Below are 72,089 nucleotides of genomic sequence, written 5' to 3'. Positions count from 1 at the left end.
AACCACACACAAACCTTGACCTAGTCTGTCTTACAGACCCTGATACAAATATAAATCAAATACAACCCATGTAAGTCTATAATATTTGGCAAGTCTAGATTACTTCAGTATGAGGAAATGAAGAGAGTCACTGGGCTCCCTTTTATTATATTTTTATTAAGATAACTGAACAACTGTTTTTTTCTGTACGATATGTTCATTTCAGAGACTAGATGTTAGTCTAACCTTGACCCACAGACAGAAAACTAAGATAATCGCTATGTGACTAGTGAGGGGTATGAGTTAAAATGAACGGATCGTCAATATTCCACGACTAGTTGGCTATGTTAATGTGTAACACATTCTTTTGTTTTATTGCTGCGGTCGCTTGGTGCACGTTGGTCTTAGCTGATGTTGTGTCGGATCCACTTGTATATTCCTGAAGTATATATTCTACTCGAAAGAAGTTAAATACGCCCGATTCATTTATATTGCTATAGTCATGACATGACAAAATTACAAATTAATTAAAATAATGTGGAAGGGTGTGTCTTTTAACTTCTTTTGAGTAGTATACTTGCAATGTTTCTGGCTGCAGAGTAAACTTAATGACTGTGCAATGGCTTCCAGAAGTACAGTTATAAATGTTTCAGATGGGAAGATATGCCAAACAACTGATGCGAGAAGCACTTTGTTTTGCTTGTTATTTTCTTTCCGAATTTGATCCGTTCTACATTTGAACTTTTTTGTATTCCCTTTTTATAACAAAACACAGTCTCATAAATCCTCATTTTTTTATTCAAAACGCATGAAGGATCTCATCTGCTTGGTGTGGTTAGGTTTCAGCACTGAAGATTAAATTCTCGTTTTTTTAGCGAAGGCGTTCGTTTAAACATAGATAGCAGAAACCGCTGTAAATATGATGATGCTGTGTGGGTAAATAGCAAGATCATGTTGTAGCTCCATCTTGAATTTCCATCCATCTATCATGGATGTCGTAGTAAATGAGTGGATTGTGTGAGTGAGTGAGGTCAAACAGAAATTGTTATTAATTAGTTGAAGGGACATTGACACATATCATGTTTCTATGATACTGAGGACACCAAGAGATGTCAGTGTCATGATATTGAGGACACCAAGGGATGTCACTGGCATGATATTAAGTACACCAAGAGATGTCACTGGCATGATATTGAGGACACCAAGATATGTCACTGGCATGATATTGGGGAAACCAAGAGATGTCAGTGTCATGATATTGAGGACACCAAGAGATGTCAGTGTCATGATATTGAGGACACCAAGAGATGTCACTGGCATGATAATTGAGGACACCAAGAGATGTCAGTGTCATGATATTGAGGACACCAAGAGATGTCACTGGCATGATAATTGAGGACACCAAGAGATGTCAGTGTCATGATATTGAGGACACCAAGAGATGTCAGTGTCATGATATTGAGGACACCAAGAGATGTCAGTGGCATGATATTGAGGACACCAAGAGATGTCAGTGTCATGATATTGAGGACACCAAGAGATGTCAGTGTCATGATACTGAGGACACCAAGAGATGTCATTGCCATGATACATGATACTAAAGACGCTCTCTCTCTCTCTCTGTCTGTCTGTCTGTCTGTCTGTCTCTGTCTGTCTGTCTGTCTGTCTGTCTCTCTCTCTCTCTCGCTCTCTCTCGCCTTCCCGGTGTTTAAACATATAAATGACAGTACTTAACTCTTCTTTGAACACCCATGTGCGGGGAAAACATTATCACGCGGTCGCGTGCTGAGAGCATTACAGCTGACGTGACAGGCAATAAAAACATATTCTTAAACTTCAGTCAGCGCGGCTGGGAATCCATTCAGTGTACCTTCAAACAAAGGACGACTGTTAAAAAACTTGTGTTTATTTCCTTGCCAGCTTACATCGCTCTACCTGTTAATACGATTATGTTTTCGTTATAATCGAATCCTCTCTCCAATCGTGTTATAGCAGCCCCATGTCTCTGTTACGGTGTTGAAGGGTATGACTTGTTGTGACGTATGTGGTTCAGGATGGGAGGATACACTTGTCAAATATCTATCCAGTGTCACCCTGACATTGCATAAGGTTTTAGTTCATGAATTTAAAACTCCGCTGTCTGCTAAAACCAGCATACATGCTGTCAGTGAGATTATGGTTTGTTTGTTTGTTTGTTTGTTTATTGTTTAACCTCGCATTCAGCAATGATCCAGCTATATCACAGCGGCCTGTAAATAATAGAGTCTGGACCAGACAATGCACAATGGATACAGGGTTATTTCTCATTGTAAACATTACACGATATATTGGTGACTTAGTAGATTGCGTGGATCGTTGCTCATAACACACACACACACACACACACAGACAGCCACGCACACACACACACACAGAGACAGCCACGCACACACACACACACAGACAGCCTCGCACGCACACACACACAGACAGCCACGCACACACACACACACACGCACAGAGACAGCCACGCACACACACACACACACACACACACACACACACACACACACACACACACACACACACAAACAGACAGACAGACAGACGCACACACTGACACATACACTGGCACAAACACACACACGAACGCACGCACACACACACACACACACAAACACTGACACACAGGCAGACACACAAGCAGACACACACGCACGCACGCACACACACAAACACTGACACACAGACAGACACACGCACACACAGACGCACACACAGGCAGACAGACGCACGCATAGACACACACAGGCATACACACACACACACTCACACACACAAACACTGACACACACAGACGCACACACAGGAAGACAGACGCTAATATGGTGTTAAATTCAATTCCGTACAAACCTATTTTAAAAGCCGAATGGCTGTATAAAGACAATAAGCAGTGTGTATCTTATTAATGTACGCGCCAGACATTAGCAGTATCGTGTATTTCAGGCAGTAACACAAAGCCATCCAACCTGCAGACTCAGATTAGCAGACTGCTTAATGACAGCCCATACAATACATCCATCCTAAGGATCCGGTAACGATGATTAAATGAAATAATGCTACAGACGTATTTCGTCACAGGTGTTTCTGTTGCCTTGATACCTTTGACATGGTAACTAGTGTCAATTATTCTCTCCGGAATTTCATCAAAAGGTTTCTGCGAGTCGATATCAGACACTGAAAATGAATACCTGTCAAACGGCAGTTTGCAAAGTCATTTATCAAACGGAACAATTCCGTTAAAAAAAAGGCAAATTAATTGGTAATTTATGACTCAGACATTGACTTGAATAAGGGATTTTTCTCCGAATATTTCTATGCATAAAAATATCTCTTTTGCAATACACGTTTTGGTTTGGGAGATATGGCAAAATGAGAGGTATTCTTTAGCGATATTTCGAAATTAATTTTTATCAAATAGTTTGAGGTTATGAGCGTAACTGTGAGTCAGTTTTCGTTTGTTCTGCGCAGCAATTAAAGCTCAAATGGCTAGGTCAAAATCAATATGCGCTGCTTGAACACGACAGTCGACTGCCTAAAAACTGACGAAAGGAGTTTGATCATTTAAAACGAAATTTAACAATAATATTTGATTCTTGTAATTTGAGAACACTCGACCACATGCTATTGATTTGTCGTTAACGTTGTGAATAATGTCGTAATAGAATATTTTTAACGGTTACCCAATCAACCTAATATTTCAATTATTTTTAATGCAGATGACATTATATTTAATTTCTTTTAAACTAAAAAAGAAAAAGGAAGTTTAGATGATTAAATTAAGTGAGGTCACGACTGTGTCATCCGACAGAGCAACGCTGAATACATTGAGTGAAAAACAGCACATGAAAATATAACCAAGAAAATATTGATGAAGCTACAATACATTCATTGTTGGCTCTTCACATTTCCTCCCCTTTTTGGGAAGCCATCGGGTGCCACCGGTGGGACAGGATACGTTCACCGTTTCGCGACAAGTGGTGTAATCACTATTTGATAGTGATTCATAAACGCATGCTTATGACTATGTAGGATTTTGGTAGAGTGTTTTTTAGATTGTGGAAATGATTTCGTCGCTTCAAATACATTGAACTGCTTGTCCAGTGGTCTAAAGCTCCGATATTCGCTGTGTAGATCTCCGTCCCTTTCCGTACCAGGTTCCGGTGACCATTGGATCCATGCTCGACCTGCGTCACTTCAGGATTGGACCAGGATCTGGGGTAGGATTGGTCTTCAGCAACCCATGCTTGTCGTAAGAGGCGACTAACGGGATCGGGTGGTCAGGCTCGCTGACTAAGTTGGTGCATGTCATCGTATCCAAATTGCGTAGATCGATGCTCAAGGTGTAAATTACTGGATTGACTGGTCGAGACTCGATTAGTTACCTATCGCCTTCGTATAGCTGGAATATTGCTAAGTGCGGCGTTAAACAACACACAAACAAACAAACACTTCAAGCTTGCTTTCCTCAATAAATTGACAGGCTGTGACATAACTGAAATATTGTTCAAAACGCCGTTGAACCAAACTCCCTCCCTCAAAGACCATGAACAGGAGGTTATAATATCGGTACGCAATTACCTACATGACTGAAAATACTAAAAAAATGGACATATGGACCAGACAAATTATCTGCTAGCAAGACCAAGAAAAAATAATTTATAATCAATAATAACTAATGACTAGTATACCATCAGTTTATTAAATCTGACAAGAGAAATATAGAAAACGTCTACCCTTCAAAAACAATCAATACAATAATATGTTAACCTTAGACATTTTTAATTCGAAAAGCATCCGAAGATTATATCATCCATCGGTTGTAGTCATATTTCATTATTTTGAAAAACAAAAACATATTTAAATAATGATGTAGTCAAATTTCGATCTCCAATCTCTTTGTTTTGACATCACTTCATTCAATGATATATCAGGAGGTAATTCTTGGATAAAATATGTTTATATCAAGAAGAATCAAGATTTTTTATTGTACAGAACACCCTCGTAGGGCAGAGTACAAACTATCTACATATAGGAATAAATATAACTATCAACATGACAGGTAGATATACATAATGTACATTATATATATAAATATTACATATTATTTTCATTCATAGTGTATAAACATTTATAAATATATATATCATGAGGTGGCTGGCAGCGTGTACTTGAATGATGCTGATACTGTATAGATAAGACATAATAATCATAAGGTCATATCTAGATGTTGTCTATAAGAGAGGTTCTTTTGATAAACATGTCGGAGATAATTTGTGAAACATATATTGCTTTTTCAGGACAGGGGTTCAGGATATTTGCTAAGATTTTATAAACATTTTGGCAGTTTTGTAAGTCTAATGTTCGAAGAAGTATCTGCCTTTCATTCTGATAGTTTGGACGGTTTAAAAGGAAGTGTTTTTCCTTTATATGAAAGGACGAAAGGCGAATGAGTGACCCCCTTTAAACACTATTTCAAAAATATCACGGCGGTGAAACATAAAGAATGGACTGCACGCATTACACATATTTATGGAATCCAACAAGGTTATTCGTGTGACGAACAATCCTTTCATCACCAGGCTACCCCATCACCAAAAAAGCGAGAATGAGAGAAAAAATGCTCCCTCTCATCTCAGCCTCTTGATGTCAGGGATGACAATGAATATTCGTTATGTCTGCGCTGTGTGTGATCACAAGATGGCCTCCTTTATTCGATATAACCCATAAACTAAACCAGTCCGGCCGTTTGGTCGCCATCACATGTACCAGAAAGTGGCGAATTCAAAGATCAAATAAAAACGAATCAATGACTCATTGAGCTGGGTCAGAAGTGTTATGGGCACCGACTAATTCTTCTAAAAGTTAATGTGACGAATTCCGCCAATTGTAGCGCTGAAGCTAGGGCCTGAATCATTAACATCAATTTGGGTAATGATCGTGTTCTTCCAATTCATTTAGAAGTAAAAAGGGGAGATAAATCATGTCTGGGACAAGGGACGTGTCTCTTTTTATCCTGATCTTCTTTGAAAACAAAGATGCAAAAGTTTAATGGACACCATCAGTTTCAAGTTGACAAGCAGCTCTATAATTTGTGAGACACATCCGAATTCTCTCGTATTTTTAAATAAAGAAACGAGGCACGCGGCCTGTGCATAGCGCAGAGGTCACGTTAATTTGTGTTCGTCTTGGAGTGAGTGAGTGAGTGAGTGAGTTTGATTTTACGCCGCTTTTAGCAATATTCCAGCAATATCACGGCGGGGGACGCCAGAAATGGGCTTCACACATTGTACCCATGTCGGGAATCGAACCCGGGTCTTCGGCGTGACGAGCGAACGCTTCAACCACTAGGCTACCCGACCGCCCCCTTCGGCGTAACAAGCAAACGCATTAACCACTAGGCTACCCGACCGCCCCGTTCGTCTTGGAAGGTAGACTAGTGGAAGGTGACTGTACTTGGCGAGCTTGACTCTAGAGTTCTGCCTCACTCTGGGTGAGTGAGTGAGTGAGTGAGGGGGTATAGTTTTACGCCCCTTTAGTAATATTCCAGCAATATCACGGCGGGGGACGCCATAAATGGGCTTCACACATTGTACCCATGTGGGGAATAGTACCTGGGTCTTCGGCATGACAAGCGGGTTTGTTTGTTGATTAACACCACACTGGAAATATTCCAGTTAAATTACGTACACGTTTAAATAATGGAGTGAGTGAGTTGAGTAAATATTTAACGTAAAATCAGCAGTAGTTAGCCATATCGTGAAGAAAAGTTTTTCATTCATAATACATATCTTTTTTTAATACAAACCTGTCATCGATGGACAGTACAATAACTAGAATATCACAGTTTCGATTAAAAACTAGCTGAGAACATTTAAATCCAAACATTATCAGTAAACAACACAATATTAAAACGGGCTATACATCGCCAGCGGTAGGTAACCTTACCAGGGACCACAGGGGCTTACAGTTAGGGGTGTCACGATAAATCGAAATATCGATATATTGCTTTTGATAAGCACTTAAAGTCAATAAATCTATTGTTACATCAACAGTATCGATTTCAGTTAGGAATATCGATAGTTTTGATTGTACATGCAATGCTGTTCAAACTTGTTTTTCTTTTGATCATGTGTGGTAGTAATTTATATATGGTAACGTGGGAATTTCTTTTTCTTAAATTATTAGGGTAAAGAAAAAACAAATCAGTCATATCTCAAACTTAACTTTTTGTTCGTTGTTATGGTTATCACATTCAAAGTAAACTTCAGTTCCAAGGTTTAATTCAACTCTAAAATTCATCTAAAATGATACACTGAAAACTATCGATATCTATCGCAATAGTTGCTTGCAATATCAATAGTTATCGCAATAGTGATTTCCAGACCAATAGTCACCCTTACTTACAGTGCCTTTGCTACCTGCATGACCGCAGCAGGATTAACATCATCCTTGGCGTTGGCGATTATTGACATATTTAGCCTCAATATAAAAGAACACACATTCTACGATTAATATTGTGACAGAAATGAGACATGGTCTTATATACCCTCTCCGGGAGACAACCATTTCAACACTACTTCAACCCCTAACGAGCGTACAGCCACTAACAACCTCAGTTATCAAATTTCTTTCTACTGAGTCTAAAAAACTATTTATTAATTACAAGACATATGGTTCAAATACTGTAACAATTCTATTAAAAAAACAAAAATTAAATGAGAGCTGATATTGTTAAAAAATTGTTTAGGATGGAACTTTGAAATAGTTATCCCTTGTGGTGGAAAAATCAAAACAGTCAAACAGGACAAGAACTGAATCTATTAAATAATTGCGAATGGACGAAACAAACCAGTGATTGATAAGATGAGCAACGTCTCACGCCGTCAGGATACGATGACAAGCCATCAACCAAATCTTACGACAATCATAGCTGGGTGGGGTCCATTCTACCGGGAATCCGTCTGCTTGGTGAAGTGACCATGAAATGTGCATTAGGAAAACCAGATGCTCCGAAGGAGGGGTTCATTTCGACAAAAGCGATAGTGTTCATGTACATGTTCACTTCAATTTGAATCAGGAAGGAGCGAAATAAATGTACATGTTTTAGTGTGTTCCCAGTCATAGGTACTGAAACTAGAGAGCAACCGCTTTAACTCGAAATCCTAGAGTCCATAAAAATCGGCCGTCATATAGCTGGAATATTGCTGAGTGCAGCATTAAACAACAAACCAACCAACCAACCATAAAAATCGACTCATCCATAGTTCGAGACAAATGGCCTGCTGATATAAGATCATGTTACAAAGACATAATACATCGCCTTAAACAAATGTTCGAGTTAACAGAGTCGAATTAACGAGGTTTAAGTGTAAACAGTGTGAAGACGAGTTTGTAACTGCTGTCTACTACACCTCCAAGCGCATCAAATCAGCATCTTTGCTGTACTCCGACAACTGATCCATTACAAGGATTGACACGACATCACAACACACTGGGATATACCGACACATTAGTTAATGGCCATATCCCCTGTATGAGTAATAACCACTCACAAACCACCATGTACACACGCATATCAACAACCCCTGGCTACACAGATCGGGAATGTAACAGGAATCGTTTCAGTGATGTCGGAAATAATTCACTTAAGGCCACTTACTCACAATTACTTTTACAATTACAATTCGGCTTGTTTCGTGTTTCGTGTTTCGTGGTCCTGAATTAGCCACTATAAATTTCACTGATGACAGTCGGCTTCACATCTCCTCGGAAATTCTCCTTTTATTTTAAATGTGCCATCTTTATATTCACATCAGGTAGTCTAGGACAGATTCACTGTCTTGTGGGAAATGTTAATCAAACGCATATCCACTGTCTTAGATTTGCTTTTTAACGCCGCACTCAGCAATATTCCAGCTACATGACTTATCGAGCCTGGACCAGACAATCCAGTGATTGACATCACAAACGCCGATCCATGCAATTGGGATACGATGACACGCATCAACCAAGTCAGCTAGCCTGACCACCCGATCCATTAGTCGCGTCTTACACAAACATAGTCGCCTTTTACGGCAACCATGGGTTGCTGAAGACCTATTCTTACCCGATCTTCATGGGTCCCGCTATCTTAAAATTAAATCTAAATTCACGTTTCCCAGATGTCATTATAGGTTTTGATTTTCTTTCAGAAAAAAGGCAATCCTTAAATAGACTCTATTTCGAATCAAACATAGGTTCACTTACGTAAATGGTGTGTGTGTGTGTGTGTGTGTGTGCTTGTGTGTGTGTGTGTGTGTGTGTGTGTGTGTGTGTGTGCTTGTGTGTTTGTGTGCTTGCGAAATAAAACAAAAAGAAATATTTGACGGATATCCATCAAGACAGAATCTTTTTCTGTGTAAGGAAGGTAAATCTAACGTGAACTCCGGTGACTGCTTATTTTGTCTTCACGATATTTTGTATTTTTTTTCACTGCCCTTTTTTCTGTGATATCCTCCATGTCCAGCGAATATTTCTTTTGGCTATATATTTTTTCAGTTTTTCCCCAAACAAATCCCTCCTCCACCAGAATATCAAATGTCCGGCAGTTTAACCATACAGGTTAACAGGCAGACAATTTGGGTTTAAAACACTTGATCATCCTCTCTATCTCTCTTCCTCCTGTCTCTTTCCACCCTCAGCGATCCATCACTTTGATGTAGGAATGTCCCTTTAAGGAATACAAGAACAGAGGCCTTAGCCGATTTGTATCTGTAAACGCATGAGTTTGTGTGACCTAACTAATGCCACTTATCATGATTTGTGCACGTTTCCCAATTGTTTACTGAGTTAGAAATACCTCAGCGCTCACAGGGGCACAATTTGTATAGCCAGGCTGAAGGAAGGTGGCAAAGTTAACATATCTTCTATTGGAAACGTGTTCGGCAAACTAACATACAAAGGGTTTCGACATACCTCATCACGTCTGCAGATTGTGTACTGGTGAGACGGCTGTACCAGTTTGGTTTACCTGACATACAAGTATCTACATGTAGTCACAGCTGAATGTCCAGTATCATACCTGAGTTTACCTGACATACAAGTATCTACGTGTAGTCACAGCTTAATGTCCAGTATCATACCTGAGTTTACCTGACATGCAAGTATCTACGTGTAGTCACAGCTTAATGTCCAGTGTCACAACTGAGTTTACCTGACATACAAATATCTACATGTAGTCATATCTTAATGTCCATGGTCACACGAGTTTACCTGACATACAAGTATCAACATGTAGTCACAGCTTAATGTCCATGGTCACACCTGAGTTTACCTGTATTTACCTGACATACAAGTGTCTACAAGTAATCATATCTTAATGTCCAGTGTCACATCTGAGTTTACCCGAGTTTACCTGACATACACGTATCAACATGTAGTCACAGCTTAATGTCCAGTGTCAAAACTTACTTTACCTGACATACAAGTATCTTCATGTAGTCACAGCTTAATGTCCAGTGTCAAAACTGAGCTACCTGGCATACAAGTATCTATATGTAGTCACAGCTTAATGTCCAGTGTTAAAACTTACTTTACCTGGCATACGAGTATCTACAATTAGACACAGCTTAATGTCCAGTGTCAAAACTTACTTTACCTACATACAAGTATCTACATGTAGTCACAGCTTAATGTCCAGTGTCAAAACTTACTTTACCTGGCATACGAGTATCTACAATTAGACACAGCTTAATGTCCAGTGTCAAAACTTACTTTACCTACATACAAGTATCTACATGTAGTCACAGCTTAATGTCCAGTGTCACATCTGAGCTTACACGAGTTTACCTGACATACAAGTATCTATCTACATATAGTCACAGCTTAATGTCCAGTGTCAAAACTGAGTTTGCCTGACATACAAGTATCTACATGTACTTATAGCGTAATGTCCAGTGTCACATCTGAGCTTACACGAGTTTACCTGACATACAAGTATCTATCTACATATAGTCACAGCTTAATGTCCAGTGTCACATCTGAGCTTACACGAGTTTACCTGACATACAAGTATCTATCTACATATAGTCACAGCTAAATGTCCAGTGTCACATCTGAGCTTACACGAGTTTACCTGACATACAAGTATCTATCTACATATAGTCATAGCGTAATGTCCAGTGTCACATCTGAGCTTACACGAGTTTACCTGACATACAAGTATCTACATGTACTCATAGCGTAATGTCCAGTGTCACATCTGAGCTTACACGAGTTTACCTGACATACAAGTATCTACATATAGTCACAGCTTAATGTCCAGTGTCACATCTGAGCTTACACGAGTTTACCTGACATACAAGTATCTATCTACATATAGTCACAGCTTAATGTCCAGTGTCACATCTGAGCTTACACGAGTTTACCTGACATACAAGTATCTACATATAGTCACAGCTTAATGTCCAGTGTCACATCTGAGCTTACACGAGTTTACCTGACATACAAGTATCTATCTACATATAGTCACAGCTTAATGTCCAGTGTCACATCTGAGCTTACACGAGTTTACCTGACATACAAGTATCTATCTAAATGTAGTCACAGCTTAATGTCCAGTGTCACATCTGAGCTTACACGAGTTTACCTGACATACAAGTATCTACATATAGTCACAGCTTAATGTCCAGTGTCACATCTGAGCTTACACGAGTTTACCTGACATACAAGTATCTATCTACATGTAGTCACAGCGTAATGTCCAGTGTCACATCTGAGCTTACACGAGTTTACCTGACATACAAGTATCCATCTACATATAGTCACAGCTTAATGTCCAGTGTCACATCTGAGCTTACACGAGTTTACCTGACATACAAGTATCTATCTACATATAGTCACAGCTTAATGTCCAGTGTCACATCTGAGCTTACACGAGTTTACCTGACATACAAGTATCTATCTACATATAGTCACAGCGTAATGTCCAGTGTCACATCTGAGCTTACACGAGTTTACCTGACATACAAGTATCTATCTACATGTAGTCACAGCTTAATGTCCAGTGTCACATCTGAGCTTACACGAGTTTACCTGACATACAAGTATCCATCTACATATAGTCACAGCTTAATGTCCAGTGTCACATCTGAGCTTACACGAGTTTACCTGACATACAAGTATCTATCTACATATAGTCACAGCTTAATGTCCAGTGTCACATCTGAGCTTACACGAGTTTACCTGACATACAAGTATCCATCTACATATAGTCACAGCTTAATGTCCAGTGTCACATCTGAGCTTACACGAGTTTACCTGACATACAAGTATCTATCTACATGTAGTCACAGCGTAATGTCCAGTGTCACATCTGAGCTTACACGAGTTTACCTGACATACAAGTATCCATCTACATATAGTCACAGCTTAATGTCCAGTGTCACATCTGAGCTTACACGAGTTTACCTGACATACAAGTATCTATCTACATATAGTCACAGCGTAATGTCCAGTGTCACATCTGAGCTTACACGAGTTTACCTGACATACAAGTATCTATCTACATATAGTCACAGCTTAATGTCCAGTGTCACATCTGAGCTTACACGAGTTTACCTGACATACAAGTATCTATCTACATGTAGTCACAGCGTAATGTCCAGTGTAACACCCGGGTTTATCTGAGTTTACCTGACATGCGCACAGCTTAATTGATCGTGTGATTCATAAACACGTGATTATGACATAATAGGAATCACACAATGGACTCTGTTAGCAGAGATTTCTAATGAAAATGGAAAGGGTTTTGTCGCTTTTATTAATATCATTAATAATTAAACAGTTTTGTCTGGAATGATAGTGGGGTAAAATGGTGAATATTTGCCTTGGTACATGTCTTGGTTAGGGTCTCTGTTTTGCGTCACTCAACACTGATGAGTGAGTGAGTGAGTGTGGTTTTACGCCGTCTTTAGCAATATTCCAGCTATATCACGGCGGGGGACACCAGAAATGGACTTCACACATTGTACCCATGTCGGGAATCGAACCCGGGTCTTCGGCGTGACGAGCGAACGTCGACACTGATGAAGCAGCACAAAGAGCAGCATGTGTTCCTAAGTATGCGATTAACCAGCTTTAACGTTTGTGAATATAGCTCTATGTACATTTTTGGGATCCTGCAAACTTTATTATATATTTTATCGCTATTTCACGCATGGGGCCGGTCTCATAATTTATCCTCCGTATACATCTTCAGAAATGATCCCCCCCACCAATAGCCTATCTGCATGCATGAAACACGAGTGATGGAAACAACGTAGAATAAACCTGCACAGGTATAATCAGAAAAAAATATACTTAAAACTACTGTTGTAGAAGTGATACATTATCATATAGTCATACTACGTACTGCTGACAGTTATATTGCAGGGAAGTATTGCCGTTAATACTTAACAAGCCTATTGTTACAGCTCAGTTTATTACTCTTGGCCCTCTTTATCCTGCAATGTCTGTGTTATAAATCAATGCCATGGTGGACAGAGTTATTGTTTTATGGTGCGAAGAGGGTTTTTGGGTAGAGGAAACCTCTTTGAGGTTACTTCGCAGAGACTAACTTACACAGGCAGTTTTCGGAAATATTTGTCTTGGGTGATTTCATACGTAGACTAACATCTAGTCTGTATAATGAAAATATTTTACAGAAAAAAAACACTTACATTGTTTTAATACAAAGTAATAAAAAGAAGCCTGGACGCTCATTTTCAACCTGAAACTGCTGTAATCTAGACTTGCCAACCCTTCTTGAGTTGCATTGACTGCATTAACTCATACGTCATGCACTCAAAGATCTGTTAACAAAGTGGTGCAAATTACCTTTAAATCATGAAGCAATATGCCTGAAAATTAAATTTGAATGACGGACGAAGTATTGGGGCTGATGATGAAAAGAATATCATTTACACTCGAATCAATATTTAATAATGCCACAGGCCTGTGGGGATGCGAAATGCATACAGTGAAAGCGTATCCCCTCATAACCAATTATAAATATATACATGCAACATTCCACAAATCAATAAACGCTACAATGATGTTTTATGTAGAGCAACATTGAAAATGCATTTAACGAAAGATGAGTATTTATGTGTTTCACAAATCGATAGCCATATCAACTCGACATGTCTGACAAGCAGGGGAATACCGACCACCATCATACATAGTTATAAAACGTCAAAGCCAGAGAATAATCAGTTCATAATAAGGTATAGTGGAGAGCCGCCCTGTGTACAGAGGGGTCCTTCTTGTCCGGAAACCCTGTTTTTCGGACCATCATAACAGTAACGTCTAAATATATACAAAGGACACCTCGCTAATACGAACATATTTTGAATACGAACGATTTGTTTGCGAAGGTCATATCCGTATTATCGGGGTTCCATTGTATGAACATCCATGTCTTGTTAGGAACATTCAGGCTCTTTTGTTTTGAAAACATTGGAACGTTATCATTTCTGTCTATTCTAATCTTGAATTGTTCAGTTAGAATCATTATAAATCGGTATATAATAAATTGTATGCACGTAGCACGTTAGGCAGTTGGCCTCGTTCACAGTATTTCAGAATATTTGTCTGAATTAATATTTCTAAACGCTTTTGACGTAATGACACTTGGGAACTTTTTCAGTTATGTTTTCAACTGTATAATTCAGTAACCTGATATCGTCCGGCCCTGTGTATATACAACTGACAGCTGAAGTATCCTTAAGCGTTCTAATACATTTCAACACAGCCAGTAGTGTCGGTTGCATGCCATATATGGCAATAGCTGTCCCGGTACAGGTTACTCTAACCCGGAGGACAAGGTAGCTTGTGTTGGTATTGCAAAACACTTTTTTTGTTACGGCAATATTCATTTCCGTCAGTGCATGACAGTTCACGGAATTCATTAAATACTTTGTATATAAAGAAACGTTATTTATAGCACGAGTGCATCTGAATTAATCCTGACTATATGTACGCAGAAGTAACTGTAGTTTGATATATTTATTGATAACTGGATGTTTCCAAAGATTAAAATGATATCTGTTATATAGATTTACATATTGAAACATCTTCTAGCTGTGTATCCAACAAACTTCTTATCAAGACAGACAAATCAATTGAGTGAGTAAGTAAGTGAGTATGGTTTTACGCTGCTTTTAGCAATAATCAAGCATTATCACGGCGGGGAACACCAGAAAAGGGATTCACACATTGTACCCATGTGGGGAAACGAACACAGGTCTTCGGCGTGACGAGCGAGTGAGTGAGTGAGTGAGTTTGTTTTTACACCGCTTTTAGCAATATTCCAGCAATATCACGGCGGGGGACACCAGAAATGGGCTTCACACATTTTACCCATGTCGGGATTCGAACCCACGTCTTCAGTGTGACGAGCGAACGCTTTAACCACTAGGCTACCCGACCGACTCGCGTGACGAGCGAACGTTTTAACCACAAGACAACCCCTGTCGTCTTAAATCACAAAAGGAACAATTAAACATTAACTTTGCTTTCCATTTAAACTGGTATACATTTCCAAAAGGGGATTATTAGGAGAGACACGTGACCATAATTTGAGTAATGAACATTAAGTTTCACTTCAAAATTTTAAATTTGTATAAATAAAATTTTACCCAAAATTTTCAATTTCTAAAAACCCTATAGGCCATGTTCGGCTTATATAAATACAGAAACTTTTAATCTTCAAACAAAACAAAAGGAGTTTCTACAAAAGAACATGAACGCAAGTACGTTTGCTTTTGAACCTATATTCAAAACATCTGACATTTGTAAGCTGTTGTTTCCCAGGGGAGCCTTCACGAATGTTGTGTTGGAGTCTTCCCCGTGACAGGGAATATATAGCAAGGGCACTCCTTACAGTCCTGTGCTAATGTGACCCATCACATGACGTAAAACCCTATTTCTACTTTTACAATATGTTCTTCTTGAACAATTGACTTGCACTTGCATGTGTTTGTGACGGGTGCCACCGATGGGTCGGGATGCGTCCATCTTTTCGCGAACACCTGGTATCACCCTTATTTGATAGTGATTCATAAACACATGTTTATTACGTAGTCTGAGTCTTACAATGGATTAGGCTTTTAGCAGAAATGTTCAGAGATTATGGAAGGGGTTTTGTCGCTATTACTGAATATCGTTCAAATTGGTGTTAATCCAAACTCATTCTCCCAATTTCATTTGTTTCTGTGCTGACAAACCTAGAAACATAATCGGGGCGAACCGGGATTCGAACTCACAATCATAGGTTTCTGGCGTGCCCAAGGGACGCAACTCTGCACAGCGAATCGCGGCGCCTTTGACGACTGGGCCATCCGTGCCCCCGACATCCAAATAAAATATGACTGATACAAACACTTACAAACCATGAACATTATAAAGAGTTACCGTATACTACAACAATACGTTCAGATATCTATACAAACATTCAATGGACATTTGAGATTTTTCAAACTCCATAAATACATTTTAGGACTCCATAGAAAGACAGCTGCGTCTTTCCAGTGACATTTCTAAGTTAACATAATGGCGTACAGACCTCTGAACTATGTCATCAACAGACCATTGTGATCTAAGGGGTCAGCTGGTCTGACATGCACGGTGTCACCCAGTGCGTCAATACACCACACAGCCAGGTTCGTGTCGACACGGAACAAGTTGTGTTTACCATGACTGTCTGGTTATAAAGATATATCTGGCACGACGGAACTCCCAGGTTTTTTGTGGGCAATAGATCAAATGTATGTCATCCTGCGTTCCCATGTCTATGTATATGCAGTGTGCATGGTATGTGTAAAAACCCGGAGACGCTGCTTTTTGTGCATAACTCACCATTGTACAAATACTACTGAGGTGACGCAAACATTCTGAAGGTGTATGAAATATCCACGGCTTGTTTTGTCCCCAAGGCGGTGGTTTCTTTCACGATGTATTGGAATAGGTATTATTGTTACAGAGCAGTATAGTCGTGTTTGTTGCAGCCTGTTCTTGTGGTAACATATATGAAAATGTATCACGCTACTTCTTTTCATGTCCCTTTTATAATGATGTAAGGCATGATTCATTCTTCTACCCTGAGGGAGTTGATCTTAATACTATATTGAAAGTGGGGGCACGGGTGGCCCAGTCGTGTAAGGCGCCGCGATTCGCTGTGCAGAGATGCGTCACTTGAGCACACCAGAAACCTATGATTGTGGGTTCTAATCTCGGTTCGCCCCGATTATGTTTGTAGGTTTGTCCCCACCATACCCGTGTTCGCGGGTTTCAGCGAAGTATTAAACATCTAAGACCTGCATCATTTGGGGCTTTCCTCCAACATTAAGCTGACACGCCGCGATATAAATGGAATACTGTTTAAAGCGGCGTTAAATCGAGCTCACTCACTATGAAAGCTAATGCTAGTTTCACAAAAACTACTTATCTAGATATCTTAAAACCAGTACATTCATACATTTTTAATTCAAAAGGGTTTAAGCTGACTTGAGACTATAAATCCCGCGTATATATTAATGTTTCTTCTCATAACACCAAACTGATGTCCATCATCACTTGCTCTTGTTAACGTATTTAGTTCATCATCATGTATTGTTTTGTTTAATGTCTTCATGAATATAACTTGTACTGGAGAGGTATTAACATACACCTTTTGGTACAGATTCATTGAATACAAATATGTTTAAATTATATAGTCGTGTTTGTTGCTGCTGATTTGGGAGCTTGCTGCAAGTTGACCTCCACCCACGTCAGGGTTTGACAATGAAAACTGGTTTTGACATTTATTATGGAATGACAAATGATTAAACCATTCAGTGGATTTTGCTTATTGAAAGGTCCTTATGAAAGTCAAGTACCCCCTAGTTCATTGATTATAGGTGATAGTCCTGACAATGGCCGTTACATACATAGTGTACTACATGGCACCGGTTCTACCCCATATGTAAGGGGAGGTGGTGTAGTCTAGTGGTTAAAGCGTTCGCTCGCCACGCCGAAGACCCGGGTTCAATTCCCGACATGGGTACAATATGTGAAGCCCCCGCCGTGATATTACTGGAATATTACTAAAAGCGGCGTAAAACCATACTCACTCACTCTACCCCATTTGTCAGACCAACAAGGAAGAGATGTGATGATAAGCTTGGTCTACCTATTGTAACAATGGACCAGCCCAGTTTGACTTGGGCATAGCAATTAATACATCGTCCTATTCTTATCTTAAATGAGTTTAATAGTTTTCCCATTTCATATCGTGGGCCTATGAGACATAAGTTCTCATAAAAATACTACAGTAAAATATGATAAAATAGCATTTAAGATCGCATAAGACAAATCTTAAACTAAGTATAACCACACACATATTCCATTCACACCACATGGCGCCTGCTCCAGGCACTACTTATATAATATTGACATACTCAGTATTATCAACTTCACCACACAGTATATATAGATTGCACTCACTGTATATATTAGGTATATAAGGACATACACAAAACACATTAACACACCAGACACGACATAAACAACACACACAACATACACCAGAAGCCGGGAAGACCCTATTAGAATTGGTCTTCACCAATCCATGCTTGTCGTAAGTGACGACTGACTTGTTGATGCACGTAATCGTATCCTAATACGATCGATGCTTATGATGTAAATCACTGGATTGTCTTGTTCAGACTCGATTATTTACAGGCCGCCGTCATACAACTGTAATATCACAGAGAGTGGCGTTTAATAACAAACAAGTGAGTGAGTTTGTTGTTTAACGCCGCACCCAGCAATGTTCCAGCTATATGACGGCGGTCTGTAATTAATCGAGTCTGGACCAGACAATCCAGTGATTAATAGCATGAGCATCGATCCACGCAATTGGGATCGATGACATGCATCAACAAAGTTAGCGAGCCTGACCACCCGATCCCGTTAGTCGCCTCTTACGACAAGCATAGTCAGTCACCTTTTACGGCAAGTATGGGTTGCTGAAGACCTATTCTACCCCGGATCTTCACGGGTTAATAACAAACAAACCAACAAAACATACACCAGAGAAGTTTTGTATGTAAAATCTGAGGCAAAATTATATTTTCCCTGTATTCCGGAAGAAATATTTCATTTGAACAAATCAAGGTAATTTCCCTTGCTAGCTGTTTCTGCCTTGCCAGAGTCAAGATGACCTCAATCATTATGTTTTCGCTCAACACTTATATAATTATACGTTTATTGTACATATACGGAAGCCTTTTACATCTTGAAATTTCAATAATAAAAAATGGCCCTAAAAGGCTTCCGTATACATATATTACACAACTAATTACACTGACTTCAGGTACACGCAGGTAGCAACAGGTGACCCAGGTGTCGTGGCCCAGGTAGACAAGGCGCGCCAGGTAGTGAAATGTAATGCCTGAGTGATTATGCACAGGTAACACAGTAGCTGCCCCGGGCGACCGACTGATCTGCGTGGATGGCGAATGTTTCATTGCGGTAGCTATAATTGTCTGGCACAGGAAACTAATTCAAAGTAGGCTGAAGTTGGTCAATTCTCAAAGTGTAGTGGCATGCAAGAATAACATTGTATAGAGAGGAAGTGAATGGTTTTGTGATCTCTATTATAAATGTCAGGGCACGAACATCAATCTCAGATCTTTAAATGCTGCGTGTAAGCGAGGGAAGGCTGCTGTAGCTAGATGTAGGTCACTAAAGAAGGAAACATAATCAGGGAATTGATAAAAAAAAAATTTGATGCTTATTGTCATTTTATTGCTTTCTTTCCTTAAAAATGCCTTTATTTATTTCAGTTTTTTTGTTATCCTATTTCGAGAGTACCTTATGTTATATTTTACTGAATACAATCGTAAATGTGCGACTGAAGTTTTTTACTATATTAAGCCTATTTACAAAATAATGTTCCGTTAGATATATTTTGTTGATAATGAAAGAAGTTGTATATGTCATGAGCGTTGAACAACAAGCAAACAAAGACAAACTTTTCAATATAGGTATAATGTTTTCAGTCAGTCTGTAACGTAAGTTTATATTCTACTCTAAATAATCTATAATCCATAGTCTTGTTTATCTTATTTCCATTTTTTACATATCCTGTTCCAACAAATCTGGCAGCATATCAATAACACTTCATTATCAAGTTCTGACCGGTTCCCTGCCAACTGAAAAGTCACTATGGGTATTCACATATAGAGACTATTTACATCTCCACGTAATCGCCATTGTAGTTCACGTCACCTTCACCACGATCTGCCTGATAGCGCCGCTCCTCAAAGTACTCCGGGTCAGTCGGACACAACACGTCCATATACCTGTCACGTGGCTGCGGGCAGCTTTGTTCACACGGTGTGTGCCGTTAGCATGAGTCATAGGTCCACTCCTTAATATACACACATTCCGTCCTCTACCCCCCTTACAAAGCTGGTTCCCACTTGTCAAGGTCGGGTAGAGGGGACACTTAACAAACCCAAGTAACGTATCGTCTAGTTCAAATCTCAAGACATATAAAGGGTTACAACTTGCCTATACAGTGAAACTTCGCTATTCCGGATCACTTCATCGTGGAAACTTAAACTTAATACGAAGCTCTTTAATGCGGTAACGTTGTCAATCCGGACTTTTTTATTTTGGTCTCGTTAATCCGGATTTCTTTATTGAGCTCCTAAATCCGTGCTTTTATTGCAGAAACATTGTTAATCCGAACATATTTAGCATTATTTCCGCGTTATTCCGGGGTTCTCTGTTGTGGAAACCTAATTAATACGAACATATTTATGCGTTAACCTCATTACTCAGGATTTCCATCTTGTGCACACGCTTAGCCGGGTTCTTTTATTGTCAAGATCTAGCTACGCTTTAGCAAGGTAACCAGTCCGCTGGATCTAAGAGTATTTTTGTTTATATTAAAACGTTGTTTCTCAGTTCCATGAGATATAGCTCAGGTACTGGTTTCCTATTTTGCTTTGGTTCATATTTAATTACCTACACAGGTACGTCACCACGGTGCCCTCTGAATTGGGTAGCTGCTTTGTGTCACTAAGTAATCTGTCGTTTCCATTGTTTAGACAAACCAGGGGCCCGTTGTAGAGAACAACCATACCGCTACGACTGTTGTAATTCTATGTTAAGGTATGGGAGTTACGATCACCTTAGCGCTAAGATCGCTTTGTACAACGTTCAGCAGGACTGTAACCCGTTAATAAGTACTTTCGTTTTAGGAAATATTATTTCAAGTTTAGTTGGTATATTTAGCAAGGTGGCCGCCATGTTTGTTTGTATTGACGGTATGGCTGAGGACGTAGTGTAGACGCGATCCACTGCAGTGTTTCTGGACAACTCAGTTGCCCTTTATATGACTGAAAATAGTCGCCAAACATGTTGAACACAGGTTGAGCATGATGGCAGGGTCATTGTTATGTTGGTTTTGTGCCCCACGTTTGCATGCCCTAGTGCTCTACAGTACAGAGTTACTGTACTGGGCAGTACCACATCAGTGAGTTCCACCAAAGTTGCATACATCTACAACCTCCGTCACACTGGCCTTTCCGTCCACAGTCTGAAAGGCAGACAGGCCCCGGATTAGAATAGTTCCCCAGCAACTATTTCTGGTTGTGAGAGACCATTAAGTAACTTGAAAGACTGCGACTTGGTGGATTGCGCGTCATCGGATCCAGGCGGCAGGGGACGCTACTCATACTTTCAGTCACTGGTTTGCCTGGCTCATCACCACCGCCATTACCCACATCCTCCCGTCAACATTAACGGTGCATAGCTGGATCCAGAAGGGGGTTCAGGGAGAGAGTCATCTACAATCAGATGTCTGAGGTTCTATAATATAATCATGGACTGAAGTTTAACTGCCGAAAATACCCGATTAAGGTTACTGAATAAAAACCATAATCGACCTGAGCATTTGTCTATTGTTAAACATATGAATGCAAGGGGAACGCACAACCGGAAGATGAAACGGAAAATACCGAAATATCCCGAGTTCTAAAATGAGTAAACCGAATTGGTCACATTGTACACCTACGTAACTGAAAAACTTGAGTTAGATACAAGGAGACGTGTGGTTCCAGCAATAATCCCATTCACGTCTATACCTGACCACACTAATCTCCCAAGCAGCAGACAGTTACGATCAGGAACAGCCTATGAGATCATGTTGCCGGCACAAGCTTTACAATCCTTCGATTCATGTTTGGCAGTCGCAAATACTGCTAGCCATTCCAAATATTTGGTTCTCTTTTCTAAGACGGAAGTAATCAGCTAGATTTGCTTGTAAGTGCCCGAATTGGATGAAGCAGGTTCCCTCGTGACCTCAGACCAAAGGTCAAGGAACTCACATAGCGGAGGCATGTTTAAAGAAGAAATGTTGACAGACACTTTTAAAGAACAAAGGGGGGTAATCGAGCCATGGAATGAATACGACCGTAGTGAATCAATCGAGGAAAATCTTAGATGACAATTACATTTATAGAGATCGATGGAATTCGATGTCGTCTGCTCCGTGGATTAAAGAATGAAAGCCGTCAGGTGGAACGTTCGTTGGCAACAACCGTGTGTAAAATACACGATATTCCTCATATGTCGGACATTGAACCGGTGTCTAACATAGGTGACATCAGCAAGCGTCGCAGTGACGGGTAACTGATGTCATCGTGGTCAGTTGCCTGAACGTAAATTAATCTATCGCTGCTGAGATTAATCCCTGTCTATTTAGTCAAATATATCTGCCACATCATGTTAAAAACCACCATCCTCATCAACACATTCCCCCATCAACAACATGTCATCGCCTTCATCTTCCTTTGTTTGTTTGTTGTTTAACGCCGCACCCAGCAATATTCCAGCTTAATTACGGCAGCTTGTAAATAATCGAGTCTGGACCAGACAATCCATTGATTGACATCATCAGCATCGATCCACTCAGTTGGGATACGATGACATGCATCAACCAAGTCAGCGAGCCCGACCGCCCGATCCCGTTTGCTTCCTCATACGACAACATAGTTGCCTTTCACGGCAAGCATGGATTGCTGAAGACCTATTGTGACCCGGATCTTCACGGGTCATTCATCTTCTTGGTCACCATCATCGTCGTTACTTAGCCTGATATTTCAAATCCCCTTTGGGGATTCCGGGTAGAACTGGTTCCCAGTGTTCTATGCTTTAGCTAAGATTCAATTCAATTGAACGGGTAGTGAAATTCTGTGACTAGGCTGATTGCATTGCACCTCGACTGGGGACGCTGGTTTGTCCGACCTGGACTCCGATTATTTACAGGCCCCCGTGACACAGCTGGAATATTGCTGACTGGGGTATAAACTGCATTCGCTATTCCAGCGGAAAGGGGCAAGCAATCAGAATTGGTGTTGGAACGGAGCTCTCCATAACCCAATTACCCCCTTGTTGAAGCAGCATCATGGTCTGGCCTCCAGCATCAGACAGATTCTTGCCAAAAGCTACGTCTAATTCTAGGTCATTCTGACCTTTAAACGTGAACTCCTCCAATTCGTTGAAAATTAGGTTTGGCAAATAGCTGAAAGCCGATATTTTGACAGTTATCGGGTTATTTTGATTCATACAAAACGATTTATTTACGTTGAGGTGGAAATATATACTAACACCTAGTCTCTGAAATGAAAATATTTTACAGGAAAAACCAGAGACTATCGACTTGCCAACTATTATAGACTTGCATGGGATGTATGACAGACTAGTGGAAACAATATGCTTTGAGCTCTAACCGCAATTGTCAACTATTTTCTGCATAGTGCAGATGGATGGTTAACAAAAAACTGACAAAAGGAATGATATCGTTACACAACAGATCGGTTTACTTCTTGACATTTACCTTTATACTACTCGTTTGTTCGTTTGTTGTTAAAGCCATACTTTGCAATATTCCAGCAATATGACGGCGCTCTGATATTAAACGTGACTGGTTCAGACAATCCAGTTTCTTGACATTATGAGCATCTATCCACGCAATACTACTAGTAATACTACTAGTATTTTGAAACGGACTTTTACCACGATTAATTGTATAACGAACAATAACGAGTCCAGTATTTTATCAATATCTCTCGTAAGATCAATGCATACTCAGCTAAAAAAGAAAAAAAGAAACGCAAGAGTGATTTTAGAAGTATAATATATTAAACGTTATACTAGTATATCATATAGATAATCAGCAGATGGTAATCGATTGTTCAAACTTGGCATACATCATTGTCATTGACCCAGGTTCCATATGGTACAATGGAACAGTCGATTTTCTAGGTTAAAGGCTATCTGTTCTCAATATTTTGTATGCCCACATCTAGACTGACTGGCACCGTCGTCCAATGGACGCAATCAGATCCCGAATTGTGGCCAGGAGAATGTTCACCCGCTCTTCCTGCGCGAACAGTCGGCGGTTCTGTGTTTTTTGCTGATGTGTTCGCAGTCGTGGATCCAGTGCATACATTAAATACTAGTATTCGATTTGGTTTAAATCTGGAGACCTGGAGGGTCATGGGTGTTGTCAGTCTTGCCGTGTGAGGTCGGGAGTTGTCTTGTTGAAACATGACGTTAGCTTGGTGCATAATGTGAAGGACGTTAGGCCGAAAAATCTAACCCGTGTAACGTTGTGCCGTTAAACTCTCCAGAACTTGCAACACGTCTACCATTCGCACGGCGAAGCATAAAACCTGACTTGTCTCCATCGCAGTTGTGGCTATACTCTGTGACCTTGACACCATTGACGTCGCAGCCGACGATGCCAGTACTTCAAAATGTCACCTCGAAATGGTTGTCTAGCACGAATACCTTAAGCGCGTATTATATACGTTTCCTCACTGTCTGGGCTGATACTTAACGCAATCCTGGCATTGTCGTAGTTGTAGAGGTGGTCGTGATGGTTCTTTCACGTAAGTGATGTAGCCGTTTGAATATGTCCTGTGCTCTAGTAGTGATACGTGGTCGACCGGATCTGGGAAGGTCATGTGTTGTCCAGCGTGTCTGATCACGGTTCTACAGTCTTATAATGGTGCTTGGTGATACGTGGAAAACCTGGGTACGGACAAAGATCATTCTGCTATTTGCAGTCTGCCGATGGCTTTGTTGCGTTGGGTTTCCGTCAGTCGTGGCATGTTTTCGCAGTTCACTTGCTGTAAGATTGTGATGGCAAGCAACGTTTTAAAAGCCCAACAATTTATGTTGCACGTGCATGTCATGTTTGTGTGTTTCGGCGCCAGGCTCTCGCGTGGTTGTGTTTTTTCACCAAATGTCTGCAGTACCTCACTTGTTCCACACAAATCAATCCCAATCCTTGCAGAAATGACCATTCATTTTGGCATTAATTTTGTTTGGATTTCCGGAACGCTCTTTAACTAATTTTTTACTACTCTTGCGTTTCTTTTTTGCAGAGTATAGTTTGTTTGGCTACGAGTGAGTGAGTGAGTGAGTTTGGTTTAACGCCGTTTTTAACAGTATTACAGTTATATCGCGGCGTGTCAGCTTAATGTGGGAGGAAAGCCCCAAGTGATGCAGGTCTCAGACGTTTCCACTTCGGTGAAACCCACGATCACGGGTATGGTGCTGACAAACTTAAAACATAAACATACAAACATAATCAGGGCGAACCGTGATTCGAACCCTCTATCATAGGTTTCTGGCGTGCCCAAGGGACGCCACTCTGCACAGCGAATCACGGCACCTCAGACGACTGTATATGGCTGTTCAACGAGCATGAGTTGACAAAACACAATCAAATAATGATCATACCAGGTGTTCGCGAAAAGGGGATCGCCGGTCCCCACCCGTCACAGACACATGCACGCAGTCAATTGTTAACGTTAACAGACCGGGAAAATGTGGTGCAAGTCAATATTGATAATTGCATCGGACATAATTTGTGTCACTCATGCATCAAATTGTCACGAACTTGAAGATCCTTGTCATCGAAATCAACAACAGAGGGCATATAATTGTATTTCTTGGAAAGAAACGGTGTAAGGGAGCTAACTCTATTTTCAGCTCTAAATAATGCACAAGTGGAGTACTGCTTCAATGTTATTCTCTCTTCTAGCACATTCGGGTTCGAACACAATCGTTACTTTTTTCGTTGGATTCTTACCACGAAGCATTAATGTGGTTTTCAAATGAAATAATTAATCAAATATAATCATATCAGTTATTTTATATTACTTTACCTAATCACACACAGATGTTGCGTTACAAGCGACGGAAACCATCTTAATCAACAGGTTAGCTGGTTGGTTGGTTGATTTGTTGTTTAACACCGCACTCAGCAATATGCCAGCTGTATTACGGCGGTCTGTAAATAATCGAGTCTGGCCCATACAATCCAGTGATTAATATCATGAGTATCGATCCACGCAATTGGGATCGATGAAATGCATCAACCAAGTCAGCGAGCCTGGCCTCCCGTTTCCGTTAGTCACCTCTTACGACAAGCACAGTCGCCTTTGACGGCAAGCATGGGTTGCTGAAGACCTATTCTAGCCCGGATCTTCACGGGTCAATCAACAGATTGTTAAGGAATAGTGTAAGGGAGCTAACTCTAAACTCGGCTTTAATATTAGATTGCACTATTGGTTCAATGGTGTCCTCTCGTAACGCAAACGGGTTTGAAACAACAATCGTTGCGTTTTTCGTTGGACTGTTACCAGGCATTAATGTTGTTCTAAAATGAAATAATTGATTAAATATAATCTTCAGTTATTTTCTATTGCTGCACCTATTCACATTTAGCTTTCACGTGACAAGCGACAGAATAGCCATTATGACAATGACAATCTTTAATTGTTCTTTAGGCCAACAGACCAATATAACACATACATTTACTTATTTAATATAATGTACATAGTTATAACTTACTGTTATATATTTCCATGAATCTTGAACATATTATATACAGAGTTAGCAAGCATACATATTGTTTTCTTATTATTATATATACTGATCTTATGACATGACAATAATTAATATTTGAGGAAAAACATGAAAAACGTACATCATTATATTGGGGACAGTGCAAAAATCCATGTTCTTCATCTTCTATATTAGAGCATTCAATACAAAGTATATCCGTATGGTGTACAATACTTAAACCTTTATATGTTTCAGAGCGCATTATGCCGACTTTGAAATTGAAGTATTGCATTGTTATAATAACTACTTCTAGGTGGCATATATAGTCTTCTCTTTTAAAAGTAGAATAGAATGTTAAAGATGGACAATTTATGAGCTTGTAATGCTAGTATTGTTTATAGAAATCGATCAATCTTTGATCGAAGAGATCAAAAAGTAGCGACATCTTCAGCAATCCATACCTCACCAAAACCGTGCAGATGTCTAATGTGTGGCAGCCCAATTTGGGTATGGTCTATTGCAGGTTTGTTTGAGCATATCATAGTCTTGAAATGAATACCTGTCATTATGGTGTCCAGTGAAACCCGGGGCGGTCGGGTAGCCTAGTGGTTAAAGCGTTCGCTCGTCACGCCGAAGACCCGGGTTCGATTCCCGACATGGGTACAATGTGTGAAGCCCATTTCTGGTGTCCCCCGCCGTGATATTGCTGGAATATTGCTAAAAGTGGCGTAAAACCATACTTACTCACTCCAGTGAAAACCTATCAATCCGTGATATCAATCACTGCATTTTCTGGTCCAGAATAGATTATTTACAGACCGCCGTCATATAGATGGAATATTGCCGAATGCGGCGTTAAACAACAACCCAAACCTGGATTGATGAACCACGGATCGGGAGTAGTGTCCCTTTGTATTTACACAGATGTTCCCACCAAAAGTCACCTTGCAGGCGGTTATTCTTGTTTGACGGGATTGGGACTAAGTCACTAACACGGTTATCGTGTTTGTATATACCATGGTGTTAACACATGTGACACATTCAAGTACGTTCGACTCAACAGAATATAATTCAGATTACTGATAACGACAGTTGATGAGAAATATGAAAAAGACGCATTAATCAGGGTTCCTTGTCTAAAATATTGCGATCATTATGTTCATTATTATTCCGCCTCAAGACCAAAAAATTCAAGGCTCTGGTTTACATGCTGATAATTAAAAGCTAATTCACTGAAAGCAACGTTTACCAGCAATTACATCAGAAAACCAAGTCTGGTGGCTTCCAAATTACGTACGATGCAGCGAAATCAGATGCCCATCAATTCTGCCTCGACGCCCCATGACGCTTCAAGGCAGAGTGACGGATTTGGCCATGTATTTTACCATTTGTCTCAGTACATAGCTGCCAAATGCTCCTCCGCTTAAAAGCTTCCAAACGTCAATACTTTGTGTCCATGTACCCAACTACAAACTTATCAGAAAACACGCACCTATTGCTGATGTCTTCGATCACCTCCACATAGAGTCCGTTTTCTGGGCCAAAGTTATCTTTGTTGCATGACTTCCTTATGATTTATATTGCATGTAAATACTTATCAGGTAAAGTACTTGCAGAAGCTTAACCCTGGAACGTGTAGATGAATATTTGTTGTGTCCATGTTGGTCGATATATCCACGGCACCTTGATTGCATATTGTTGATTAAATTGCATATGGTTGCCCTTGGTATTGCCAACCATTTCCCCTGAAGAGCAACCCAAAGCTGGGCTAGTTTGGCGATTGATGGGTCTCTGGCGTGCACTCTCGGCCCGAGAACATCCCACAGATGTTCTATTTGGGACATGACAGGGGACTTAGTAGACCAGTCCAATGTCCATATGCTTTCTCGTCGGGGACTTGAGCACTATGTGCAAAACCTCAATTCGTCTGTGTACATGGCGTGACAAACTCAATCTCAATCAAGAACTCGGATATGCTTTTACTAAAGAGTGGAAACATTTTCCTTGCATCACATGCGCAGCACTGAGTTGTTTTTGGATAATGAATTTACCTTTCAGTTTTGTTCAGATACTCTCATTTTGACGGGTGATCCGATTGATTATTGGCCACATGTTGTTTGTTGTCATTGTGTCGCACATGACAAGAGACCTTTGTTCATTAAATGTCTTCACGCAATATTGTCTTTGGCTTCTTCAACAGATGCACAAAATATGACGTATTACCTTTCAAAATGGTGATCCCTAGCAGACTTTGTGGTATATGATTATCATATGTCTAGACCAAACTGTGATCAGACATTGTTTCAAAATGTCATTTGGAGACCAACAAATTGAATTTTACTTATCTATGTCACAGACAAGGTTTCTGTTTGACCGGGCCCTTTGTAAATGTAGTGAAGGCAGTGTGAGTGAGTGAGTTGGGTTTAACGCCGCTTTAACAGTATTCCAGTTATATCACGGCGTGTCAGCCAGAGGAAAGCCCGAAGTGATGCAGGTTTCAGACGTTTACCAGTTCGGTGAAACCCAGGAGCACGGGTATGGTGCTGACAAACCTAGAAACACAATCGGGGCGAACCGGATTCGAACCCACAATCATAGGTTTCTGGCATGCCCAAGGGACGCAACTCTGCACAGCGAATCGCGGCGCGTTAGACGACTGGGCCTCCCGTGCCCCCAGTGAAGGCAGTGAACGGTGTTAATAATTATAAATTGTCAATGCAAAAGAATAACCTGTGAAGATTGTCTGCCGAAACAAATCATCTGTGAAAATTATATGAATGGACCACTGAAATTCAGTGATGACATAGGTATTCCAAAAAGGTAAGCATGTCCTGCCCAACCAGTAGCACTCGTCATTCACATAAAAAAGTAAGTATTTATTTCTTGACGCCACACAGCAGTACAACAAACTAGACGATCAAGTGATCCACGAACAAGAAATCCAACTAAAACATTTAATGACTTCTTTCGCCATGAAAGAGAAGTATTGACAAATATTGTCCAAATAACGTAAACTTCCTTTACAACAACCATAATGCATTCTCGTTGAAGGTCTTATGTAAAGTAGTCAATTTCTGTTTTCCATAACTACAAATGGCATAGCAGAAACTGGAAGAACCAGTGACAGTTATAAACTGTGTTAGTGAGTATGGTTTTACGCCATTTTAGCAATATTCCAGCAATATTACGGCGGGAGACAGCAGAAATGGCCTTCACACTTTATACCCATGTTATAAATTGAGATAGAACCATGGACTTTGAGAAGTAAGGATCTTAATGCAGGAATAATGGGTCTAAAACCAGAAGTTACACAATCTAAACTGGAATTTGAGTAACCTTGTTGCAATAGTAGGTACGTATGCAGCAAGAAAGTGTTTTGAGAAATACAAAACGTGAAAGAACAAATGGCATTGTTATAAACTGAACTAGAACCATTGAATTTTTTGGGTACAGGTTCCAATAAAGTAAACATATCTATTTAAACCAGAGGTACTTATGTCATTAACAAACTAAGTATAGCATTTACTTTTTCCGGGTTCAAACGTCACTGGCAGAAGATTTCTGTTCATTTGCCTTCAGATGACCAAACAACTTGTACCTTTAGGCCTGTAAGAGACCAGGATGATTTCTGTCCTCATGTTAAACACGAAGTTGGAGGGTTGGTTGTTTTAAGCCGCACTCAGCAATATTCCAGCTTTATAAACTCAACAACAAAAGTTCCTGTGACACCAATATTTTAGTGTATTTTTCAAACAAGTAAAGTTTGGTTTTTAATATTGTAGTACATGTAGGGAATCAAGTCACAAAAACGCAACTGCTATAAAAAAAAGTATGCATTCCATGCAAAAGTTGACTTTTATGCAAGCCCCATGCATTTCACTACCCAAGAATGGTTATAAAAAGATGTGCGTTAACAGGATTCCATACGCATTGTTTAGCATTTTGCTGACAAGCACTCAGAAAAACAACAAAATTACGCAATTATTCAACATTACGAAATGTCACGCCTGTCCGAAAATGAGCGTCTGCGAGCCATTGGTATGCTTGAAGCAGGATCGAGTCAACATGATGTTGTAAGACAATGTAACACCATTTGGTGTTTATGGCAACGTTGGCAACAGATGTATGCAGTCAGAGACCATCCTTGCAGTGGCAGGCCACCGTAACCAATAATCGACAAGACAACTGGGTTCGAACAACACACCTACGAAATCGATTCCAGCCAGCAACAGTGACTGCAAGAAGCATCCCATACCTTCGACGAATATCTTCACAAACGTACGTCGTCGCACAAGATGTGTAGGGATTGTCGCCAGAAGACCCGCCAGGCGTCCCATTTTGACCGTCAAACACGTCTACAGTGGTGCAGACAGCAGCTACGTTGGACGGCCATGCAGTGGGGACAAGTTCTTGTCACTGACGAGTCTCGTTTTCACCTCAGCCACAGCGATGGACGGATTCGAGTGTACCGACGTCGAGGTGAACGTTACGTCAATCCAGAGACCATATACCGATATGGTATATGGTCTCTGGTCAATTATTGTGTCATGGAAAAAGATCGGTTTGGGAGTTGCAGCGTTATGGTATGGGGTGGAATTACAGCAAGACAGGGGACCCGTTTGATAGTGGTAGAGGGTAATCTCATTGGACAGCCTACCGCGATGAGATCATCGGCCCTGTTGTTCTACCGTTTTTGCATCGTCATGGCCCAGGCATTACCTTTCAACATGTCAACGCCCAGCCTAATATTGCTCGACTTGTTCAGGATTATAAAACATAAAAACATAACTTTGCATTAAATCTTATGTCACAGGAATTTTTGTTGTTCAGTATAGATACTGGAATATATTTCTCCCATTGGTCGCAGTGCAAAGTTGGGGCCGACTTCTACTGTTACAATCAGTTGCATACCTGGTACTGTGACAGCCAGTGGATTGTGTGTCAACTGCCAAGACTCCATTGGGCACTTCTCAGACTGAGCCTGCCATGATCAGGCTGCTTGTTCCAGGTGTAGAAGGAATTTAGACAGTCGTTCCTGTCTGTGACAACTGTATTTGTACCATCCACCACCATTATAGGTTAAGTGAGCTAAGACAATGAAGAACATTGGTTCCTTGTTTTTCTTTTCCGATTAACCAAAGGCTAGACCATGCGAATGGCCACCCATGTGGGTTGACCTAGACAATGCAGTAAGGAGAAGTGTTCTTGAGCCTGACATCACTGCTCGCATCTATATTTGAAAACATTTGGGTCACAAAGGTTCACCACACAACACATCAATATAGACACCTTAATTTATAAAATGAAGTAATGTTTTAGAATTGTCCATTATACTCATTTTATTTTGTACATCAGGCTGTTTAACATGTTTAAAGTAACATTCTGTCCTTTTGGACAAAATGTTTTGGTCCAAGCACAGCCAATCAATTATCATATAAAAACATGTCTAATGTTTTGTGGTCCCATGAGCAAATCCATTGTAATCTGACATCAACACATGAAAATAGTGAGTGTGTGAGTTGGGTTTACCGCCGCTTTTAACAGTATTCAAGATATATCACAGTGTGTCAGCTTAATGTGGGAGAGAAGCCCTAAGTGATGCAGGCGTCAGATGTTTACCACTTCGGTGAAACCCAAGTGCACAGCTATGGTGCTGACAAACCTAGAAGCATAATCAGGGTGAACCAGGATTCGAACTGACAATCATAGGTTTCTGGTGTGCCCAAGGGATGCAAATCACAGCGCCTTAGACGACTGGGCCACCCATGCCCCCTCAACACATGAAAAACCTTCAATACACTTAATTGTAGTTGTATGGTTTCTGTATTCTGAAGTTCATATGTGTTTTGTATACAACCTTCACTTCTCTATACACTCAATCAACACTTGATCAACACTTGATCAGGAATTGAAGGTGCATTTAGCCATGAAATTCTTCAAATCCGACATCTGTTGAATCTGATATTTTCCAACGGTCTTAGCAGTGACAGATTACAAGGTCTGCTGTCTTTAGTTCTTGTTATACCTATACATAGCTATATTACCTTGATTGATCTACACAATACCACTAGGAAAGGCATTACTGCCAAATCCATTGTCAACATAAATACACCTTTACAACTTCTTGAAACTGCAGAGAAACATACATCCGACTGCGCCCATCTACATCAACTCCTAACGGTTTCTCAATACCATCCTCCTTTGTCAGTATGTTTCTTACAAATTCTCCTGACTCATTGAGATGGATGACACAGTTTAGAGAGAAGTCTGTAACCAGGATGTCACCTGTGCAGGTACTTGTGATACCCTGAGGACACTTCAGTGCGTTGTCTCCAGCAGGCCTGTAAGTGAACACCACCTTTCCCCTGGGGGTCAGACAAACAACACATTTGGTTGCCCCATCAGACACCAGGATGTTTCCTTTCCTGGTGGTACAAAGGTAGTTGGGACACTGTAATGTCCGTTTACAACTGAGGAGTGGATTGAATGAAAACAGCACATTTCCACACATATCCACAATATCCACACAGGGAGGAGACTTGGAACCTACTGCTACTGTATACGGGGTCAGATATGTTATACCCCAGTACTGTTTGTTGGTTTTGATGGTTGACTCAAGCTCCAGGTCAGGGGTAACTTTCACTGTTATAATCTGTTTCATACCTGGCACAGTGACAGCCAATAGTGGTTTGTTTGTCAACCTAGTCAGACTCCACGGGGCACTACTAAGACAGAGCCTGCTGCGACAACGTTTGTTGTTCCTGGTGTAGAAGGAACTCAGCTTGTCGTTGATCCTGTCCGTGACTATAACTGTATTTATACCATCCACAATCATCACAGTCACATCAGCAACCCATCCTTTATTTCTGGCTCCAGCTACTTGGACATCTATGGTGTCTAGTAACACAGGACTGTCCTCCAGATTCACAACACCCTCATACAGGACCTCTAGTTCACCCATCTTTAGATCCTTTACTTCCTGTTTCAGTCTCTTAATGTCATGGTGGAATGTGATCTTGGCGATTCTTCCTCTTTCCGTCACTTGCATCGCTCCAGGAGCTTCCACCTCCTCTGCTCCACTCCGCAGATACACCTCATACACTTCCGAGTCACACTCAGATTGTAGAGCCTGGTCTATCACCTTAGCATGTATTTGGCACATGTGTGCTTTCAACTCTTTTGACTTTATTTGTTCTCTCAGTTGTCCCATGTGTTTGTTGGACATCTCTTTAAGTTCATCAAGAAGTTTTCTTTCGTTTGATTGGATCTGTTCTATGGCTTTCTGTGTTACTAACATTATGTCTTCTTCCATTTGTGCATATCGACATGCTTCTCTACTTAATGTCAATTTCAATTCATCAGTTTGGGGTTTCAGGTCTTCTTGCCTCTTTGATAAAGCCTCTTTTTTCTTTATGAGTTCTGTTAACATGGTGAACAGGTCTGACTCTATCCTGACAACTGAAGCACATTCATTGTGATAAAGGATGCGACATTTGCGACATATTGTCTTCTTGCAATCCTTACAGACTAATTCTATGCAATATCTTTCGTGTATATTACACATGGCTTTTCGCCTTTTTTGGATCTCTCCATACAGGTTAGTAACGTCATGGTAATGAGTAGAAGGGACGCGACTGTGTATTCTGACACATTTCTCACAGAGTGCGTCATCACAGGCCCGGCACCAAACAGCAGCTGGAGTTGTCTCCCCTCTGTCTTTACAATATGCACAGTTGGTTGTATCTGGAATGCATTGATAAAAATATGAACTGTTTCTTAACATTTCAAGTCAAACAAAAACCTGAATAGAATTTTACTAATGCCATAACCTGATACTGATTGTTGCAAATCACTGCCAGGACTAATCATGGATTTTTAGCATGTGACCTCATAATAAACTGAACCGCAAAAGAAACGTCACCCCAAGTAACATTGCATGAAAAGTTGTCATTTATATATCTGGGTAATTTTTGTCAAAGTTTCTCAAATTAAACATTACCTTGTCCGGAAAAATAAACTTTGATGATAAAAAACAAAGCAGATGACAATAAAACTGATCGCCCAAACACATCATTGCAACGGCCATGGTAACCCGACACAAGCGAGTTCCGGGCAAATTGAAATGCACATGCCTTCCCCAATTTCTTGCCCAATAAAAATCCACCGAGATCGGATAACATTCATTCGTCATTTAATTGCTACCATATGCCAAGATTGACATGAAATCAGCGACACCAAGCCCTTGGACGATTGCAAGCTGGACAAACCGCCCGGCAAGTAGCCAGTGCATTTCAAGTTCATGTAAGGACCATATACAGGCTCCAGCAACGGTACCAGACCACCAACTACAGATGACCGACCACGTAGTGGAAGACCCAGGGTCACCACCTGACGTCAGGATCGTCAGATTGTGCGACAGTATCTTCAAGATTGGTTTGTTACTGCTGCGGAAACTGCTTGACAATTCGTTGACAATTGACGAGCAGCCACCTCCACTGTTACAGGCCACACCAAGGACTCATTCTGACACCACGTCATCACGGGGACCGTCTCCAGTGGGCAAAACAGCACCAGCATTGGCGCCACCAGCAGTGGAGAAGAGTCTTCTTCTCAGACGAGAGCCGTTACTATATCTCAACAGCAGATGGCAAAGAGAGAGATAGAGAGAGTCGCCATGGGGACCGTTATTCGGATGCTTGTGTTGTTGAGAGAGACTCGTGGGGTGGTCCGAGCATCATGGTGTGGGGTGGAATTGGTCTTCTTGCACAGAGGGTCGGCCCTGTGGTCTTCCAGAAGAGGCAATGGTGTCACAGCAGCTCGGTACATTGATCAAGTTTTGAGACCACAGGCCATACCTCATTTGGCACGTCGCCACAAACAAGAGTTTCAGCATGTTAACACCTGTGCCGACCAAGGCAGACAACTGCAGCTGAACTGCGTCAGGCAGTGGGCTCAAGTGCCTATGGTCTTCATCAACCGCCTCATCCATTCCATGTATCGAAGATGCACGGCAGTCATCAATGCACATGGCGAACACACAAGATACTGACTTGTGATGCCATTTTCTCAGAGACTAGTGTTGAGTTTCACTTTAAGAACATTTGAAACTTTAATTTCAACCTTGAAGATCAGTTTTGCCAAGTTTCATCTTTTTAATATGTCTCAAAGTATGTTTACAGTGTTTGGACAAATAAGGTTGCTCCTATATGTATCAATGGTGATGTTTCTTTGGTTGTTCAGTATATAATGACATGATACCCGTAATCACTTCTACCTGAAACATGTTGGAGAACAATTTGTGTTGTGTCATTACTGATTGACATGAAAACCTAGTTGCACAAGACAAAACCTAGTTGCACAAGACAAAACCTAGTTGCACAAGACAAAACCAGGTTACAAAAACTTAGGCCTGTCTGCTGCCAATGTCACATCCACTAATTGCTGTAAAACATATTAGGAACATGTGCACATATCTTGAAGTACCAACAATTTGTTGAGGCCAAGCCTTAGAAAGCATAACAAATTACACATAACACAGGGATTAGTGATTTAGTATTGTAAATATACTAAAAAGGTTTTCAAAGATCGATTTTGTGTGGACAAAAAAGGGTTCATCTGAGACAAATTTGAATTTTTTTACATGCATTTGTAGCATAGAAACATATACATTCGGTTGTATTTTTTAAAGATATATCGCACTTGTGCATGTTTTATGTAGCTAAATCGAGCCATGAGAGCGAGTTTCTTCATACATGTTAACTGTGCACAATTTTAGTAAAATATAAATATTTTTTACACTTGTATACTTATCCTGCATTACTCCTTATTGCATTCACTGCTTACCATATAACAACAAGAAGGATATTGCAACGGCTATGGTCCTGGTTGAAGAAATAAAGTTGACGTTCTAAAGTCCCACTTTTACTGACAACTGCCACTGTCATGTGACCTTGAATACAGGTAAGGTCACCTTCTTCACATCACTGCCTGTCGCGAGATCTTTTAGAAAAACATACTTTTGAGGACTCTGTAGCCAAAGTGGGGAGGCAAGTCTGCAACGGGTGGGTCCTTAAACGTAGTAATGCAGTATAAGTATACAAATGAAAAAATATTTAGATTTTACTAAATGTTTTACTTATCCTGAATTACTCCTTGATGCACCTGAATCTGACGGTTTGGAGGTGGGTAAACCTTCAGAATACAGAAACCTCAATTATACACACCCTGAAAACACGACACAAGTTGGTCGATAAACCGTGGAGCGGAAAAGTTCAGAAAAACGCCAGAATAACGGTAGGATTATTCAAATATCAAAATGATTGAACACAGGAATTAAAGAATAATTCCCTATACATATTGCGTAATAAAGAAAACAAGAGTTTACCACTAACGTGGCTATATCCCCCGCCCCTGTTGCAGAATTTATGACATAATTAAATCTAAACAAACCCTAACCTTTTTTAACCGAGGTGGAACTTGTCATGGAAATTGTAAAAAAAAAAGAGAAGAGTTTGGAACCTAAGTCCATCCTGCTGCCATGTGAACGTAAAAAATAAGAAAATTCTAAAATTTCTAAATAGCAAAAGGCACCAGTTCAGCATGTACCTGACAAACCTGCAAAGTTTGATGAAAAAATATTAAACGGTTTAAGAGTTATGCTCCGGAAACGTAACGTGACAGACAGACGGAGCCCGTTTCTATATCCCCCGTCAACTTTGTTGGGCGGGGGATAATTATACATCATACTACAATAATAAGGAAATGCGACTGCACACTGATGTTTAAGAGGAAGAAGAATTTACCACTAGATTCTGAGTCAGGCGAATCCACAGGCTCCAGCATGACAATGCATGGCTTGACATCGGCTAATTCCTCCACTGGACTCTCAGGTTCAGGTTCAGGTTCATCATCATCATTATCATCATCAGATTGACCTGACAAGATTCATTTGATGACATCAAGCCCAAAGGACATTGTCAAATTACATAAAACACTGCGTATAATGACAGTACAGCAAATAATGTGAAACCATTAAAACATGTTGGAGACCAAATTGTGTTGTGCCATTACTGTGATTAATTTCTTTATACGATTCTACTGTACACTTGTCAATCTCACCTCTATATATTTAAAAACATAATATCTTTATAATACAATTATACAGACATCATTATACAATAATAAGAAAATAATTGAACACTGATGTTTAAGAAGAAGAGGAATTTACCACTAGGTTCTGAGTCAGGCGAATCCACAGGTTCCAGCATGACACTGCATGGCTTGACAACGGCTAATTCCTCCACTGGACACTCAGGTTCAGGTTCATCATCATCATCATCATCATCATCATCATCATCATCATCATCAGATTGACCTGACAAGATTCATTTGATGACGTCAATTGTGCCAATACTGTTAAGGGTGAAACGATACACCGATATTCTGATGCAATGCGATACTTGACCAACCGTATGATATACGATCAACGTGGGCCCATTTATTGATACGCCACTATACGGAACGCAAATCAGCTATTGTGCCTTTCAATAAACCGCTAACTTGGTTATAGCGCACGGTAAGGCATGGTTCCCCAAAACGTACTTACATTTTTAATAAGCTCAGGTTTTACACTGACAGATGTTTTTCCCCATCTCAAAAAACATTATCAGCTGATCACCGCAAGCACATAACACCGAAAATTCCAGTCAGCAAAACCGAACTGAAGTACACAATTCAATACCATCATCATACTATCTTGTTATTAAAACGTGTTCAATGTATATCTGGACATGTGTTTGTAATATATTTTATTAATTTTATTCAAACTTTCATTTAATAATTGTTTTCATTAAGTTAGGTGAAATCGTGTGTGAAGAGATACAGCAATCACGGTCAGATAACAGCTTTTGACGCATTGAAACGATCTTAAGTTGCTTAAGAATGGATACAAATGTTAAAAATGACATACTTGGACTCGTTAAAAGTCATGTTTGTGGAAATTTGGCAAATATCTTTCAATGTTTCATTTTCGCAATCGAAATACCTGTCGCGGGGAAGTCCCTACGGTGACTGGTCAAATTGTTCCATACGTAAAAATATCACCAGTACCAAAATGCTACGCTTGTGGTTTTTATGATTTTAAATACATATAGAGTAAAAGCTGCAACTAAAGTAACACGATATTGGAATATATTATTCCTGATAAAACAATTATTTCAGATACAATTTCTTTGACCATTGCATACAAATTCTTGTATAACAGGTGAAGTACATTAATTATTTTCTGGTGTTTGAACTTTGAATTGTTTTGAAGGAAAGTTAGAGAAAGTTCCACTTTGAAGCTTAACAAATTCAGTAGTCTTGTTATTATAAAATAATGTTCAATGTTCCAAAATCGTGAAAGGTTCAATCTTGACATGCTTTAAGTCTTGTTTTTGTATCATTGCGTATCGAGATACGTATCGTATCGTGACCAGAATATCGAGATGCGTATCGTATCGTGACCTTCCTGTATCGTTGCAGTCCTAATTAATGTGATAAATGTCTTTATACGATTCTACCGTACACTTGTCAATCTCACCTCCTTATATTAAAAAACATAATATCTTTATTATACAATTATACAGACATCTTTATACAATAATAAGAAAATAATTGAACACTGATGTTTGAGAAGAAGAGGAATTTACCACTAGGTTCTGAGTCAGGCGAATCCACAGGCTCCAGCATGACGCTGCATGGCTTGACATCGGCTAATTCCTCCACTGGACTCTCACGTTCAGGTTCATAATCATCATCATCATCATCATCATCATCATCATCAGATTGACCTGACAAGATTCATTTGATGACGTCAAGCCCAAAGGACATTGTCAAATTACATATAACACTGCGCATAATGACAGTACAGCAAATAATGTGAAACCATTAAAACATGTTGGAGACCAAATTGTGTTGTGCCATTACTGTGTAAACGTGTAAAACTTCTTCATACACTTCTACTGTACAACAGGCAATCTCTCCTCTTTACATCATAAAACATAATAGCTTTATGTAAAAATGAGGATTGAGTTTAACATTGCTTTTGACGGTATTCCAGTTATATCACGGCGTGTCAGCTTAATGTGGGAGGAAAGCCCAAAGTGATGCAGGTCTCAGACGTTTACCACTTCGGTGAAACCCATTAGCACGTGTATGGGGCTGACAAACTTAGAAACATAGTCGGGGTGAACCGGGATTCGAACCCACAATCATGGGTTTCTGGCGTGCCCAAGGGACGCTACTCTGCACCGCGAATTGCGGCTCCAGACGACTGGGCCATCCGTACCCCCTGTAATAATGAGGAAATGGAACTGCACACTGGTGTTCAAGAAAAAGATGATTTTACCCTTAGATTCTGCATTAATTGAACTCCCAAGTTCCTGCAAGACAACGACTGGCTTAACATCATTCTCCACTGCCTCCACTGGTCTCTCAGGCTCAGGTACTTTTGTCAACTTGCTGCAGAATGGGCAGATGAGAGACTTGACGCTGATGGCTTCTGGTCTTGTTTTGGTGTAGCTGACGACACAATTACGACAGAAGGTGTGATTACACACAAGTGTACAGGGATTGACAAACACCTCTTTGCATAGTGTACATGTCTGGAAGTGCTCTGTCAGCTTCTGGGAGGTTGCCATCTGGAAGGAGTGAGTGAGATAGTTTAACACCTGTGATTTTGGATGGAGATGAGATATTTTTTCAGCAAAAGCTGCAAAACCAAATATTTATTTACTTAATCCTGTGGGCTTGAATATTTTATTTAGATATACACCTTGCAACAGAGTAACTTTTGTGGCAGTTAATTTCTTTTCTTTACAGCAGTCTGAAGCATAATTATTTTTTTCAACTAAAACATTCTGGGAAGTTACTTCAGAGATGACATCTTTGCACTGAACATGATGTTGAAAGAATTAAAACCAAATAATTTTCATGCATTTTTTTATTTGTTGAAAGTTGGGACTGTCAAAAATTAGTGGGGAGTGGTAATTTTTAGAGTTGCCAGTCCACAAGGACTAGCAGTTTCAAAAGCCAGCAGGAACACTGTTAGTAATAATATGATCTCTGTTATTTGTCATCAAGATAAACAAAGCCCTCTCTGCACAAGGACCAGGCCATGGCCTGTAAATGGAAAGCAATTTGATAACTTGAAACTCCATCTCTGCTCAGATCAGAGCAAATTCAGACTACTGGAGGATATAGTAAATGGGGCTTGTGGGTAATTGAATAGAAGGTACATGCATTTCTATTATTATTTATTCAACAACATTATAAGCTTAACATATGTCATATTTGGCCTACTTGTTCCTAAAGTTCCTGATATGTTGTTAGTTGTTCAGTTATTTACTGTGGAAAGACCATGTTTTTCATATTCAGTATTTATTTGTTTGTTTGATTGTTGTTTAACACTGCACTCAGCAATATTCCAGCAATATGACAGCGGTCTGTAATTAATCGAGTCTGGACAAGACAATCCAGACTACCCCTACCACATCATTCTCTTTCTTTAGAGCTGACAGGAGAGAGGAGCTGTAATGTGGGGATGATTGGGAGGGCATATAGCGTGTGATATAGGATAAGTATAGAAATATACAATTTAAAAAAACTCATCCTATCTCACATTTATCCGACATTGGAAAATGAGCCGCAGATACCCTACCCTGTAATAGACTATAACCGTGAAACAGACACAAGGGCTGGTGCTTAACAGGGAGATAAATAACACTCTATAACACTGCCTAGTGTAGTAAATACATGAACCTGTGAGCCTGAAAACACACCAAAACAGGTGATATGATCTCTATATGTTAGACAGATGTAACAGCATGAAATCGGGAATACCTTGCGGTACACGTTTTCACGTATGACATCATTTTATGAATGATTGCGTAGCTGAACATATTTTACAGCTTACAACTTATAATCGATCCAGAAGGCGTCTTCAGTCAATCGATTCTACAAGACTCTGGTGGAGAAAAGGGTGCACCTGCTTGGCATCTTTTTTAACACATAGTTGAAGTCAATCAAGCCTGAGGGATTTAAGAGGAAGAGGAAGAGGACAAGAAGAGGAAAGATAATGTCCAGAAGGATCTTCAAGCCAATACCAGTCAGCAGTCTTGGTTTTGAGGGTAGGAGTAGCCAGAGCAGGAGAGATCCTGGTGACATCAGCGATCTGCATAGCTTGTAAACGGGGAGCGATACCAAGTCAATGATCGAACCGCTAAATCTGTACAATAATCTTCTTCCGAAAGACAGCAATCAACATGACAAGCAGGAGTGGTCTTTGATGCATTGATACGAGGGCTGGCTGAAAGCTTCTAAGCCTAAGTGGGATATCTCAATTGGATTGAACCAACTTTTGCGACCAACAAGTACAATCATTTAATGAATCATAGACATAAGAACTGCAACTGTAGTGTTATTATTGTCTTTGTACCAGACCATCTTGTGAACCTACCCATTGAAATCACCGGAAATGGACAAAAGTGGCTATAGGGCAGTCATCAAGTACCTGCAACTGAAAGTGCTGACTCCAACACAGATACATGCTGACATGGTCTCAACTTATAGGGATGATGCCCCTTCCTTTTCCACTGTAAAGAAGTGGGCTGTGGAATTCAAGCGTGGCAGAGAGAGCCTTGACGATGACCCGTGTCCAGGAAGGCCTTCAACAGAAACCATTCCGGAAAACATTACCCGGGTGCATGACATGGTGATGGCTGATCGACGATTGACCACTCGACCACTCGAGTGTTGTGGGCATCTCTCATGAGAGGGTTGAGCACATTATTATTATTATTTGGGAATGACAAAAGTTTCTGCAAGATGGGTGCCAAAGCTCTTGACAGCGGATCAGAAACGTGTCAGATCCCTGACGTCCCATGACAATTTATGCCGTTTTGAAGCAGATCCCGATGATTTTGTGGCCCAATTTGTAACCATGGATGAGACCTGGATTCATCACTTTCAGCCAGAAACCAAAATTCAGTCTAAACAATGGAAGCATCCGGAATCACCAGCCCCCCAAAAAGCCAAGTCGGTTCCTTCTGCTGGAAAGGTGATGGCTTCAGTCTTTTGGGATTCCAAGGGTATTCTGCTGATTGACTATCTTGAAAAAGGCCAGACTATCAATGGAAGATATTATTCTGACCTACTGAGACAGTTGCATGAAGCTATCAAAGCTAAGCGACGGGGAATGCTCACTAAAGGAGTCCTGTTCAACCAAGACAATGCTTCTGTTCACAAATCGGTGGTTGCCATGTCAGCGATGCATGATTGTGGCTTCGAACTCATTGACCATCCACCTTATTCACCCGATTTGACCCCGTCAGACTTCCACCTGTTTCCCAAAATGAAAAAGGAACTAGCTGGTCGCCATTTTCCTTCTGATGATGACATCATTTCCTCTGTGAATGACTTTTTTAGGCTGGCTGAAGAAAATTTCTTCTTGAACGGAATCCAGGCCTTGCAGCATCGCTGGCAAAAGTGTGTAAACCTGGAAGGGGACTATGTGGTGAAATAAAGGAAAACCATCGACTTGGTACGGGTCTTTCACAGTTATGGTACGGGTCTTTCACAGTTAGGCTAAGAACTTTTCAGCCAGCACTCTGTGCAAGATCAGTCAGTCGAATGTCATATTGGGAAGGTCAATTACGAGAGTGTTGATCTCGAGTGTGTCGACTTACAGAACTCAAAAGTTGATAGCAGGAATGTTGATCCCTAGAAAAGTGATTCTTAGAGTGTATATCCCTGGAATTTTTGGAAAAGGCACGTCGATCTGACAGAGGTGATGGACTGATCCCAACTAAGTCAATCCTTGTTAGAAGTAGATGACAAACTTGATGATTGATCCAGGGCAAGGTTGGAATGATACTGTTGATTGGGAACAACTGTGTCCTGGGATAAGTGGTTGGTTCGATGCCGTCTGGAACAACATGTGTAAAGACAGGGGACAAGGAGCGACTGTTGGATGATCAATGTGAAGCTCTAGGATTGTGAACAGCAGGCGCTGTCAAAGTTGGCTTGGACAAAACGTTCTTAGAGAGAACCATGTGGATGTCTGAAGCTGCTGGTTGCGCCAACGTAGACATGGACCTGAACTAACTGGGCTTTTGTACTGGTATGGGGGGAATGTGGTCAGTGCAGAATCTGTCGGCTACCCAGTCTTGGGAGCTAAGTGCTGTCACAACTTCGAGGTCAAACTAAAATAGCGATTCTGTCATTTCGATGAATAAATCAATATAGATCTACCCTCTGTCACGCCTATGACAGTTATAAAAGTGTGCTGAAAGACTCATGATAGGTCCATCTGTACTGAATCCTTGTAAGTGGGTTTGTTTACACATTCTATGCCTCTCAATTTCTTCAATTTGAATCCCCACCATTGGATAATGCTCCCAACCAAATATGGTTGATATCTATCTCTTAGTTCCAGAGAGAAGAAGTTGTTTAAAATAACAACGCCAGATTACCCCTATTTAGCCTTTCCCCTCAGGGTGTGATCAGCCCTTCCATTTGTACAGTTTTGAGTTCTCACCACTGGAGAATGCCCCCAACTCTCTATGGTTGATATCTATCTCTTAGTTTCAGAGAAGAAGTCGTTAAAAGCAATAACGTCAAATTACCCCTATTTGGCCCAACCCCTCAGCCCCTTGGGGAGTCAGCCCTACCATTTCTCCAATTTGAATCCCCACCAAAGGCGAATAAGGTTGATATCTAACTCTTAGTTCCAAAGTAGTCATTTATAGCAACATAGCCAAGTTACCGCTATTTAGCCCTGCCCTGCAGTCACGTGGGAGGGTCAGTGCTACCATTTGTACAATTTTAAATCCCCACCACCCGGGGATGCTCACAGTCAAATTTCGTTAATTTCCAATTAGTGGTACAGAAGAAGAAGTCATTTGAAAAAATTGCTGTTGTATGAACAACATACGCCACGGTATGGCATAAGCTCAACTTGGTCCTTTGGACCCGGTGAGCTAAAAATTGGCATCCTGGGTTTCAAAAAGATAACGGTGTACATGCAGCCAGTTTCCTGTAGAATGAGTGACATGACCACCAGTGCATTAGTCAGTCGATCAACGTGACATCTGATGCATGTAAATAAGTTGGAAAAGTCAAATTTCTGTTGATTGCACTAGTAAAACTGTGGCGCAAGATCCAGTCTATTTTTATTACCTTGATAACATCTATCTTAAGAGGGTAATAGTTCCCATCTTGTAAGTTAATAACATGAATAAGTTAGCAATCTTCTAGAGCAACAGATAGAACGAACATCGAGGATAGAGCCCGGTGATTCCGTAATGTCTCCAACCCGACATAGTTAATCTGATCGAGGCAATGAGTAGGTGAATTAGTGAGTGACAGAGTATGATTGTTGCAAGATTCCAACAGGATGACATTGATTCATTGACATTGACTCTTCTATAAATGTCAATGCAATAGAGTTAACCAGTTTTGATCATACAGTAGAGTGGGTGGTCAGCTGAATGCGGGACTGTAAAAGGCGGTCATGTATCCTCACGCACACAGGCAGGGGTCATCGTAAAGGCGGGAAAATGGACTGTGAGGAAGGAAACAGATAGTGTGCATGTGTCCTCCTTCATGTGATGGTCAATGATGTGGTCTGGAAAAAAGGGATGAGGGAGGCACTATAACAATGGAGATCCTGTCTGGTCAGGTTTCTCGGTGGACGATATTACAGAATTCTTGAATGAAGCCTTGAAACTCTGATCCGTCAAATACTTGACACAGTTTCCCATTTACTGTTAATTACCAGTTTTTCACCGGTAAAGTTAGGCTTGGATTGGTAGGTCATGTGACTGTCACATGACTAACATTTCGCTTTGCTTCAAGGTTAAATATATATTTGTAACGACCTTGTCTTGAAATATATACCGAGTCAAATTAAAAACTTCACATATAAAAGTAATCCCATATATGATATACAACGGACAAATGCATCAGAGAAGTAAATTTTTAATCATTAATGTCCAAAGAAGGATTTTAATTAACGGTGGTAACCATAATTTGTTCCAAGCACCTACGGTATTCGGTAATAACATCAACAGTTTAAATCATAAGTCCCAAGCACGAGAATCTGATGGCACACAAGTTCAGTAGCGTGTATGGCCACCATGTGCGTTGGCAACTGCCACACATTGTTGCTGAAAAATGGTGCCAAGGCCTTGCAAATTCTGTGGTTGGTTCTTGAGAGTGCACAGACTTCTGCCAAGAGCATCCCAGATGTGTTCGATGGGATTGAGGTGGGGAGACCTTGACGGCCAGTCCATGACGAAATTGCTGTGTGGGGTCTGGCATTGTCGTGTTGGAAGATCAAACCGGGTCCATGTGCTGCCATAAAAGGCAGAAGTTCTGGTGCCAGTACCTGGTCGCGGTAAGCAGCAGCGTTGAAGTTGCCATGGATGACAAGAAGCCTGGAACGTGCATTGCCACAGAAAGCACATTGCCACATGACACTCCTGCCTCGAAATCTGTCAACTTCCTGTACACAACACTGAAGACGACTTGATTCCAATTCCTCTGAGTCCATCGTAAGTGTCGCTGTGCCCACAATTGACGTTGACGTTTGTGTAATTGAGTTAGAATCGGCCCGCAGTATGGCCGTCGTGCTTGAAGGTGAGCAGTTCTCTGACGGTTTCAAACAGTTTGCGCACTCAGTCTACCCCTAAACAGTTCATTTCTGGTTGATGTCGGCGTCAAAAATCGGTTACGGAGGTGACGTAAGACAATCTGACGATCCTCTGCATGTGATGTCACACGTGGTTGACTTGGCCGAGGGCGATCAGCGGTGGTACCCATTTGCTGTAGACGCGTCTGTAAATCATAAACAGTCAGTCAACTACAACCCATCGTCCTTGCGACTTCAGCTACGGACGTTCCCGTCTGCAACATGCTGTTCACGTTGCACACTGGAAAGGCGTGGCATGACAAATGGCCATAAAGACTTTTGTTTCTTGTGTTTTTATTTTTTTTGTTAATGACTGCTAACAAGTTTGGCTGAAAACATGTGCAGTATTATGGCCACGTGACCAGTTGCACGTGAAAAACCACTTTTGCCACTATAGTGCTGTGCACATGATTTTGATCGATTCACCTGCATGAAAAAGGGTGTTATCTGAAGACACTACGTGGCCATTACTGTTTAAATACACAATAAGGGCCCACAATGATATCTGGTCAAAATGTTAAAATTGTGAAGTTTTTAATTTGGTTCAGTATATATAAAAAAAAGAGAGAGAAAATTGTGACTGAACTTTGTGTGAATGATGTGTAGATTGAACTAAGTTACTTCAGAAATGATGTCATGGTATTGAACAAGATGTCAAAAGTATTAAAACCATGTAATTTTCATACATTTTTGTATTTGTTGAAAGGAACTGACAAAAATTAGTGGGGACAATTGCAAAGACAGGTTATAAATCCATTTTGGAGCAATGGTGACATTGTTGACATCGTTTATAGATAGAACATGTGCCCCAATATCGATGTCCACTTATGTCACTTCATAAGCGGAGAGTATTGATGTTGATCCCCTAGTTGATCCGTAGGCGATGAGAATCAATTTCGATCCTAAGAACTTAATATAGAAGATTGGTATCAATGTTGATCTACTAAACGGCCAGAAGAGAGATATGGGTAGAAGCGATATTGATCAACTGCAGAACTGTCAATCTGAATGATTGTTGACAGGGAACGAACCCAGAGGATGAGTGAGTGAGTGAGTGAGTGAGTTGGGTTTAACGCCGCTTTTAACAGTATTCCAGTTATACCACGGCGTGTCAGCTTAATGTGGGAGGAAAGCCCGAACTGATGCAGGTCTCACTTTGGTGAAACCCACGAGCATGGGTATGGTGCTGACAAACCTAGAAACATAATCGGGGCGAATCGGGATTCGAACCCATAATCATAGGTTTCTGGCGTGTCCAAGAGACACAACTCTGCACAGCGAATCGCGGCGCTTTAGACTGCCCCCCCCCCCCCCCCCCCCCCCTCCAGAGGATGAGATGAAAGTTGATGTCAAACCTCACCCTGTGTCGCTCAAGGAAGCATGACGATTGTCAGCGGTACAAAAGTGATCCTGGTTCCGTCGCCCGTTTAGCAGAAATAGAGGACAAACTTGTGTGACTGTTCAGCTTATCAAAATCAATCCTGATGTCAATCCCTGGGTGGCGTATAACAATAGTAATCAGACATAGATCTATGATCCATATACGATGGGTACCAATGTTTAACGGGCAAGTGATGCATAAGGGTAGAAGCATGTTCAATGGTATCGATGGGGGAGGGGTATCGATTCGAACTGTGATAAGTTGGGTAACGGACAGGTGATGCAAAAGCGAAACATAACCATAGCGAACCATAGGCAGAGGGTACTGATCCCAACTGTGTCGATAATCCATGCATTCGCAATGCCAAAGTTGACCTCTGGAGGATGTCTTATAGTCATATCGATAAGGGTTAATTCTGAAGACATCACTGATCCAAATAACTTGTAGTAGAGTGATACCGTGACAAGCAATCTGCAGAGCCGGTATAGTATCATGCTCCGAATAGCTGTGATTGCCCTGACGATTTGAAGTCTTACTCATCAGTAGTTTTGCAGTGAGGTCAGAAGAGCAACGATTTCAACGATTAACATTTCACAATTATTTGTGTTTGCAAGTGACCCTGCAAGTTTAATAATAATTTCATTTATTTTACTTCAAAGCATGTGATGTTTTCACAATAAGTTTAGTTGCGCCTCCCAGTCAGAGACGGCAAATAAACTGGAGTAGAGGCTCACTTCTAATGTAAACATGGTTTTACATTTCACAATTGTTGGTGTTTGCACGTGGCCATGTGAATTCAATTGAATTTATTTCAGTACCAAGGTAAAAAAAATAAATAAGGTTCCGTTTTTCGTCATGCAAATGTAGCCGTTTTCGCTTTAGGCGGGTCGACCTTTTCTCCATCGGTGCCGTTTTAGCTATAGTGTGAGTTTGGTGTAACGCCGCTTTTAACAGTGTTACAGTTATATCACGGCTTATTGGCTTAAAGGGGCACTGATCTAACACAATTCCCTGGACTGGTTGTTGCCTTTGTTATTGTTTTTTCCCCCGTGAGTACCCGGATGATACACAACGCAACTGAGCGTGACCAGAGACTGGGCTACCGTCTGCAAGGACAGCTAAATAAACTTGGAGGCTGGAGGCAATATTTGTTTTACGCATTTTGCATAAACACTGATTGGTTAACTGTGATCTATACAGATTTCGACAAAGGGCGCATGTTAATTAATTTCTTCAGCCTAAACAAGCAGACAAAAAGAACAGCGGAGCTCATCGGATGTCGTCATTTGGAAATACCCCAGATGGTTATAGTTTTATACTAAAAAAAGAATCCATGCAGTGAAAGCATTTTCGGATTTCGGATTGCGTCGATAATACGATTACTACTCCCTTGTTGACATCCACGTTTTCTCGTATAACCCTTCACTTGTGTATTTGTCGTCATTCACTTGATGCTCAGTTAATGAATTTATTACAGGTACAATTAGTGGTAGCACCACTTAGATTACCTGACAAAGGTTCCCATTTGGCATTTATTGTGTCTGGGGTAATTATTCAATCTAAATCCAGGTTTGAAGTGAGGTGAAATGTGTGTTATGTAATATGCACGTGGCAGCCCAGCAAGAGATGAAAGATCAGTTGATTTATTTTTTTGTAAATCAACGGAACGTTCCTAGTCATCAAAGGATTAACAGAAAATACGTTGATTGATTAATCACTGTTATCTTGCACAGTGGATATGTCAAGAGTGAGTGTTTACATGTCTAGGTTTACTAAAACAAAGGGAATACATTCATATCATGGCGTGAAGTGCCGATGTAAAAACAACATACTTTGTTCAAAGGGTTAACTGATAATACGTTGATTGATTGATCATTGTTATCTATCACTCAATGGATTTTTTAGGAACCGTGAACGTTATGAAAATAGTTGTCACATGGGCTTTCTCAGCCGACCATTGAGACCTGACACCTATGTAAAACACCTGAAACAATCCAAGTGATCAGTTGAGAAACGAACACGGGTTATAATATCCCGAAACGACATATATCTTTTAAAATATTTGATTGTTACTGAGACACGTGACATCGAATAAGTTTCTTTGTACATCTGCAGACGAGTGGGATATTGTTCCTTTGTGTGGATATTCACGGATACATTCCTCGAACAAGGACGCTGCCTAAAATTTATACACATAAATTTGGTAGGTTGTAATTATGATATTTGCATTTTGTTTTCCTTCATTTGAACCGATTCGTTCTTGTTTCTCTACGTCTTGGTTGGGAAATTCTTCAATGCGCGATAGACGTTGTTTTCACAGGTCGTTTCCTTTGTAAGCGTGTATATATTACCGTCAATTTGTAAAATGTGATTCCCTCAGGCAATTTATAAAATGTGTAAATATTTCAGTCATTTTGACTAAAAAATCTGTCCAGATTGATTAAGACGATCAAAAGGGCCCACAAACATCACAACAGATTATTATGTAGGATTAGAAGCCAAACAACATAGAAATGTACTTTTCTCAACGTAACACTTTTAGTCTCTTGGTGATGACATTAAACATCAAAATGTTTGGAATTCGTTATCATAATAATACAGAGGGAAATGTTTTTCAGCCACTTTGAAAAATAACTGAATATTTAGACGTTTAATTAATTTGTTACACATTTGACAGTAAAAGAAAATACACACTATAAAAAAAGCAATGCTCAGGTGAAATATGTACTTTGTGTTGCAAGTCAAAATAGTGTAAACGAAAATCGCAAAATTACCAAGCAAGTCACTTATCAAAACTTCGTCACCATTACCGATGCTACCCACAAATGTACCTACATTTCCTTATTACCTCGAAAACTGTATTTCATTTTGTTCATGAATGTGACCATACGCCCTTATTACTACCCATAAAAGCGACTAATGCGCTTACAAATGGCGCAGCAGAGGTCGCGAACTAGTCTAGATTTCTGCTATACATCCGGGTACTCACTGAGAAAATACAATAACAAAGGCAACAACCAGTCCCGGGGAATTGCGTTAGATCAGTGCCCCTTTAATGTTGGAGGAAAGCCCAAAGTGATGCAGGTCTCAGATATTAACCACTTCATTGAAACCCACGAGCACAGGTATGGTGCTGACAAATCTAGAAACATAATCGGGACGAAACGGGATTCGAACCCACAAGCGTAGGTTTCTGGCGTGCCCAAGAACTCAACTCTAGGCCTTAGACGACTGGGCCACCCGTGCCTCGTTTTAGCTATGTACCCCGTTTGACATGCCTGGAACGGGAACGCAACATGCACCTACCATGCTTAGAGAACGGCTTGTTGGTTGTGAGATGGACAAAACTGAGGGTTTGAGAGCGACCATGGACGCGGGGACTAAATGAATGTTCTGATTACCCTCACCTCATTTGACGCCATCTTGGACGAGAGCGGACGGCTGGTACTGGTTTCCTGCGGTTCCTGGTCACCATCACACCTTGCCCTTTTAGGTTCTGCCTTCACGAACCATCCCTTATTCTGGCCCTTATTCTTCCTTTTCGCGGTCATGCTGCTCCTGTTACGAGCGATATTGTCTGTTCTGCGAGCGAAAATGCTTGGGAAAGACTGCAGAGTCCCCAAACCGGAAGTAACGTTACGGAAGTTTACGAATCAAAAACGTTCCACGCATGCGCACTACTTTATTTACAGTTGAAACGAGGGGAACCAGTCTAAAACGAGGGGATTTTACCCAAATACTGGAGTCGACCCATCGCCGGAGTTGCCCCTGACCCTGTTGCGTACGCTACGGAATGTTTTGTGCAGCTGTTATCGAAGGGCGGGGAACCCATCTAACCCCTCGCTTGAATGTTAGACAGGAAAGGAAGGCTGACATTGATGATCCTGAATAACCTTTCCAACAGTTTCAGAGTTACCTCCCTTTATGTTTTAAGTTACAGTCTGTATCTTTCAATGTAATTTGATCTCAAATGCTTTCAATACATCATAACAAAAGTAGATGTAACACGAACGTTGTGAAATATAACTTCGGGTTGGGAGTTTGTCAAAGCAGGAAATGCAACGTATATAATTTTAATCATAAAAGCGAAACAACACCCAAACGGCTTTGAAAGGATTGAAGTATGGTTCGTCTGTTTCTTCGCAGATTTAACATTTGCTTATTATTTATTATTACCGTTTGATTTGTGTTCTGTGCTAAACTCACTGTGTTCCGATCGGAGGAATGGGAAACCGGATATAATAACAAAGGATAAAAATTATTGCTATCGGTCAACATCATATCATGCCCAGCAGAAAACTATATCGTATCTCTTCAGAGAATTAGGTGATAACCAATTAAGGCATTGTGACCAGAACAAATACATTGTGCCCCCCCCCCCAAAAAAAAACCAACACAACAACAACAACAAACAAACAACAAACCACAACAAACAAAACAACAACAAAAAACAACAAACAAACAAACAAACACACACACCCCAAATAAACAAAAAAAACAAAACAAACCCAACAACAAACAAACAAACAAAACAACAACAAAACAAAGCAAAAACGACACAAACTTGACGCGATATTTACCTCCAAAGGAGGTGAAAGTAAAAGATCCGCTGTAAAAGAATAAAAGATCCGCTGGTACTTGTATACACGTGGAACAAAATATTGTTTACTGCAAGTTTTATGTGTACCCTCCCTACCCAATCACACCAACACACAGCAAGCGCCCTTTTACTATTCATTTCCTGAACGGTACTTGAGGACATCAGTCAGATATTGTAATGCTGACCAGCATTAGGGAATTCGGGTTTGTTACAAACGTATGTATGGACTAATCCAATATCCATTCAGCTTATTTGGAAAAGTGACTCAATTTTCATATCCTTTGTTTTTCAAGTTTTGATCATGTTTCTTTTTAGACATTTCCTCAATGTGTAACATTACAATGAAATGTCGACCTTTTACTGTTTCATCAAAACCCGTTACTGTTAGCTTTAATTTAGTTAAATATAGAAAAGAATACACCGAAAAGTATGTAATGTGTAGTATGTAAAAGTATGTGAAGGGTTTGGGGCGATTGCAGGGTTGTCTATTTCAGAGATACATCGCTAGTCAGTATCATAACACAAACTACCATCGTTGTCAATATCGCCCAACGTTGTCTAGCAACGTATCATCACTGTCCAGTCTCATCATCATAACATTACCTGATTGTTACCCCCCACCCCCCACCCCCACCGCTCACAATGAGAAAAGTATAATAATACAATTATATGATGCTGTATCATATTTGTTATTATATTGTTCCAGTAAAATTCACATGTCAATATTACCTGTTGTTCGCATGTGCCAATGGATTTCTTATGATTATGAAAGGGTTTTGTTGCTTACATATTGAAAAATGGGAACATATTCCTGTTTCACTTAAATTCCAAATTTAGAAACCCGACAAAAAATGGTAAACCACTGCTAATGTATCGCTCCATGTTTTAATATAATTTTAGTTCTGAATGAACGATTTTCAAAGGCTAATTGCCGTGTGGCCATAGTGTAGTAAATGTCGAGAATCACCATTTTATTGAACATTTTACTCTCAACCAACTGAGCTGTGCAGATGGCTTGCCTTCTTATGACGTACACCTCATATGACCTACTATAAATATGATGGCAAACTGCATCACCCCTACCACGTTAATTGGCATTGTCTGCCTCAGGCTGTTAACGAAGACAGCTCCTTTCGTCCTTTTCTGATTGCATAAACAAGAGTTGTTCATCTTGTTAACAAATGGACCTAAGCTAGATGTTCACAGGAGACCATGAACTCTTCTCACATGCTTCTTTGTTTGTTAGACCGCCTCCGTGGTCTTGTGGTAGAGCGTCCGCCCGGAGAACGGAAGGTCCGGGTTTCGATCCCCGGCCGCGTCATACCAAAAAAAACGTTTAAAAAATGGTACTTGTTGTTACCATGTCTGGCGCTCGTCATTAAGGGGCTAAAACAAGGACTGGTCGGCTCGGAGTCAGTATACTGTGTCTGAGTGGGGTATTCATGTTAAACTGCGACGTGGTATCTCAGTGTGCTAGAACTATAAATCGGCATCAGTCCGGACTAGTACAAGCAGCCACACACACACACGTGCATGCACGTTGCTATATAAGTACAATAATCTTGGACGCGACATTAAACCCCATTTCGGACCACTTAACCTGTTTGTTATTTCTGTAATTCCACTTCTAGTGGACTGGTTATTGTTATGTCATTGGCATACATATCTGGCAGCTTCACAATCAGTATCAAAATAACAACTCTTCAGAGCTGAGTTTGTTACATCTAAAAAAGGCGGCCAGGGAGTACTTCATGCAAGTACCAGTTCCAGGAACCAGAGATCCTGTCAGCTTAGAAAGAACATGGGCCCAGACAGATGATGGAAGAGGTTTTCTGTGTGTAGATGACGGGGAAGATGACCGACTGCTTGTGTTTGCTACCACCGAGAGGTTGTCTATTCCACTATTCACAGCCTTTGTGGCGTCAAGTGAAAGACACGGGCCTAGTGCATACGGGAATGCATGAACGCCAAATTTCCCTGCCACATCTGGAACCAGCAAACAGGTCCCCGTTCTAACAATCATCCTGAAGGTTTTCACTGTTCGTAAAGAAAATGAAGAAGATTCACGTAGAAAAAGCCGTCAGACGTTAAAGAAGATATGGAATATTAATTACCAATAATTAATTACTGTTGTTTATATTTGATGACTTAATCCGTTTTCCGGTGGGTGACCATGGCTATCTAAGCCTTGGTTCAGAGACAAAGAAACATGGCATATATTGCTTCTTTTATATATCGGCTTGCATAAAGCAAACTCGGTGTTGTAACTTCCTCCCGAGACCCGTACGTAGTCCCCTTGCATATAGGGATAAGCAAATACTCACAACCAACGTCACAAACGCCTCGCTGTGTTGTTAGTTCGGAGGAATACACGTTTTTCATTCATCAAGTAATCAAAACGCTTTCTCATTTAATGCTCACTTAGATAAACATTATCTACTCATGAATAAAGTGATTGAAGTCATCAAACCCAAAGTCATTGCGTGTAAAGGACACGTGCAACGGAGCTAACTCAGCACTTATTGCATTGCTGTTTCAATGATTCCCCTCCTCTCGCACAATCGGGATCGAACCCACAAATTGAGACGTCAATGTGACTTGTTTTATTATTGGACTGTTATTAGGAAGGTATTGATGTTGTTTTCAATTGCAATAGTTAATCAAGCATAAGTCTCTGTAACTTCCTTCTACCGCACCTATATCAGTGCATCTGTCACATTGATGGAGACACTCTACGACGACAGCTACATTTTTGTAGACATGCCACTGTCTGCACGTTTGAGTCGCCACATGGCGATTAAGAAATGACAAAGACGACTGATAATCAGACATACAATGTACCAAGAGTTGCAGACATATTTGTTTTATTGAGCAGTGAATAAGTGAATGTTGTTAGAGGTCACAGTCAGAAATATATAAGCTGTATCATCAGATAACCAGTGATTGATATTATGGGCAACTTCAGGGTGCAATGACACGCAATCAAGCAAGTCAAGAGCCTGACCGCCAGATGCATATTAGTCACCTATTACGATCAACATGTGTTGCCGGAAACAAACTGTCCCGGAATTTCAGCGTGTAATAATTACAAAAGTAATTGCAATCATACAAGGCAACATATGGGCGATTTAAAATTTTTTTTGAATTAGTATGCATTTTTGTCCACGAAATATCTGTACATAGACGGACATACGCATTTACTTCGTCCATCCACACAATTCGACGTTGATAGGGATTGCGGCCATGTCCATTGTCAAAACATAAAAATCTTTACAACAGCTTGATCATACATACAAACATACATCCGGCCACAGACATCTACTTCAACTCCTGACGGTTTTACAATACCGCCCTGATCTTTCAATATGCTTCTAACAAACTGTCCTGACTCAGTAAGATGGATGACTTTGTGCTGAGTGAAGTCTGTAACCAGGATGTCACCTGTGCTGGTACTTGTGATTCCACGTGGCCACTCCAGTGCTGTGTCTCCCGTAGGTCTGTAGGTGAACACCACATCTCCCTCAGGGGTCAGACACACCACACACTTGGATCCCTGGTCAGACACCAGGATGTTTCCTGTTCTCGTGCTACAGAGGAAGTAGGGACTTTGTAAGATGTTGTAACCATTTTGGAGTGGGCTGATTGACTTAAGCACGTTTCCTGTCATATCCAGGATATCGACACAGGGAGGAGACTGAGAACTTGCTGCTAGTGCTGACGGAGTCAGATATGTTAAACCCCAGTACTGTTTGCTGGTTGTGATGGTTGACAGCAGCACAAGGTCGGGGTTGACTTCCACTGTTACAATCTGTTTCATACCTGTAACTACAACAGCCACCTAATTGTGTGTCAGCTTTGTCAGACTCCACGGAGCATTGCCCAGACTGAGCATACTGTGACTAGGCAGATTGTTCATGGTGTAGAAGGATTTCACACTGTTGTTGTACCTGTCTGTTATGACAACTGTATCTGTACCATCCACTACAATCACTGCCACGTCGTCGACCGATGGTGCACGTATGTCTCCTGCCATTCTGATGTTAATGGTGTCATGTAACACAGGATCAACCTTCAGGTCAACACCTTCATACAGCGTGCATATTTCCCCCAGTTGTAGATCCCCTAGTGCTTTACTTAGCTTCTCAATGTCATGTCTGAATGTGACCTTGACTTCTCTTCCTCTTTCAACCAGGCCCACGTTTCCGACAGCCTCCACATCACCCGCTTCACACCCCTGATACATCTCGTATACATCCATGTCACACTCAGATTGTAGTGCCCGGTCCATCAGCTCAGTCTGTTGTTGGTACATCTGAACTGTCAACTCTCTTGACTTGATTTGTGCTTTCAATTGTCCAATGTGTAGGTCTGACATTTCTTTCAGATCAGCCAGAAGTTTTCTTTCCTTAAGCTTGATCTGCGCTATGGCTTTCTGTGTTATAGACATAATGTCTTCTTCTATTTGTGCATATCGAGATGCTTCTTTATTTACCGTCGATTTCAGGTCATCAGTTTGGGTTTTTATGTCTTCCTGTTTCTTTGATAATGCCTCTTTCATCTTCATGAGATTTGTTTTCATGGGCAATATCTCTGATTCGATCGTGACAACTGAATCACATTTCCTGTGATATATGATGCAACATTTTTGACATACCGCCTTCCTGCAATCCTTACATACAAATTCTATGCATTCCTGTTTGTGTTCGTCACACATCACTTTACGCCTTCTTTGGATCTTAACCTCCCCACACAGGTCAGTGACGTCATGGTGACGAGTAGATGGGATGCGACTGTGTACTCTGACACATTTCTCACAGAGTACGTCATCACAGACTGAGCACCAAACAACAGCTGGAGTTGTCTCCCCGTTTTCTTTACAGAAGGCACAGTAGGTTATATCTGAAATATAGTAATCAATGCTGGTATTTTTGCGATGCAGCACGTTTTTCATGTGTGGAAGAGGATTTTTGAGATTTTATTCTGATGATTATATTTAATGAACTGATCACCAACGCCTTCAAGTAAAAGATTTTCACCTTTAGATGCTGGACCAAACGAGTCTAAGAGTCCCTGCATGACAAAGCTTGGCTTGACGTCATCCGCCCACTCCTCCACTGGTCTCTCAGGGTCAGTCACTTTCGTCATCTTGCTGCAGAATGGACACAGGAGAGACTTGGCACTGATGGCTTCTGGTCTGGTTTTGGTGTAGTTGGTGACACATTTCCGACAGAAGGTGTGATAACACACAAGTGTGCAGGGATTGTCAAAGACACCTGTACAGATTGTACATGTCAGGAAGTGCTCTGTCAGCTTCTGGGACGTCGCCATCCTGAAACAGTAACACACTACCAAATGCAGACATATTTAAGTACCAACGAACTTGGGCTGGGACGAGTCTAAAGTCAATACCAGGGTATTCGCTGTAGATATTTAGAGATAGGTACAAACTGTCCGATTTGGAAAAGTTTGACCGTAGCCCTACGCGTGTAAACAATCTGGTCATGCTTGCACTGAAGTTTTCTGCATGGCGTTTTATCTTTATTCAAACATAGAAAAGTCAGAAGGAATGTGGTCATTAGTGACTTATTGTGTAACCATAGAGTTTTAGATAATTTATGTCATTACACAATATATCACGTGACCACGGGTCCGGGTAGTCCTGTGGGTACCCGGCCCTTCTCAGGACCCATCCGACCCGAATACCCGAGTTACCCGTCCCAGCCTTACAACGAACTCTTAAAAACGCCGGGAAAGTAGATTACAAACGAAGAACGAATTTTCCTAACAGTTTAATAGGAGTGTAAAGATAATATAGATATAATAATTTACACAAGTATACGCCACCTGATAAAAATTATGAGCGACGTTGGAGATGCCGACGGTGACCTCCAGGTTACAAAACACTTATTTGAAAAAAAAATGCTGACAGGGGTATTATGTATTACAATTATCGTTTGTTTAAAAATTTTGATAGAAGATTCTGTCCTGGCGATATCAAAGGATTCGTCGATTATCGAAGACAACAGGTGGTGCTAAATTTTGTCACGCGAAACTCCCCACCAGTGAGTTCAGATTTTACGATAATGTCTGAAATTTTACAACTAGAAGACAGTCTTTATTTATTAAACATCCAGTGTTGATACAAAGGTTAAACGTGCTCAGTTTATTATATAATCAGGTTTGAACACAGATTGTTGCTGAATCATGTGTTTACCACGTGGTTTACACACAGACTACGCCTCCTTATTGTCAAGCCGAAGTAGATGTTACACGAGTATGGGCATAGATTTTGTCAAAGCAGGTGATGTGTCGTCTTGTGACGACATATACTAAATAACATTTTATTTAATCCATCTGATCCCCACATCCAGATGTTAAACCAGAGGTATTGCTGTAATGAACTAAGGTGGGGTGAGGTAAAATGGTTTTCACGTCGCGTCCAAGATTATTACACTTATATAACGATGAGCATGCACGTGTATGTGTGGCTGCTTGTACTAGTTCGGACTGATGCCGATTTGTAGTGCTAGCGCACTGAGATACCATGCCGCAGTTTAACATGAATACCCCACTCAGACACAGTACACTGACTCCGAGCCGACCAGTCCTTGTTTTAGCTCCTTTATGCCGAGCGCCAGATAGGGTAACAAGTTCCATTTTTTAGCGTCTTTTGGTATGACGCGGCCGGGGATCGAACCCCGGACCTTCCGCTCTCCGGACGCTCTACCACTAGACCACGGAAATGAAATGAAATTAAGTCGTATGTGTGTAAATGTGAGAACAAGAGCATTCTGCTTCTTTAGTCAAACCTATGTGTGTATAACATGTTTGTTATGGTATTATGTATGAGCTCTGTGTGTGGCTGTAACTGTTTAAGGTAAAGTATCTGTTAACATACCTCGGCGTCACCTGACGTCCCTGTCGAGATGAAAGAAAGAGTCGCCTCCCTTCCAACCGGATGCTGATTGAAACTGATAACGTGAACTATATTACTGTGTTGATATCTACGATACCTGTGTTTTATTGAACCACATATAACTTGTAGCTTACATAAAGACGTCAGACCTATGCCGTTATTTACAGTCATATGATTAGTACAGTGCGCAACAAAGCTGGAAAACACTTGTACTATTTTGTAACTACGAAAGACTAATGGTGCCACTTGGTAGCTTAATCAGATTTATTTTTCAAATCCGAATTTCTCGTTATTTCAATTATTTTCTTGAAATGTTGATTCTTTTTTCGTTATTTCGAATTGTTTGTCGTTGTTTCGAGGTTTTCTCGTTATTTTAAGTCTATTTAAAAGACTCAAAATTTCGATTTTTCTCTCGTTATTTCAATACTTTACTCGAAATTTCGATTTTCTCTCGTTGCTTAGAGTTTTTTTTTTATTTCACCTTATTTCAAGTTTGTTTGTTTTTAAAACGGCATTATGCGTCTTTTACTCGTTAATCCAAGTGTGTTTAAAAAGTTGTAATTTCGAATTTTTAAGATTATCCGTTCAAATCACGATAAAATTATTGAAATTACGAAAAAATAATGGAGATTTAGAGTTTGAAGAAAATCGTAATTTGAGAAAATAATTAAATAATGAGAAAATATTCGAAGCAACGAGAAAAACTGTGTTTCGTGATTTCGAGTTTGTGAAATATACTTGAATTAACGAGAAAATAGTCGAAGTTACGAAAATAACTCGAAGCAATGGGAAAATAATTGAAAATACGAAGCTATAACTTTAAACTCAAAATTTCGAAAAAATAGACAAATGATTGAAGCAAAATGTATTTTGATGTATTTTTTATGATGTTACCAAAGTGGCACCATTAGGCTTTCGTTCGTAGCCAGTATAAGGCATGCATAATCAAAAATCAAATCCATACCTTGATAACATGTTGATTTGGATGGGCGAAGTGGGAAAGCGGTGAAAACTGCAAGGCTATTAAGCGCCAGATGCTGAGATCGTATGAGATCGTGCAAGTGACCGGGTTGTTATTTAGCCTTGGGACCAACAATGTTTACAGGTCTTTACAGTGTGGTCACTACTCCAAGTGTTCAGTACATACACCCTGTGCACTCAAAAGAACCCACTCGTCCGATGGTAGATGACCAGATGGTGGAAACACGAATACGTTCATCCACCCGAAACACAAGTGTCAAAACGTGTGGTGTCAACCTGGGCAAGTGACTTGGTTCAAATGTGCCTCCGTTCACCCAGCAGGGAATGGGTACCCGATATGTCAGGTGGATCTAAAAACCTTCTAGCGCCCCTAGGCAGTTTGGTTTGTATACTCCCCAGGGAGTACAATCGGACCCACTGGTCGGGGAACAAATATAAAACCGCTTTTGAGCAGATACCCCTAGATGGATACCTGCGGTCAAATCAAGAGACACTTCCCTTCTAGCGAGCGTTGTGAAATATGGCAATATGTTGAAAAGTGTGTGGAGAGAGAATGAAATATCTATAATAGCTCGGTAAACACCGCTAATGTTCGGCACATTCCGATAAGGTACAACTTTTAATTATTCATTCTCTAATTAAATTTCGTAATTTTTCACTTATATTTCTTGTTATTATAATTTCACCTCAAATAAAGTACTTTTTTTCTGAAAAATATTTAATCTATAAAAAATCCTCGAGACATGTCAGGAAAAACGTCACACGGAGCAGACGTTTATTCACCTATAGCTGCAGCGCCTGCGCAGCATACCCAGGGAACCAGGCTGACGTTAATTTCACCTGACAGCAGCATTCTTTCGCTCTCGTGCATTTGCTCAGAAATCAGTAAACGTCAGCACACCCCTGAGCTGACCCATGCGTGTATTGACTCTAGGAAACATTGTATTGATGTATTTGTCTTTTCTCATATTGTTGTTAGATTTGTAGAAATGAAAATAACCTCCATGTATTGGCAATGTGTGTGTTAAATGGCCTGCCTGCCAGATTACATTGGTCCGTAGTGGCACAATCGTAGTATCTAGTCAAACACGGCAAATCATGAAGTAACTTTTCTTTACAATTTCATTCTTAAGTTAGACTGTTTGTAATTATGCCTATATTCTGTCTCATGTTCACAACGCAAGTATATCTCGTACTGTACGTACTGTTAGGTGCATAACTGTCAGGGATTTACTTTCCTGCAATCTCATTAAAATCAGATCTTAGTTCTCGCTGCCGTTTAACAAAGATCTGGGGACATCCTATTACGGCTCACGCCAGACCGACCTTGCGCAAACTTTGACCGACCAATGGAATGACTGACAAGAAGTCGACATTAGCCAATCAAAAGGCATCTTTCTTGTGCTTTACGGCACTTATTTCAAATTGGCGACTACGCTTCGAAACATATTTTGACAAATTCTCGATTAAAAAATTGAAACCTGAACAAAAGAACATTCTGGAATGGCTAATAGATTGTCTAGGTTGTATGGATTCAGTCGTTAAGCTCGTAACTATCGTTCGCAATACCCCGTGTTTAGAAATCACATTCCGACTGTCACTTTCATGATCTGTTAAGCGACGCTCTGATTGGTCAGATGAAAGGTCGTTCTAATGGGATGTCCACAGATCTAATGGGATGAAATAAGATCTGTGTTTATTGAGATTAATCTTTCGTGCCACTAGCAGTCATATGTGGCCGAGTCCACATGCGTTACTTCCCTTTGCTAACCCATCGTTAGCCATGACAAAAAATGTTACCTACCATTATAACCATTGATTTGGTTGTTAAAGCAGAATTAATAATGGTTAATATATCGTGTTTGTGTTCGTAGGAGACTGTCTGCAGTACCCGTGCCGACGACCCCTTCAGTCCCACTGAAGGTACAAGTGGAATGGCCCTTGTTTAAAATCCTGGATCCGCCCCTGAATGTACATTATATTGCAGGATGCCTTTTGGTGCCTTCCGTATCCACCAGTCATATTGTAAATCTAGTTTGTGTAGATACTTTCGCATATTAGAACTGTTCCTCGAAAATAATACCTGTGCAAAAAAACGCCTGTTCTTGTCGTCGCCTCTGATGTGAGTGTTAAAGTGGCTTCAAATTTCAGTTCAGTGTTGAGAAAGGAGTACATCCTTGTCTTATTATTAAAAAAACACGCTTTTAGCAAAACATTTCTTTCATGTAATTAGTTTATGCCACTCTACGTACTATGCTGTTGATGAGCCTTTTCGAATAATCTTTTTAATTGTATTTCACATTCACATATTTTCAGTTCGACATTTCTGTACGTGTATATGTCATTTTGGACAATAAAATACATTCGAAGTCAAATAGCTAAAAACAATTGTTCACTGGACATGTTGGGTGTTCTGAAACAATTGTTGTGGTTCCATCAGTGACAATGAATTGTATGTCATGGAGCAGTATGCTCCCAATATGTTGAGTCATACAAATAGTATTGGCATCAAATTCATTTATTTTGTATGATGACAGCTATCTACATAAATCAGGCATAGCATAGAGACATTTGGATATTATTCAAATAGTTTCAATCTCATCCAAATTTGATGTCTTGAAGTAGGGACAGAAAATCTAAATTGTTGAATCATACCTATATTATTGACATCATATTTTAATAACTCGGATGAACCATTTGAAAAGTCACAAAGTAGCCTCAGCCTCAGCAGCTGCAAACGTCGTATGAGTTGGCGACGTAGAGACTCCAGTCGGCGTCGGTGACGACATTTATGGTGGAAGCCAGCAGCTCACAGTTGGAAATATTGGCAGCCAAGGGGGAGAAATTAAAACCCACACACTGAACCCCCTCCTGGCACGCCCGGGCGCACATTTCGAGTGATGACGTCATCATTCTCAGCTTGTTAGAGGTGACTCGCGTGTTGATCTGACGAGTTAGGGCCATCTCTGGTTGAGAAAAAATGAAGTGGTATAGAAATCTTAATGCATGACACATGTGTATTGTCGACTCCTTTGATCAATACCTTTATGAATAAGTCAGTGAGTGAGTTGGGTTTAACGTCTTTTTAAACAGAATTCCAGTTATATCATGGCGTGTCAGCTTCGCGTAGAAGGAAAGCCCAAAGTCTAAGCTCTAAGACGTTTACTACTTGGGTAAAACCCGCGATCATGGGTATGGTGATGAAAAATCTGGACACATAACCAGGGCGAACCAGACATGTATTAATGACCTTACATTATACAATAGGACGTATACGGGAACGATAACAACAGTTACATTTGACATAACAGCAGAAAAAAAACAGAAAAAAACGCTCTGCACATTCACTTCTGAAGAACAAACAACAACATACTGTTTGGAACCCCTATGACTTGGACTTCGCAGAGCGTGAGCATGTCTGTATAGTTATTCCAGGGGATCTGTACCCGCAGATAGCGTCCGCTGAGGGGGGAGTGACAGGGGAGAGTCTCGGTCAGGCCCGTCCCCAGCGGGCCCGGGTAGTGGCGACAGACGAGGGCCTCGTTCATCGTTACGTTATCAGCCAGGAGGATGTCGAAATCATGAAGACGTTCACCTTGGTTTGACAAAAAATCCTACGTCATGATGCAATGTGCAAATAGAAAGACTGAGCATCCTTTAATACCTGGATGAGGAATCATTTTAGCCACACTTAATCGTACATGGGTGCATAAATTGTACCATTATTTGTTATTTCAATAACATAGTTGGTGCAGTTGCCCTCAAACTGGGAGTGAACGGTTACACTTTCTGAACAGCATACACACATGTCATTCTATACCATTACGTATAGGGTATACAATAGAATTTGGTCTAAAGCACATGGCAAAGTGGGGTATGCATGCTCAAAGGAGAAGGGGCATATCTCCATTATGCTAAACTCTTAATGCGTATAATAGGCCTCTGATACTCTGCTGTCCTGGTGTGAATATGCTGTGTTCACGATTTACCAAAATATTGCTACATAAATATCGACATTGATATTGAACGATACAGAACGATGTTTCAGAATGTGTCCACTAGTTTACTGAGTTAGTAAATGTGCTTTTACGCCGCTTTTTGCAATATTCCAGCAATATCAAAGCAGGTGATACAAACAAATGACTAGTTTACTTGAGTGTTTGGTGTATCAATGGTGTATTTAGCGTTGAATAGCAGACATAAGCAGAAATTCCAAACAAATAAAAACAAATCCAAAAAGGATCTTGCGATTTGAATATAATTCGAATTCCTCGGATGATATGAGAGGTTAGAACTCACACGTTAGAGAGGAAGGGAATTAGGTAACTTTTTTCGCACACTCAAACGTCTGATTCACTTCTGTAATAAACTTAATTGATTGTGTAACCAATTCCCTTCCACTGATTTAAACCAGACAATCCAGTGATTGACATCATGAGAATCAATCCACACAATTGGGATACGATGACATGCATCAACCAAGTCAGCGAGTCTGACCAACCGATTCCATTAGTCGTCTCTTACGACAAGCATAGTCGCCTTTTACGACAAGCATGGGTTGCTGAATACCTATCCTACCCCTGATCTTCACGGGTTCAGAATAAAAGTACCCATTGAAACCGCCTCATCTGTTTCATATGTATGACACGTGAGATGATGTCAACTTTCCAATAGACAAGTTTACCGTTATGTCAAGCCATATTCCTGCTGCAATATTAAGCAGCTCCAGTCCTGTCTTAATTTCACAAATTTTGAGGTGCATTCGGGCAAGCTTTTTCCTCGAAGATTTAAAAGAGCACAATGCGACTGATCAAGTCATCTGTTCAGGTTTACAACATTTAAATGTAGACATGTGGAGGGTATTCCCAAATATGACGCATCAGTCACAGCAATAATGTCCCTTGCAATTCCCTATTTTTTATTTGTATGTTTCTTCACGTTAACATTTGACTTGCCGCTGCATGTGTTTGTGACGGGTAACGCTCACCTTGAGTTGAGGCGCAGGATACGCGCACCTTTTTGCAAACATATAACATCACTATTTGATAGTGATTCCTGAACACTGTTCATGATGAAGTTAATTAATTGTTTTCGGAAAAACCCTCACGTTAAATTGAGACGTTGAGTTGTAAGGAACGTCAACTGACAGGAAAACGTTGGCCAATAAAACATGTCCTTATTACTTAGAATTTGTGGAAACGGAATGAACCATGAACTCAACATACAACAACACATCCTAGTTAGAGGTTTCATAAGGGACTATGTTCTGTCTGTTGTAAGAAGACTTGTTAACTTAGAAGGGAATCTGGATACCTCAAAATCCATATATACTACCAAGGACCAACCGATTCTTTTATATTACTATAGTTTCTATATCATGTCATGAGTGAGTGAATTAAAATTTAACGTCGCATCGGCATTATTTCAGCCATACGGCGACGAGACCAAGTCGATATATTCACAATTGAGTCATGAATGCAAAGTTATATTTAAACACACATTTTATCAAACACGTTTCGGCATAACTATGTCATTCATACAGTTTAAAACACGGGCTGTCGGCCACCAGTAACCAAAGCTAGGCCACCTCGCCGGGGATCATGGGGACTCACGGTACCTCTGCTTCCTGCATGATACTTCAGCAGGATTTACGTCATCACCTTAGTCTCTGGTGGTTGTGACCAGTACTAACAAATATTTAAAACTAATCAGCAATGAGTTGGCTCAAAAGACTGGTTGATGATAGTTACATCGGTTATGATAGGAATTACGTGTCACACAGGAGGGCCATTATTTTACGATTCGTTAACCTCCTGGACAGACTATCTAAGTTGATAAAATCATCACACCAAATTTCAAAAAAGCAAATAATGATTCTCTTACATATTTAAAATTTATTATACAGACCAAATGCCAGCTTACACGGGAAAAGAGATCTCTCAGATTTTTATCTTTTTGATAATGTGAATGCCTTGCAATTCCCAAGTCCACACAGTCAAGCAATATATGCTTGAAGGTGAACCTTTCATCGCAAGGAATACAATTTTCGATTGTTCGTTTCAATTCATGAAGATTATTGATTACTGGGTGTGCCACCTATTTTGCATTATAACGTTTGATGGTTGGTTTATAATCACTGTACATCATGCCATGACACATTATTCATAGTAATATCAGAGAATTGGGTGGTCCTTAACGTCTTTTGAGTAGTATATAAATTGACGGAATACGCCTTAAAAGCTGGAATACTGTCATAAAGGAATGAAAAACCAATACATAGAGAGAAAATTGACCAACCAAGGATTTACCAACTTAAAAAGTTGTAAGAAAATTGACCAACCAGCATAGTCTCTGTTTGTGATGACTACCTCTGAAACAAAGAGAGAGCAGCCAAGGTCCACTTGCCACCACAGATAAGCTTCTGACGGTGTCTGATGCCTAGTGCCAGTGCAGGACCCGTTCGGGTAGTATGGGTCGCTGTTCCCATCCACTGCCCGGCTGGCGTAAGCGAAATCCGGATTTGTGCTGATTTGAGTGCTTGGTTTGTTCAGAGCCAGGTTGATACCTACCCCTGAAACTATCATTGAAAACGTTAGGGAAGCAGCGGATCTTATATTTAGATTATGTTGTGGATAAGTTAGGCCTGCTGAAGTGGAGTATGCTTTTCTTAGCCTATCGAAAGATCCGTTGTTTTGTTGAGGAAGGATATTGGCATGCACATTACAAGTCACAAGTGAACAAAAAACAAACGAGGGACTGGCACATGGTGATAGGTGAGGTATCTGAAAAAGGAGGGTGGGTGGGTAGGGGATGCCATTGCAGCATGATGTCATACTTACCTATGTGAATGAATTGCCATCCAATAAGTACTGATGCTGAATATTGAGTCATGTTTCTCATGATTCAGAAACAAACGACTGCATATACGGCAATACTTGGTTCTCTGCTCACCCGGCCAAATATGACAGGAGTGATGTATGGTGACTATCTGTGACAACAAGCTTGCTTGGGACTTTTACACCGCTCCTGCTATTTGCTTGCCCAGCCAAGGCAAGCCCTGGAATCCTTGCCACCCGACTGTGGGGTGATGCATGAGCTGCGATACTTCAACCTTTGAGCAATACTCTGAGGGTGGAGTTGCTGTGAATGCAAATCTTCCCTTTGTGATATTTGCTAATGTTACATTTCCAATATAGAAAATGCAATTGAGAAACTAATAATCAGCAGAACCATGGTGTGATTTGATATGCCTGGACCTACCGATTTGTGCTACATAATGGCACTAGTTATTACTTTTGTAAGCTCAGTATATGATGAAGAACTGCTGTAAACAGTAATCTTGAGGTGTTTTTGTGCATAAAGCGATATTTGCATCAATGCTATTGCTATTTTCGTTTCCTGGCGCATCACAGACCTACTGAATGCTGGTTGTCGGTACAGACAAAGGAGTGTACACGCTTCTTTTCTTGTTATCTAATGACTTTATTAAACTTCAGTGACAGCAAAGCATATTCTTATTTCCCCAGGGTAAATGGGAACTGAGTTCAATATATAGTGATAAATAATTGCAGGAATTCGCTGTGAATTCAATCTGATTTTTTCACATCCTATATTTCATCGCTACCATGTCTATTGTTTTGAATAGTATAAAATTGAACCACCATTAACCTCTCTGACGTCCAAAGCATACTTTAGGAGGCCAATCGACAGGTTTGAATGAAGCATACGTCCCTTTGTTGGTCAAGTGTCATTTCTCTGAAATCTGGCCATCGTGATGTCGGTGGCATGGCGCAAGTCACCAGCAATTTGATTGGCTGTTTGGGTTCGATTTCCCAGATCCTGGTTTAGGATTACTCAGTGATGGACTTGTGTTGTTGACCTAGGGCGTACTCTGCAGGGCCCTCATTTACATTTTGTGTCTGCAGAAACCCTCAAAGTCTGCAAATCACAGACATTGAACATACAGGCTTCCTCTCGGTGAGGTCTGCCAGTTAGAAGACTTTCAGTAGCCATTTGGCCTTCATGTCGTTGTAGGCGGCACTATTCCTAAATGATCACAAATACTGCATTAAAGCAAGAGTAGAGAGCTCACGTGTTACTCATGCCTCATAGCGATTTGACGACCATTCACTGAAGGGACAAAATCAAAAATGAACCCCAACCAACATGTACCGATGAACTGCGTGATCCACGTGCAATGTTTCTGGTGTGTTGGGGCGTTAGGTTGTGGCCTTGAAACCGTTCTGGCAGTCATTTTTCAAACAGATCTTTCTTTATCCATGGACCGACTTGAATGATACAGCTGTATCATTGAATGTGTTAACACATATAAAAGACAAGATGGATGACTAAGTAATCGAAGTTAACAAAAAAATGGTCAAAGTAAAACTACGAATAGCCTGACTACAGACACACACCAAACTGCCCATGGATACATGAATAATGTCTCCCATAATGTGAGTTTTAGTATGTTATAAGACGCTTTAGATTTGAATCCACACAAAGCAAGTTCCGATTTTACAGAATCTATTACTACTGCAGGTAAATTAGGCGTTATACATTTGCTTGAAAATGTGACATGCTCATATCACGAAAAGTACCAAATGCAATGTTTCCGTTATTGAATTATGGTTTCATAAAATATGACGTAAATGCTGTGTATTTCATATAAAAGATTGGGAGTTCTGTGGAACGGGGCCCAATTACATGAACGTGTTAACTCTTTCTGTACGGGAAACGTATGAACGGGAAATAAGCAGCCTTCTGTCTATAGTTTCGCTTCTGTCTACAGTTTTGCCTCTGTGCCATGTCCCAGGAAAAACGTTGGTTTGAAAGTGGGATCCTGAATCGCGTCTCTGGTGATGTTGAATTGACTGATGTTGTACTGGGTACGACCGTCAACGGCGAGCTCGCTCAGGACTTTTCCAAGCAGACTTTGCAAATCTGAAATATGAACAACCACAGAAGTAATTTTTAACGATGAACGAGGGTTGGTTTGGTTGGTTGGTTTGTTGTACACACACACACACACACACACACACACACACACACACACACACACACACACAGAGGAGTTCGCGTTTGTCAATGATCGATACGGAAGTCCCTGATTTTGACATTACGGTTGATATACGATGTATTGCATTTACCCAAAAGCATAATACCACAATTCGGCATTCATGTCAGTGTAAATTGAATTTAGGATATGATTTAACCAACAAAGTGTCGCGCTGAACAGCTGCAAGATTGCTGATGCAGTGTAAAGCAAACATTACACACTCATTCAACCAACCAATGTTGTGGCATTGTAAATGATATGTACCTTCAGGGAACTTTGAATACACTGAATGCAGTACTATAACCTTCCGGAAAACTATACATCACGTTATTCATATACTAGTATTCGATGGCACATGATGCATGGTCTCACACTCAAATCAAAGTTCATGAATATGGATCCATGCCAGTCCATGAATTCGCTTAAACATTAAATAGAACAGGTTCTACAGCCAGAATATGCCCAATTAGAATCCTAAATATGGTCACTACATGCTAGAGGATGCATTCCAAGAAGTGCTCACTTGTACGCATGTCCAGCTCCACAACAAACGATGACGTCAGACCAGCCCTTGTATGCGCATGTGTCGACCACGAAGTGTCTGTCTGGAGGCATGGTGTAGAGGCAGGTCTTGGTCTGAAGGATTGGTCCCAAGAACTGTAAAGACCAAGTACAAATCAACATTCAGTTTGTAGTTTATCATCAGTTTATCACTGATGTTAAGGTTATTGAACAGTGGGACATCTACCTTGGGACAAATCTCCTGCAGCAAAGGTCCTCGTGTCGGCCGTGACTACGTTGCCTCCAGCGTCGACCTCCATCTTCGACCCCGTGTTGCCGTGGATGGGAAGGGCGTAGATGCGGTAACGGGGGCAGTGAAAAATCCAGATTGGACACCTAACACAGAACGGTTTTGAGTGTTTCAACTTGTAGTCAAGTTTTTTCATAATCAGGACCATGTGAAATTTGTCAAATTCATTGGCTCTGTCAAACTTCCCTAAAACTGGCGTGTCTTGGGCACATGAGGTGACTGATAACCGTTTTAAAGGTGTTATCATATAGAAAATGAGTCATTTGGGATTGTCACATCATGTGCTCTTTTATCATGCTCTTTCATCAAGGGGTTGAGGGAAAACTGTCAACCTTAAGATTGGAACGGGTCGCCCAAACACATTTTCACTTGTGAAAAGCATGCATTTTGTTTCTGGTCCTAATTCATAAAGCCATTGCATAGCGGTTTATAGTTGATCTTCTCTCTCGTGAGACCTGGACAGGGAGAAGGCCTTTGTGAGTATGATATTGTGTTATTATGAGGATAGATGTGTAGAATGATAATTTTGTGTTTAATTGTAAACAAGGTTTGTTTTTCTAAAAATATTGTTCATTGTTTAAATGTAGGTTATTATATATTCCCTTTAAATGAGCATGTTGAATTGAATTCTTGTATCATAATACATGATAGATGTAAGTAATTTTGTTAGTAAGTGGTTAGTAATTTTCATGATTTCAGGCCTTGGTGTGATTGCTCCTACTTGTGATTCCCAACTCGGTCATATTCATCACCAACTTTAATCAAACCGGACATCTCTCTGGACATGAGAACATGTGAAAAGAGGACATTTCAGTGATGTTCTGAAGATGACCTCAACTTTTGTGTAGAACAATGCTATAGTCAATGTTATTTGGCCATATAGGAAACGTGGGTGCACTCAACAATGAAGTACCCGCAATACCATTTGATCTTTTGTATTAAATCACATGTGAAAATATTGTTGACTGCAATACGTGTAATCAATCTTAAGGGTTTCTTTTTCATTTGTAATAATATGTGCTGAATATCCTTAGTTCAGCTTTTGATGTGTGACAGGGATATTAACCCAAATATCTGCTAAAGGCTTAGTCCGTTGTACGATTCTGACGATATCATACCAAATGTTCGCAAAAGGTGAACGCTTTCAGACCACCTGTGGTAAGTCAATTGTTTCCCTGAAAAAGCAACACGGAAACATATGGTACGAGTCAAAACAGAATATTGCATCGGACATCATTTTTGTCACTGATGCGTCGAATTCATAATTGTTCTCCGCATGTCCACCATAACTCTTTTTAAAGGTTATGCTTAGGCCTTGAATGTTGTAACCCTGATAAAAAACATTTGAGTCATAATTGTGTTCTACAAATTATAGTGCGCTTTGTTTAAATCTTTGTAGAAAGTCCATGTTCGATTGTACCTCTAAAGTTGTGAAATGTGACCACCAAAGCCTGGAGCTGCTTAAATATTGATTGACATAAAGGGATAGTTGAATTCATCCCTCATCCACTGACTTATGGATAGTTTTTTAATCGCTCTGATTGTTTATGCACATGTTTAAATATGAAACATGGGCGGTTTCACTGGTTTTCTCCCTTATTTCTAGCTCAGGAGAGTAAAAAAAAAATCATTGAAAAAGAATTGGCTATTTTACCTTTATT

At 40.5% G+C, this 72,089-nt stretch overlaps 1 protein-coding gene and 2 pseudogenes across 2 annotated transcripts; all 3 read right to left on the bottom strand.

The window, feature by feature from the left end:
• Positions 1 to 32,840: 32,840 nt before the first annotated feature.
• LOC139454146 (uncharacterized) lies at positions 32,841 to 57,990 on the bottom strand (annotated as a pseudogene).
• A 5,107-nt stretch (positions 57,991 to 63,097) lies between these two features.
• On the bottom strand, positions 63,098 to 67,621 carry LOC139447511 (fucolectin-4-like). 2 transcript variants are annotated; one of them, XM_071228917.1, is made up of 4 exons: positions 67,399 to 67,621; positions 66,900 to 67,136; positions 63,933 to 64,154; positions 63,098 to 63,525 (listed from the first exon to the last, which is right to left on the bottom strand). In XM_071228917.1, exons 1-4 carry the CDS (start codon positions 67,457 to 67,459, stop codon positions 63,284 to 63,286), a joined length of 762 nt encoding a protein of 253 aa, XP_071085018.1. In that variant the 5' UTR covers positions 67,460 to 67,621; the 3' UTR covers positions 63,098 to 63,283. The 2 variants fall into 2 exon arrangements, with proteins under 2 accessions (XP_071085018.1, XP_071085026.1); XM_071228925.1 differs by having other exon boundaries at positions 66,900 to 67,130.
• Positions 67,622 to 69,325: 1,704 nt separating this feature from the next.
• Positions 69,326 to 72,089, bottom strand: part of LOC139447504 (monomeric sarcosine oxidase-like) — a 6,725-nt pseudogene continuing 3,961 nt past the window's right edge.

The sequence above is a fragment of the Haliotis cracherodii genome, unplaced genomic scaffold (assembly GCF_022045235.1).
Source record: "Haliotis cracherodii isolate W230 unplaced genomic scaffold, xgHalCrac1.p SCAF_10, whole genome shotgun sequence".
NCBI lineage: Eukaryota > Metazoa > Mollusca > Gastropoda > Lepetellida > Haliotidae > Haliotis > Haliotis cracherodii.
Note: the sequence above shows the minus strand (reverse complement) of the source record. Positions and strands in the feature narration are given on the sequence as shown.

What these genes read in the sequence shown, in the direction of transcription:
- LOC139447511 (XM_071228917.1), bottom strand. Translation starts at nt 67,459, where the DNA reads ATGAGAAACATGACTCAATATTCAGCATCAGTACTTATTGGATGGCAA. An exon ending in ATGGCAATTCATTCACATAG is followed by an intron (nt 67,137 to 67,398) that starts GTAAGTATGACA and finishes TTTCAATGATAG; the next exon opens with TTTCAGGGGTAGGTATCAAC. An exon ending in CACAAACAGAGACTATGCTG is followed by an intron (nt 64,155 to 66,899) that starts GTTGGTCAATTT and finishes TGTCAAACCAAG; the next exon opens with GTGAACGTCTTCATGATTTC.